Source organism: Aristolochia californica, unplaced genomic scaffold (genome assembly GCF_029961685.1).
Source record: "Aristolochia californica isolate CCGP_79_NKW_82.1479 unplaced genomic scaffold, dmAriCali1.0.hap1 SCAF_9, whole genome shotgun sequence".
NCBI lineage: Eukaryota > Viridiplantae > Streptophyta > Magnoliopsida > Piperales > Aristolochiaceae > Aristolochia > Aristolochia californica.
In genome coordinates this window covers 30,679,912-30,740,859 of record NW_027182290.1, presented here as the reverse complement: position 1 = coordinate 30,740,859, position 60,948 = coordinate 30,679,912, and the positions used below count along the sequence as shown (strand labels likewise).

General features: G+C 39.1%; 3 protein-coding genes, 1 long non-coding RNA gene and 1 pseudogene across 6 annotated transcripts; 4 read left to right on the top strand and 1 right to left on the bottom strand.

Moving 5' to 3' along the window:
- Positions 1 to 319: 319 nt before the first annotated feature.
- Positions 320 to 30,418, top strand: LOC137941002 (nuclear poly(A) polymerase 4-like). 2 transcript variants are annotated; one of them, XM_068786189.1, is made up of 12 exons: positions 320 to 1,122; positions 1,210 to 1,287; positions 1,406 to 1,513; positions 1,745 to 1,807; positions 2,003 to 2,164; positions 3,413 to 3,526; positions 3,620 to 3,682; positions 3,769 to 4,098; positions 4,223 to 4,387; positions 4,605 to 5,416; positions 5,531 to 5,603; positions 30,392 to 30,418. In XM_068786189.1, the coding sequence occupies exons 1-10, from the start codon at positions 997 to 999 to the stop codon at positions 5,040 to 5,042; spliced, it is 1,647 nt and encodes a 548-aa protein (XP_068642290.1). In that variant the 5' UTR covers positions 320 to 996; the 3' UTR covers positions 5,043 to 5,416; positions 5,531 to 5,603; positions 30,392 to 30,418. The 2 variants fall into 2 exon arrangements, with proteins under 2 accessions (XP_068642290.1, XP_068642289.1); XM_068786188.1 differs by lacking the exon at positions 30,392 to 30,418 and adding an exon at positions 5,703 to 6,172.
- Positions 11,180 to 12,111, top strand: LOC137940759 (probable pectinesterase 53; annotated as a pseudogene).
- On the top strand, positions 26,557 to 27,736 carry LOC137940001 (uncharacterized). Its single transcript, XR_011110297.1, has 3 exons — positions 26,557 to 26,645; positions 26,864 to 27,043; positions 27,132 to 27,736. It is a non-coding gene; the product is annotated as an uncharacterized lncRNA (long non-coding RNA).
- A 7,596-nt stretch (positions 30,419 to 38,014) lies between the features above and the next one.
- LOC137941865 (probable pectinesterase 53) lies at positions 38,015 to 42,653 on the top strand. The gene is made up of 5 exons (XM_068787472.1): positions 38,015 to 38,480; positions 38,713 to 38,902; positions 39,412 to 39,618; positions 40,091 to 40,326; positions 42,383 to 42,653. The coding sequence occupies exons 1-5, from the start codon at positions 38,119 to 38,121 to the stop codon at positions 42,528 to 42,530; spliced, it is 1,143 nt and encodes a 380-aa protein (XP_068643573.1). The 5' UTR covers positions 38,015 to 38,118; the 3' UTR covers positions 42,531 to 42,653.
- Positions 42,654 to 44,624: 1,971 nt separating this feature from the next.
- LOC137941278 (protein IQ-domain 26-like) lies at positions 44,625 to 47,487 on the bottom strand. 2 transcript variants are annotated; one of them, XM_068786611.1, is made up of 4 exons: positions 47,266 to 47,487; positions 46,425 to 46,895; positions 45,658 to 45,864; positions 44,625 to 45,526 (listed from the first exon to the last, which is right to left on the bottom strand). In XM_068786611.1, exons 2-4 carry the CDS (start codon positions 46,833 to 46,835, stop codon positions 44,837 to 44,839), a joined length of 1,308 nt encoding a protein of 435 aa, XP_068642712.1. In that variant the 5' UTR covers positions 46,836 to 46,895; positions 47,266 to 47,487; the 3' UTR covers positions 44,625 to 44,836. The 2 variants fall into 2 exon arrangements, with proteins under 2 accessions (XP_068642712.1, XP_068642713.1); XM_068786612.1 differs by lacking the exon at positions 47,266 to 47,487 and adding an exon at positions 47,090 to 47,204.
- Positions 47,488 to 60,948: the final 13,461 nt, after the last annotated feature.

The following is a 60,948-nucleotide window of genomic DNA, read 5'->3' as shown; positions in this document are numbered from 1 at the left end:
CCTTGGATGGTTCGACCACGGTCAAGTCCGGAAGCGTCTTTCAAGGTGGACCTACTTCGACCAGAACGAGTCAGTTCGAGTCAACACTCGCAGATTAACTCATGGCTAGACTCGGGATGGACCCTGTAGTCTCTGGTCTGTTCACTTATTATGTTCGGTCTCTGGTCTTTTGCTCCATCATCGACCAGGCGGCGAGGCCGCTGTGATTGACCGATGTGGGGGTAGTTTTGGCTTTCCTTTCTTGATGCCAGGTGTCCATTAAAACTAACTAGGCGACCCGTCTGTTGTAACGCCTCTGGGATTTTTTGCACTCGGTCGGACTGCTTTTTTAATTCTGTTGTAACTCCTCGTCGCCCGCCTCGAATGATCTACGAGAAACCTCGAAAACCTTTCCCCGCCCTCCGGTCTGCAAGATTTTCTGCGCTCCGCTTCAGGCTTACCCCATCAAGCTTGCCTTTCCTTCGCCCGCCTGATCTACGAGAAATCTCGAAAACCTTTCTTTCCCCGCCGTCCGGTCTTCAAGATTTTCTGCGCTCCGCTTCAGGCTTACCCCATCAATCTTGCTTTACCGTCGCCCGCCCGATCTACGAGAAACCTCGAAAACCTTTCTTTCCCCGCCGTCCGGTCTTCAAGATTTTCTGCGCTCCGCTTTAGGCTTACCCCATCAATCTTGCTTTTCCTTCTGTCCAAATCATTCTCACTATTTATTTTTTGGTTATCTTCACCCACTCTGGTCGCCTCTTTTCCTCTTTTTCTCTCTTTGGTTCCCTCAATTGCGGTTCTGCAGGGTTTCCGTGCACCGTCATGTTTCGATCGTTATATCTTCATTCTTCGTGTATTCTGCTCTGTGAATCATTCAGGAACTAGCAAGATCTTTGCGGCTATGGGGAATTTGTGAACCTTTTTCTTTTCTTTTTTCTTTTTTCCTTTGGTATTGGGGTTTTGGTTTTTATTTCCTCCTCTTTTACCGTCGGCGACATCCATCTTTTCTTGGCAATGGTTTCAGCTGAGGGTCTGCGCGGTTCATCGCCATCGGCTGCGAAACAATATGGGGTGACGAAACCAATCTCTATTGCGGGACCAACAGAAGCAGATTATCAACGGAGCTTGGAACTGGAAAAGGTATTTTTGGAGGAATCCTCTTTTCTATTAAAATTGTTTGTTCTTTACCTTCTCCGAGGTGATCGTTCCCTCTTTTCCACATTAAAGTTCTTAATAGATTCGGGGTTATACGAGAGCAAGGAGGAGACGATGAAGAGAGAGGAGGTTCTCGGCCACCTTGATCAGGTACGCCTTGAGTTATATATTTGGGACCTCTAATTCCCAAAAACCTTAGAAACTTCTGATACCTTTGCTGATTCTGTAATCTCTTTCATTTTAACAAGTAGTTGTCCATTTCTTGCAGATTGTCAAGGCTTGGGTGAAACAGTTGACTCGTCAAAGGGGTTACACTGAGCATATGGTGGAGGATGCTAACGCAGTCATATGTACTTTTGGATCTTATCGTCTTGGGGTAGGTTTGTTTCTTTTTTCATATCTTCTTCACCTTCCTTGCCTCTTTCTAAAGAGTTTGTAATCGGAAATGTACAATGGCTGTTGCTAGTCAATCTGTTTAATGTTTGCTGTCTTTCTTCTTTTTTCTTTTTTTTTCTGGTTTTGTGTTTGAAAGACAATTAAAAAAAAGATATTTACTCTTGTTTCTGTATTTTTTGTTGTTTTCTGTTTTCTTGGTTTTTTTATTTAGGTACACGGTCCTGAAGCAGATATCGACACTCTGTGTGTTGGCCCATCCTACGTAAATCGAGAGGTATGTGTAGCTTCTGATGAATATTATTGCTTCTTGTTTCTAGAAATTGTTTAGAATACTGAAATAGTTCTGTCTTTTAACTGCATATCAAAATTTTGCTTTTGGTTTTGGTATCGCGTGACCTGACCATCTATTTTGATGCCATATGTTTGTTTTGGTATAATATTCATTGAATGCTTCTTTCCATTGCCTCAGGAGGACTTCTTCATAATTTTGCATCACATATTGGCTCAAAGGGAGGAGGTGACTGAACTACAACCAGTTCCAGATGCTCATGTTCCTGTTATGAAGTTTAAATTCTGTGGGGTATCAATAGACCTTCTTTATGCCAGCATCTCCCTCCTAGTCGTGCCAGAAGTAAGTAGAAAACATCTTGGGTTGGCCTAGATTCACTTTGCTTGTGTAATTGTTATTGTTTCTATTACTATACATTTGTGTCTTCTGTTTACAAAATTGGCTGTTGCTTTTTATTCTCTACGTAATCATGATGAGAATCTGTCTGCTTCAACTTGTTTTGATGTTTTCAGTTTGCTGCTTTGCTTTCAAGTAGAAAACTCACTGGGCTTTTATATCTCTTTGTTATGAGGTAATTGGTATGAAGATTGCTAGATACTGGAAGATGCACTTGAATACTTGTTGCTGACATGTCTTTTATTGAGATGGGACCCGACTTACACCTTATTGTTTTTTTGAAATAAGATGTGTAAGTTGTATTAAAAAAGAAAAAGATTACAATACCTTGCTAAACAGGGCCTCCTTCCACAACAAGGTGTTGGAGAGAGACGCCTAGTTTAGCCTGAGCATCAGCTAAATGATTTGTAGATCTAGGAATATTATTCCATTTACAATTTAAAGCAGAAGTTAAATTACCTATATCGTAAAACATATCTCAATGCCGCTACGGAGGACGTTCATTATTTGTGCACCAATTGATAACAACTTTTGAGTCACCTTCAATACAAAGGGCCCAGAAACTCGACTTTTGAAAATCTGAAGTCCATTAAATAATCCGGTTAATTCAACAGTTGTAGAGTACGAATTTCCAATTGGCCCGGCATAGGAAAAGAGAAGACCTCCATTTCCATCCTGAACAACACCACCGAACTTACACCTTATTGTCCTGTCAAAACTATTGCATTGTTTCTATAGTTCTGTTTTGGTTCACTTCGTGCAAGCTGGAATGGAATGCTGTTGTATTTTTTCTTTTAATTTATCTTCTAGCTGTGATATATTGTTAAACAACCTTTTGCTATGATATGCCTTTGGAGCAATATCAACTTGAATTTTGATTCAGATTATTGGAAAGTTACTTGTATGAGTAACCTAGTAGGATTTTGGTGAAGAAAATATTAACAAGAAACTCTGGGTAATTTGAAGTGCATTCAGAATTAAAATAAAGCAAGACTTGGCAACATTTTGATGTGCACAAAAAAAAAAAAAATGCCGTTGAACGAGCAAACATGTTGTCAATAATTAGCATGTTGTTAGTTTGTTTTTTTTCTAACTCAGCCAATTAGTGGTTCTAGAAACTAAGTGAGAATGCCTTTTGTTGTCAATCTTGCTTACGTTTTACGAGTTTCATGGCTACTACTGTTACTTGTGCAGGACTTGGACATCTCAAATGGATCTGTGCTGCTCAATGTTGATGAACAAACTGTTCGAAGTCTTAATGGATGCAGAGTTGCGCATCAAATTCTTCGTTTGGTTCCTAATGTACAGGTGAAAACTCAAAAGGTCTATTTTACAGCTTGTATTTAACTGTACTATTTGCTCCATGTTTGACAAGCATCTAATGTTTACTGTGACTTGCAGCATTTCCGTACAGCACTGAGGTGCTTGAAATTTTGGGCGAAAAGGCGTGGTGTTTATTCTAATGTAAGATGGGTTCACTTTGCATCTTTCCATTATCAGTTAAAAAATATTACTTTTTGTAAGTTAAATATTTTCTTTTGAAATTTTAGGTAACTGGATTTCTTGGTGGTGTGAACTGGGCTCTCTTGGTTGCACGTGTATGCCAACTATATCCCAATGCCATTCCCAGTATGCTGGTTTCTCGGTTCTTCAGGGTTTATACCCATTGGAGGTGGCCTAACCCTGTGATGCTGTGTTCCATGGATGAAGATGAACTTGGGCTTCCTGTGTGGGATCCTCGTAGGAATCCTCGGGATCGTACACATCATATGCCGATTATAACTCCTGCATACCCTTGCATGAATTCAAGCTACAATGTGTCAACAAGTACTTTGAGGGTAATGATGGAGCAATTTCGGTATGGTAACAAGATCTGTGAAGTAAGTTGGAAATTTCCAGTTGTCTGTTAATCGGTTTTATTTGCATCTTGTTCCTCCTACTATGTATTCATTCTTTATTTTATTTATTTATTTAATTTTTTTTTGTGGGTTATTGAATATTCAGGAGATTGAACTTAATAAAGCCCATTGGAGTGCTCTGTTTGAGCCTTACCATTTTTTTGAAGTATATAGGAATTATCTACAAGTTGACATAGTTGCAGCTGATGCTGATGACCTTCGTGCCTGGAAGGGTTGGGTAGAATCACGGTTGAGGCAGCTCACTCTCAAGGTAAACTTCTATGATTTTAAGTTTATTATCTGTGCTTCCAAGATGAAACTGACTGGGAGATCTTTCTAGTGAACATCTTGTGCTTGGTGTTTGGTGCTTGTGTTAGAAGTCGATTTAGTCAAAGATACTTATGTTCTTTCTGTATGCACATACATCTGTGGGAATATTTTACCAGTCTGTCTTTTTCTTGAAACTGATTGGCACCACCTTCTCTCAGATTGAGCGGGATACATGTGGGATGTTGCAGTGCCATCTATACCCTATCGAATATGTGGATCCATGCGAGCAATCTGCACATTGTGCGTTTTTTATGGGTCTACAAAGAAAAGAAGGGATCCGGATTCAGGAAGGCCAGCAATTTGACATCCGTGGAACTGTAGATGAATTCAGGCACTCTGTAAATATGTATATCTTTTGGAAGCTGGGCATGGATATATATGTTTCTCATGTTCGTAGAAAGCACATACCTTTATATGTATTTCCAGATGGTTACAAACGGCATCGTTTTGCAAGACCTGCCAGTGACAACCATCAGCAGCTGCAGCATTATGAAGTGGCTTCTTCTTGTGAAGTCAGTGAAGAGAAACAGCCGAAGAGGAAGTTTCTATGGAATGAGGAAAATAATAAGGTGTTATCTAAACGTCCTGCTAAATAATAGCCCAGCCAGGCAGAAGATAGCTTCTGTAGCTGTGGCTACAAATGATAGTAGTCCTGGACATGCTTATCCTACTGAAGTTGGGACTTGCAATCACGCCAGTGCTTTTATATCATCTCAGCATGGAGATTATCAGATGACAAAAGAGGATGCTGATAGTATTGAAGTGCTCATCAGTCTGTCCTGATAATCAGCAGAAGTCCGCGTCTGCTCGAGCTTTCATTGCTTATAGCTGCCAAAACAGGCATGATTTCACACTGGAAGATGTAGTTCCTCCGATTTTGTTAATCAAACAAGTCCAGACAAATTGCACGTTGCCGCAAACAGGAGTGGAGATTCAGTGATATAGTAATGGATTGGAAGAAGAATTGGAGGTCTCATATATATTTTTGCAGCACAAGTTTCCTGGTCTTTAGTTCTTTCCTCTTAGCTACTGTTTTAACTGTGTCAGACAAGTATTTTGATATTCTGACCTTGATTCTTTGAAGCTGAACATGGCGCTTGGGAAGGTATTGACTATGCATGGTGAGGTTAGCACAGAACCGGTGTCTTGGAAACCAGGTATAAGGAATGCGTTTCACTATAATTTTTTTGGCTAAAATTAATTGTTTTAATTTTATACTGTCTTGTTTATTCTTTCCTTGGCCATTGCTGTCACAGAGTAAGTTTGAAATCAACAGCCTGAGGATGTCACCGCGATGAGCGGTATGTGATTCCGGAAAGAGGACTATCTGGGCTGAAAGCTGAAGGTGCCGCTTCGTGGAGGGTAAGTTTCTCTTCCTGTATTTTGGATTGCTTCTTATTGTGCGTTAGTTTGCATATGTATATCCACAAGTATAATTTACGCTGAGGGGTGGGGAAGCACCTGGACAAGACAGGGATGTTGGGGAATGCAGTCTACCATGCTATTGCATTTGTGTTTGTCATTGGAGCTCTGCCGTGGAAGCTTTTTCCTTAGCAAGCACTAGGAGCCAATGCTGGGACATTTGATTGTTCTCTGAAGCCTGCAGATATCATTTTTTTTTTCATAGCAAGGAAATGCAAAATGTACAGAGGGTTGGTGGTCAAAGCAATTTGTATACTTCTAAAGTTCTCTTTTATATGTACACTGATGTTTTTCCTTTTTGTAATTGAGATTGCTCTTTGATACCCATCCATGTTAAATGGGTACAGAAGATATACATACTTACCTAGTGCCTGAATTCTTCTACAGTTTCACGGCTGTCAAATTGCTGCCCCTTCCCGAGTCCCGACTCCCTCTTTCCATTGTAGACCCCTACGATGTGCACATTCCTACCATGGGTTATATTGCAAACCTAGATATAAAGTTAGTTTATATTGCAATTTCTCCATTCGCTACATCTCACTGTTACCGATTCCCACCATTTGAATGATCATCAAACTTGCTGGCAGACTTGTTTCTCCTACACCAGCTGATAGATGAGGGGAATTCCTTTTCCAATCAATCCACTTTTTCTTCTCTCTGTTGACTCTCACTTTCAAGAAATTCCAGATTAAGCAATGCTGGAGCCTCTACACCGTAGTCACTGGTAAAGACGTCTATACTCCCTACCTAAAAGGTTAATGCATGCAGCCAATATAAAACTTCATTGCAATTTTGTATGATAAGTTAAATCTATGGTTGCTTCGGTTCAAGTATTGGAAATAACATGAGAAAAAAAAAAAGTTTTTTAAGCTGAAGATGATATCTAGTTGGTTTATAATTAAGACAAAACTATAATTTAGATAAAAGAAAAGGTTGCGATTGGCGATTAGATGACGTCCATTTTCTGTCCCCTCCGCCTCTGCAGGGGAGGGAGGAGGATAGGGGATTGGGGTATCTGCCTGATGGAGCAAGATCTTTAAGGTTGTGGTGAATTTGTGAATCGTTTTTCCTTTAGTATTGGGGTTTCGATTTTTATTTCCTCTACTTGTACCATCGGTGACATCCATCTTCTGTTAGCAACGAATCACAGCTGAGGGTATTTGCGGTTGACCGCCATCGGCAGTGAAAAAGCATGGGTAACGAAACAATCTCTATTGCGGGACCAACAAAATGCTGATTTCCATCGAAGCGTGGAATTGGAGAAAAGGTATTTTTCAAGAATTCCTCTTTTTCTTTGATATTAAATTGATTTTTCAATTCGTTCGCCAAGGTGATGCTTCCTTTTTCTGTATTGAAGTTCTTAAGTGCTTCGGGGCTATACGAGAGCAAGGAGGAAATTCCAGAAGTAGCTAATCAAGAAAACATCCTTGGTTGGTAGAAAACATCTCACTTGACTGTTATAGTTGTTAAAAGTCTATTATTAGACATTTATGCCTGCTTTTTTCAAAATTGGGTTTTACTATATCTTTTTCCTACTTAATTATGATGAGTATCCCCAGTTCATCCGGTGCTAACGTTTTCAAGTTGAAACCACCTCACTTGGCCTTTTAAATTTCTTTGTTATGTTGTAATGGGTATCTGAAGTTTGCTAGATACTGGAAGATGCAGTAGGAATGGAAATTTTATCCTCTACTCATTGCTGACGTATCATTTCTAGAGCCTGGACCTGACTTGCACCTTATTGTCTTCTCTAAACTATTGATTTGTTTCTCCATTTATTTTTTAGTTTGTATCGTGCAACTTGGATTGACATGCCTTTGGAGCATTTCTTTTAATAGAGGATACTTGCTTCAAAACACTGTTACTATGGAGAACATACTATTGTACACCTTTTCAGATTTTCTTTGTGTAATTGAGATTATTCTCTCTCTCTCTCTCTCTCTCTCTCTCTCTCTCTTTAATGTTCTCCTGTGTTGGTTAAACCAAATTTTAATTATGGAATTTGGTTGGGCATCCAATGCAACTTTCTTTTAATATAAACTATTCTGAATGTAGTCACCTGTGTCATTCGTTTGTGCAGAACTACTGTTGTATATTTGTGTAGTCTTATAGTGAATCTATAATATCTCTCCCTATAAAAGGAGCTTCAAATTTGAGTTGAATTTTCTATAACCTTTCTAAGCAATAAGTATAGATATAAGAAGGAGAATGAGGATGATCTATATGATCAGTAAACAAATGTCTCTTAGACTTTATTGGATGCTTATGTGGATTGCTAGGTTGCTTATTTTAGATTAGTTTCTGGTTTCTCAAAACTAATTGATTCATTCAATTTGCTCAGATTGATTAAGCGGGACGTTTCACTGCCATCCCTATTGTAATTAATATGCCAATCCTTCCCAGCAATGTTTACATTGTGATGTCCCTATGGCTTGAGGGGTTGCAGTTCCAGATACGTGGAACAACTCGATCAACATGTTCATGTTCTGCAAGCCAAGCATGGAATCCGTAACTTTTCTGTAAGCCAGGCATGGAAATACATATGAAGGTATGTGCTTTTGGGGAACATTACGTGTTTCGGAAACAGTATGGAAATTCGTTTCTCATGTTCGCCAAAAGCACATTCTTCCTATGTATTTTCAGATGGTTACAAGTGATGCCTTCTTGCTAGATGAGTCAGCAGCCGAAGGATAACGAAGTGTCTTAATTCTCATGAAGTCATGAATATTCTCATTTGTCGGTAAAGCCAAAATTTACATTGAAATTTGATTGTGCATCCAGTATTTCTCTAGTTCAATATAATCACTATTGCTTAATAAATGCAGAATCATGGCTAACTTGTTGATGAAAAGTTGGTGGGAGCATGCGTGTGTTGTTATGAAATCATGACTGAGGTCGGTTCCAGGTTATGTATGCTTCTGTAAGTTATCTTGAAGCTATCAAATTTACTTGATAAATTTTTAATATGAGAGTTTTCAAATGATTGGGAATTGATGAATCTTTTTTACGAGTGAATGGTTTTGTAGATGTAGTTGTACGATTTCATTGGATTTTAAGGTTTTTTTTTGTGTAATTGAGATTATTCTCTGTAAATCTCTCTCTCTCTCTCTCTCTCTCTCTCTCTTAATGTTCTTATAGTGAATCTATACTATCTCTCCCTATAAAAGGAGCTTCAAATTTGAGCTGAATTTTCTATAACCTTTCTAAGCAATAAGTATAGATATAAGAAGGAGAATGAGGATGATCTATATGATCAGTAAACAAATGTCTCCCGGACTTTATTGGATGCTTATGTGGATTGCTAAGTTGTTTATTTTAGATTAGTTTCTGGTTTCTCAAAACTGATTGATCTATTCAATTTGCGTAGATTGATCAAGCGGGACGTTTCACTGCCATCCCTATCCTAATTAATATGCCAATCCTTCCCAACAATGTTTACATTGTGATGTCCCTGTGGCTTGAGGGGTTGTAGTTCCAGATACATGGAACAACTTGATCAACATGTTCATGTTCTGCAAGCCAAGCATAGAATCCACATTTTTTCTGTAAACCAGGCATGGAAATACATATGAAGGTATGTGCTTTTGGGGAACATTACGTGTTTCGGAAGCAGGATGGAAATTCGTCTCTCATGTTCGCCAAAAGCACATTCTTCGTATGTATTTTCAAATGGTTACAAGTAATGTCTTCTTGCTAGACGAGTCAGCAGCCAAAGGATAAGCTACCATGGGTTATATTGCAAACTTCGATATAAACTTTATCAAGTTTATATTGCAATTTCTCCATTTGCTACATCTCACTGTATCCGGTTCCCACCATTTGAATGATCATCTAACTTGCTGGCAGACTTGTTTCTCCTTGACCATCTAATAGATGAGGGGAATTCCTTTTAAATCAATCCACATTTTCTTCTCTCTCTTGACTCTCACTTTCAAGAAATTCCAGATTAAAGCAAAGCTGGAGTTTAAACCCTAAACCCTTAAAAACCTTAAGCTGATTTCCATCGAAGCGTGGAATCGGAGAAAAGGTATTTTTCAAGAAGTTCTCTTTTTCTTTGATATTAAATTGATTTTTCAATTTGTTCGCCAAGGTGATGGTTCCTTTTTCTGTATTGAAGTTCTTTAGTGCTATGGGGTTATATGAGAGCGAGGGAATGATGACAGCCTATCTCGTTCTCCCTCTTGGTCATGCCACTAGTAACTAATCAAGAAACCATCTTTGGTTGGTAGAAAACTACTCACTTTACTGTTATAGTTGTTAGGTCCTAAACTGAACGTGTCCTACACTCTTGAGTTTGGGGACGTATCTCCTCCTATGGTGCAGCCTTTATTGAATTTTTTCCATTCAGAACCTGGGAATGATCTCTGGAAAAGAAAACCAGACTCTTCACTGTGTCAGTGCAAGGTATGCTCAATTATGCCCTTGAACACCAATCCGGACTTCCCATTCTACCTTTGGACCACCTCTGATGCATATAAAAGACAATGAAGTGCCTTTGGTCATCTTCTTGTCACAAATTCTGGTTTTTAAAGCAATTTCACTCATACTCGTAGTTACAATATCACTGTACAAAACAATGAAAATTCCCCGACGGTCAGCTGCATTGAAAGATATAGCAGCCATATTTATATAGCCAATGACTTTCTTGCATTTCTGAGTCCGCATAATCAGTATTTGATCGTTTCCTGGATGACCTTGATTGGTCTATTGAGACCTTTTTTTAGTGAATCTAAATGGCACTCTGCTTGTGATCCCCAACCAAACTGGTTTGCCATCAAATTCTGTGAGTACTGAGGTGACGTAGTGGTGGGGGTGCGAACGGAAGACCCACTCTCTTCGCTCATCGCTCAGCTGAAGTAATGAGGAAAAGTGGATTCATGCGGGCGCACACGGTTTGAAATAAACCTCTGATATCAATGCCCGCATGACTGGAAGATCACCTTTTCTGGATGAAAAGACTCAGAAGCAACCTGAGTACGCAGTCCTCCTTGTGATCTTCCATTGTCATAGTACGGCGACAGGGGAGCCGCGAGTGGGTGGTTGGTTCAGCCACTCCATAAGTTCGTGAGGGAGGGTGGGTCCCAGCCACGGCGAGGCCCCTAGACGTGGGGCGGCAGTGTTGGCTCCTCTAGAATATATTCTTGCCCAGATACAGAAACAGGAAGAGAGAGACCCGATCACGGGCAACCAAAAGCCACCGAACAAGAATAAGAACAAGAACCAAAGCAGCATTTAATAAATCAAAACCAAACAAAAGGTTGCTCTCTGTGGTGGACAATCAACTACCCTCCGCAGTGGGCTGACCCATGAACTCTTTCACTTACTTTCCCCCTCCCCCTCTCTTTCATACATTCTCTGTCCGTCCAAGGAGGAAGCTGCCTGCTGGAACATATAAAATTTCTCCGTATGCTGAACAACTCTGCTTCTGTTGCGCCTCTTCCCTTTACTCGATCACCATCTCTATTTCCATGTCTAGGTTTGTACAGTGTCTTTGCGTTATATTTCTTCTCATCCTTCTTGACCCTCCTCCACATGTTCTTTCCCACAGCAAAGGACTCAGACCCGGCAGGTTGCCGGCGAAGCCACTGCCGGCTAACGCCACTTGTACCCAATTGGTAGAGCAGCAGTTCATGCGGTGGGTTCGCTTCGTCGGAAGGCTCAGGCATTCCCTCTTCCACACCCGGAAGAATAAGATTTTCCCTTCGTACACTCTGGTAATCAACAAAAAACGGTCAAAAGGAGACTTTACTTCCATCCAGGCTGCCATTGATTCACTTCCTTTCATTAACATTGTGAGAGTAGTGATTAGAGTTCACGCTGGAGTTTACACGTGATTTCCAATTCTTTTTCCTGTCTTTGATTCTCCATTTGCTGCTTTTGTTCATCTGTTGACATATGTGATGCAAATTGGTGTAATACCTGAAGTAAAAGGTTTCTTCGATTTTATCTAGCTAATTATACTGAAGTATCTCCTCCAGAGTCGTGTGAAACCGTCCTTCATCTTTTTGTGATGGACGTTCTATCTACTGGACTTCATTTTTAACAGGCTGAAAACTGATCAGGGAAAAAGTGAATATTTCTCCATTGAAAGCTTTCATAACAATAGAAGGAGCAGGAGCAGATGTTACTGTAGTTCAATGGGGAGACACAGCTCAGACACTTGGACCAAAATGACAGCCTACTGGGACCTTCAACTCTGCCACATTTGCCGTGAATTCTCTTACTTTATTGCCAAGAACATAACCTTCAAGGTAAAGTAGGCAGGAAAAAAAAAAGTAAGAAAGAGAAGATTCCAACTTAGAATTTGCTTTTACTCATTAACTACTTTCGCCTTACTGAAATGAGAAGCAAATTACTGTTCTCCGTACTATTTCCCCAAAATCTAGTTTCTCTGTTCTTCTAAAATTTGCTCTGTTCTGCAACCACCATGCTTTTTACAATCATGTCAACATATGCGAGGATTCTTCTCCCATTTGTTGTTGAGTTCTAACTATCGAATCCACAAGCTGGTCGCTCCCGGTTACCATGGTTTTATGACTCGGGATCGGAGCATCCTTTTTAGTAATTAAATTCATATCACCAGAGCATCCTTCACATGCAATATATAACATTTACGATGGTTCTCCTGCTTTTTGCTTGCCCAGGATATATACTTTAATTGTTCTTTGAAGGATAATGTATTTTTCTCGTCTTTTCCCCGTTTAGTGGGTTTTGGCCATATGACTGATTCTAACAATCTCCTGCACTTCTCCTTACAGAACACTACCCCTATCCCTCCACGAGGAGCTGCAGGAAAGCAAGCAGTTGCGTTAAGAATATCAGCAGATACTGCTGCCTTCTTAGGTTGTAAGTTCTTAGGAGCTCAAGATACACTGTATGATCATCTGGGCAGGCATTATTACAAAGACTGTTATATAGAGGGCTCTGTAGATTTCATCTTCGGAAATGGGCTCTCCCTTTTTGAGGTAGATTCTCATCCCGATCATAGTTGACATAATTGGAAGAAAACAAACTTACGTCTTCCTTGTATTTTAAGTTTCGATGTCTCAATCTACAGAGTGTGGCAGATAAAATTGAATGCAATTTGCTACTAACAGGCCATGGATAGTTTTACAGATGCTGTGGGCAGTCCATGATAAGAAAAGCTGATGCTGGTTGTTTATGGAAAAAGAGGGCTACCCATTAGAGTTTTGACAGAGGATTAAGTATCTATTAATTCAGAGAATTAAGTACTGGATATTTTGATCTGCAAAGAAGAAGAAAATCAAAAAATGGGGTGCAAGACGATCTAGTATCATTGCCATAAAATTCTGGGTATCGATAAAAATTCACTAAAGAGAATCAATTGCAAGACTCATAAGCAAGATCATTACTTATATTAGCTGTGTGAACCATCATCAACCCAACGTTGGTTTACGAAATCTGTCTTTCTTTGCAGGGTTGTCATGTACATGCCATAGCTCAGAACTATGGTGCTCTCACAGCTCAGAACAGGATGAGCCTTCTAGAAGACTGGTTTCTCATTTGTGCACTGCAAGGTGACCGGATCAGGCGTGCTCTATCTGGGTAGAGCCTGGGGCGCCTTCGCAAGAGTCGTCTTTGCCTACACATACATGGATAACATCATCATCCCCACAGGCTGGTACAACTGGGTCGACCCTAAGAGAGAATTGTAAGCTTTCTCACCTTCCTTTTCTTATACTCCCAACCACGCTTACAAAAGTAGCAACTCCATTACATGTGACGGGACCAAGAAAACTCACAGGTAATGTCTGTTGTTGACAAAGTAGAAAAAAGAGAGAAGTGAACCAGTTCCACGAACAGTGTAAAGTGGACTGCAAAGCACTTCACTCTTGTGTCACTAGGCCTCACTTTGTGTAGAAGGAAGCATTGCTTTGCTAACCTTAGGAACACAAATTTTTAGATGGCCAGATACAGATAGTTGGCAATTTTGCTCTTTTTGTGGCGAATTTATCTCACAGGTGCATGCATCAGGACTCAGATTCTTGGCATTTCGCTCCAGTCTCTGAAAGAGGCGTTGGTTCTGAATTCTGATTACCTTTCATGAAAGTCCCTGGACATTATTGACATCACATACACGGAAATGTCCACGACCTGCTTGTGAACCTGTCGGCAAGTAGAATTTTTTGAAATCATACTCTAGGGATGAAATGAGTTTAACCATTACAACCTTGCTTAGACAAGAAATTGGTGCTTCACCCAAACAGTACTAAAGGTTCATTGGTATTTTTGGTCTGAAAACAGTTCATACTACTATATCCGACTGTCCCTAATGTAAGACACGTCTGACCCATGAGTATACCGTCTTCTTAAATAGTTAGGAGAACGAAGTTAAAAAAGGGACCAGCATAAAGTGTTAAGGAATAGTCTCACATAGATTAGTGAAAATAAAGATCTTGAGTTTATTAGTTAGGAGAGAGACTTCGTAAATTGGCTATTCAATTTAGGGCAAACTTAGGAAGAGCCTTGGACCAAACTTCACATGGTATCAGAGCAGGTACTCGTATGAGGGCCTCCACCCAAATTATCCACTTGCAGAGCTACAAAATAGGGCCTACACGTGAGGGGGAGTGTTAAGGAATAGTCCCACATGGATTAGTGAGTACAAAGATCTTGAGTGTATTAGTTGGGAAAGAGGCTTCCCAAGTTGGCTAATTATTTTATTTTTTTTGTAAACAAATAAAACGATTAGAGCATTTTTATCCGTTATAAAGACTTTGACAAAAATCATTCTCACAATAAGCGACATGGGTTTGTGGTTGAGGTGACAGGAAGAAATAAAGTTTTTTTTTTTTTTCAAGAACAAGAAGATATAGATACGTCCCAAAGTTTGTTCAATTAGGCACCAAGAACCTATGAAACTCACAAATTATTTGGGGGATAATAAGAAGGGTTTTCATAACAAAATACCTTAAGTTGGTTCATCATTTCAATTGTTGCATCCAGATCACCACCTCTAGCACAATAGACATCAACAAGAGATTGACCAGAAACTCCAGGAAAAGTAGTTGCAAGAAAGGCCTAATCATATTCAAATTCGTCAACAACATTTGGCCTTTCAGTTTCATCATCTTTGTTCTTCAGAGTTCAATCTTCTAAACTCAGTTTGTTAAACTGAGAAGCATCCACATGACTCTTTGCACTCCCAGATGTTCTATTACATGTTTCATAGTCTGAAATAGTTCATACTTACACATGCGTGGCCTAATCTTTGAGACAAACATTGTTAGTTGTTCCTTTAGGTTTGACCATTATCTAGGCTAGGAGTTCTATACCAGTAATTGACTACTATGAAGTTCAACTATTTCAGAGTTTTTCAGCAATGGAGAAGAAGGAAGTTGAAAATATCCGCTCCCTCGGAGTCTGCTCTTGCTACAACTAAAGAAGCTCAATCTCATGCATCGGGCAGATGATTTGAAGAAATTCAGACCAGAGATTTTGAGTGATTTCCATTGCAGAAATTTTTTCTTTGTTTCTAATATGCTAGTTTAATTATTAGTAAATTATAATTGATTTTGGCCAAATGGGGGAGTGTTGGAATAGTCCCATATGGATTACTGATTACCAAGATCTTTGTACTCACTAATCTATGTGGGACTATTCCTTATCACTCTCCCTCACATGTAAACCCTCTTTTGTGGCTCTGCAAATGGATAATTTGAGTGGAGGTCAACATATGAGTACCTACGCTGATACCATGTTTCAACCTTGCTCATTATAGCATGAGACTTTCCTTTATATCTTCAGAAGTATCATTAGACTTGGTCTGTTTGTTTGCCCATCTTGTGAGTGGCACAAATGAATCAGCATATGGATTGAGTGGCAATTTTGTGCCATTCTCAAGAGGGGCAGATAAACAAAACAAGTCTAATGATACTTCTGACGATATAAAAGAAACTCCCTATGCTATAATGAGCAAGACTGAAACATGGTATTAGCGCAAGTACTCATATGTGGGCCTCCTCCCAAATTTCACTCTTGCAGAACCAAAAAGTAGGGCCTACATGAGAGGGAGAGTGTTAAAGAATAGTCCCACATGGATTAGTGAGTACAAAAATCTTGAGTTTAATTGTTAGGAAAGAGGCTTCCTAAGATGGCTAATCATTTTTTTTTTTTTTTTGGGTAAACAAATAAAACGATTGGAGAATTTTGAATCTGTAATAAAGACTTCGACAAAAATCATTCTCACAATGAGCAACACATGAGTTTGTGATTGAAGTGAGAGGAAGCTACAAAGTTTTTTTTTTTTTTCCAAGAACAAGAAGATATAGATACGTCCCATAGTTTGTTTAATTAGGCACCAAGAACCTGCTGAAACTCACAAATTATTTGGGGGATAATAAGAAGGGTTTTTCATATCAAAATACCTTAAGTCGGTTCATCATTTCAATTGTTGCATCCATATCACCACCTCTAGCAAAGTAGACATCAACAAATAACTGATCAGAAACTCCAGGAAAAGTAGCTGCAAGAAAGGCCTAATCATATTTAAATTCGTCAACAACATTTGGCCTTTCAGTTTCATCATCTTGGTTCTTCAGAGTTGAATCTTCTAAACTTAGTTTGTTAAACTGAGAAGCATCCACATGACTCTTTGCAATCCCAGATGCTCTATTACATGTTTCACAATCTGAAATAGTTCATACTTACACATGCGTGGCTTAATCTTTGAGGCAAACATTGTTAGTTGTTCTTTTAGGTTTGACCCATTATCTAGGCTAGGAGTTCTATACCAGTAATTGACTACTATGAAGCTCAACTATTTCAGAGTTTTTCAGCAATGGAGAAGAAGGAAGTTGAAAATATCCGCTCCCTCAGAGTCTGCACTTGCTACAACTAAAGAAGCTCAATCTCATGCATCGGGCTGATGATTTGAAGAAATTCAGCCCAGAGATTTTTGAGTGATTTCCGTTGTAGAAATCTTTTCTTTGTTTGTTATATGCTAGTTTAATTATTAGTAAATTATAATTGGTTTTGGCCAAAAGGAGGTGTTAAGGAATAGTCCCACTTGGATTAGTAAGTACAAAGATCCCTCATTTGTGGCTCTGCAAGTAGTTCTTTGTACTCACTAATCCATGTGGGACAATTCCTCGTACTCACTAATCCATGTGGGACTATTCCTTAACACTCCCCCTTTTGGCCAAAATCAATTATAATTTATTAATAATTAAACTGGCATATAACAAACAAAGAAAAAATTTCTGTAATGGAAATCATTGAAAATCTTTGGGCTGAATTTCTTCAAATCATCAGCCCGATACATGAGATTGAGTTTCTTTAGTTGTAGCAAGATTAGACTCCGAGGGAGCAGATATTTTCAACTTCCTTCTTCTCCATTGCTGATAAACTCTGAAATAGTTGATCTTTATAGTAGTCAATTACTGGCATATAACTCCTAGCCTAGATAATGGGTCAAACCTAAAGGAACAAATAACAATGTTTGTCTCAAAGATTAAGCCACACATGTGTAAGCATGAACTATTTTAGACTGAGAAACATGTAATAGAGCAATTGGGATTGCAAAGAGTAATGTGGATGCTTCTCAGTTTAACAAACTGAGTTTAGAAGATTACTCTGAAGAACCAAGATGATGAAACTGAAAGGCCAAATGTAGTTGATGAATTTGAATATGATTAGGCCTTTCTTGTAGCTACTTTTCTTGGAGTTTCTGATCAATCTCTTGTTGATCTTTACTTTGCTAGAGGTGGTGATTTAGATGCAACAATTGAAATGATGAACCAACTTAAGGTATTTTGATATGAAAAACCCTACTTATTATCCTTCAAATAATTTGTGAGTTTTACAGGTTCTTGTTGCCTAATTGAACAAACTTTGGGACGTATCTATATCTTCTTGTTCTTGAAAAAAATAAAAACAAAAAACTTTGAAGCTTCTTGTCACTTCAACTACAAACCCATGTGTTACTTATTGTGAGAATGATTTTTGTTGTAGTCTTTATTAAGGATTAAAAATGCTCATTGTTTTATTTGTTTAGAAAAAAAAATGATTTGCCAACTTAGGAAGCCTCTTTCCTAACTAATAAGCTCAAGATTTTTATACTCACTAATCCATGTGGGATTATTCTTTAGCACTCCGCCTCTCATGTAGGCCTTACTTTGTGGCTCTGCAAGTGTATAATTTGGGTGGAGGCTCACATATGAGTACCTTCTCTAATCGTTTCAGTCCTGCTCATTATAGCATGGGGAGCTTCCTTTATATCTTCAGAAGTATCATTAGACTTGTTTTGTTTGTTTGCCCCTCTTGAGAGTGGCACAAAATCGCCACTCAATCTATATGTTGATCAATTTGTGCCACTCCCTAGATGGGCTAACAAATAGACCAAGTATAACGATACTTTTGAAGATATAAAGGAATGTCCCATGGTATAATGAACAAGGCTGAAGCATGATATCAGTATAGGTACTCATATATTGACATCCACCCAAATTATCCACTTCCAGAGCTACAAAAGAGGGCCTACACGTGAGGGAGAGTGTTAAGGAATAGTCCCACATGGATTAGTGAGTACAATAATGAGTACAAAGATCTTTGTACTCACTAATCCATGTGAGACTATTCCTTAACACTCCTCCTTTTGACCAAAATAAATTATATTTTACTAATAATTAAACTAGCATATAAAAAAAAAAAAAGATTTATGCAATGGAAATCACTCAAAATCTTTGGGCTGGATTTCTTCAAATCATCAGTCCGATGCATGAGATTGAGCTTTTTTGTTGTAGCAAGGGCAGACTCCGAGGAAGTGGATATTTTCAACTTCCTTCTTCACCATTGCTGAAAAACTCTGAAATAGTTGAGCTTCACAGTAGTCAATTACTGGTATAGAACTGCTAGCCTAGATAATGGGTCCTAAGGTGGGGTTAGTCAACTTGATGCAGAAGATGAACTTCAACCGCATTACTCAGTTCATCTCCTGACGTCGTTGGTGGAGCACCAGCCTCTAATTCATGTTGATGAATAAGATGAATCCGAAAATCATCTCCACGGTTTAATTTCGAGAATTCAGATTCTGTAGGGTATTGCGAATCATCCAGATAAAGTGGGCAGCGTGGCGCTTCGAACCCTCGTCGAATTTTTTTTTTTCGATCTCTCTCGTGCACCCTCCCTCTCTTGGTCTCCTCCTTCTCTTGTCTCTTCTTCCTCCGAAATTTTTTTCCTCTCTCGGTCTCCGTTTCGCTTCTCTCCCTCTCGCCGCCGCTTCCGCCGCCGCTTCCGTAGCCACCGCCACACCTAATCCTTTCCCCCACGCATCGCCTTCGCCTCGTCGTACCCCAGCCAGAGTAGTTGCTCTGAACCCTCTCCCGTCGTCGTTACTCCCCTACTACCGCTTGCTACCGTCAGATCAGCCGGCCACGGTTCTCGCCGGCGCAGCACAGAACCCCCCCGGATACCTAAGTTGAGGGGGAAAATTATTTTCCCCCCTCGACACCCCATCCCGCACAGCGTGCAAACTCGCACATGCGGTTCACACGTGTGAGTTTCGCATGTGCGGTTTTTTTATAAAAAAAAAACTTGCAAATCCTATTCTCAACCACTGGTTTTCCTCTGGACTATGCAATTTTGTCTGCCCCAACCTCCTCTAGTGTTGTTTTTCCTCCAGACGACGCAATAATACGCAAATATATAGTGTGTTAAAGTTAGCATTTGATCAATATTTGCTGTTTATTTATTATTTTTTTATAATTAATCATGTGCACAATTAATTGGCTCACGTAATTACTGTATTAATATATAATAAACTACAATCATTAAATAATATAATACTAATTTAATTAATTAGTATATTAATATATTTGAATTATACATTAAATTACTTATTCATGTAGTAATCATGTTTGTTTTACCTAATATGGGGTTTAAGTATTATGTTTTAATTAAGTATACTATTACAAGTTACTCATTTTCTTGTTTTTTATATTGTTCTCATTTTCGGGCACTAACACTTGGAAACTGTTTTCCAGTGCACATAAACTCGTTCACACTAACACCAAGTTTGAAGTTAAATTTCATGTAGATGAATGAAATGAATTTGAAGTAGGAGATGAAGATGAAGTTCAAATTTTAAGTTTGTTGACTAACCCCCCTAAAAGAACAACTAACAATGTTTGTCTCAAAGATTAAGCCACGCATGTGTAAGTATGAACTATTTCAGATTGTGAAACATGTAATAGAGCATCTGGGATTGCGAAGAGTCGTGTGGATGCTTCTCAATTTAACAAACTAAGTTTAGAAGATTCAACTCAGAAGAACCAAGATGATGAAACTGAAAGGCCAAATGTTGTTGACGAATTTAAATATGATTAGGCCTTTCTTGCAACTACTTTTCCTAGAGTTTCTAATCAGTCACTTGTCGATGTCTACTTTGCTAGAGGTGGTGATCTAGATGCAACAATTGAAATTATGAACCAACTTAAGGTATTTTGATATGAGAAACCCATCTTATTATCCCTCAAATAATTTGTGAGTTTCAGTAGGCTGTTGGTGCCTAATTGAACAAACTTTGGGACGAATCTATATCTTCTTGTTCAAAAAAAAAAAAAAAACTTTGCAGCTTCCTGTCACTTTAACCACAAACCCATGTGTTGCTTATTGTAAAAATAATTTTTGTCGTAGTCTTTATTACGGATTTAAAATGCTCCAAACGTTTTATTTGTTTACCAAAATAAAAAAAAATAATTAACTAACTTAGGAAGCCTCTTTCCCAATTGTACTCACTAATTCATATGGGATTATTCCTTAACACTCCCCCTCAGGTGTGGGCCTTCTCTACAAATGGATAATTTGGGTGGAGGCCAACATATGAGTACCTGCACTGATACCATGCTTCAGCCTTGCTCATTATAGCATGAGACTTTCGTTTATATCTGCAGAAGTATCATTAGACTTGGTCTGTTTGTTTGCTCATCTTGGGAGACGCACAAATGGATCGGCAAATGGATTGAGGGGCGATTTTGTGCCATTCTCAAGAGGGGCAGAGTCTTTATTCAAGTCTAATGATACTTCTGAAGATATAAAAAAAAGTCCCCATGCTATAATGACCAAGACTGAAACATGGTATTAGAGCAGGTACTCATATGTGAGCCTCCACTCAAATTATAAACTTGTAGAGCCAGAAAGTAGGGCCTACACGAGAAGGAGAATATTAAGGAATAGTAGTTTGGAGATATTGAGTTTATTAGTTATGAAAGAGGTTTCCTAAGTTGGCTAATCATTTTTTTTTGTAAACAAATAAAACGATTGGAGCATTTTAATCCGCAATAAAGACTACAACAAAAATCATTCTCACAATAAGCAACATATGGGTTTGTGGTTGAACTGACAAGAAGCTACAAAGTTTTTTTTTATTTTTTTCTAGAACAAGAAGATATAGATTTGTCCCAAAGTTTGTTCAATTAGGCACCATGAACCTGTTGAAACTCACAAATTATTTGGGGGATAATAAGAAGGGTTTTTAATATAAAAATACCTTAAGTTGGTTCATCATTTCAATTGTTACATCCAGATCACCACCTCTAGCAAAGTAGACATCAACAAGAGACTGATAAAAAACTACAGGAAAAGTAGCTGCAAGAAAGGCCTAATCATATTCAAATTCGTCAATAACTATTGGCCTTTTAGTTTCATCATTTGGGTTCTTCGTAGTTGAATCTTCTAAACTTGGTTTGCTAAACTGAGAAGCATCCATATGACTCTTTGCTATCCTAGATGCTCTATTACATGTTTCACAGTTTGAAATAGTTCATACTTACACATGTGTGGCTTAATCTTTGAGACAAACATTATTAGTTGTTCTTTAGGTTTGACCCATTATCTAGGCTAGGAGTTCTATACCAGTAATTATTTTTTAAATGATGCTGAATTTTATTAAGAGAGAGCTCAAACGAGCAAATTACAAGGGGGAAAGCCTTCCCAAACAATGAATTCTATACACTAGTAATTGACTATGAAGCTCAACTATTTCAGAGTTTCTTAGCAATGGAGAAGAAGGAAGTTGAAAATATCCTCTCCCTCAGAGTCTGCTCTTGCTACAACTAAAGAAGCTCAATCTCATGCATCGGACTGATGATTTAAAGAAATTGAACCTAGAGATTTCTAGTGATTTCGTTGTAGAGATCTTTTCTTTGTTTGTTATATATGCTTGTTTAATTATTAGTAAATTATAATTGATTTTGGCCAAAAGGGAGAGTGTTAAGGAATAGTCCCACGTGGATTAGTAAAGTACAAAGATCCCTCTTTCGTGGCTCTGCAAGTGGTTCTTTGTACTCACTAATCGATATGGGACTATTTCTTAACACTCCCCTCATGTGTAAGCCCTCTTTTGTGGCTCTTCAAATAGATAATTTGGGTGAAGGTCAACATATGAGTACCTGCACTGATACCATGCTTCAGCCTTGCTCATTTTAGCATGAGACTTTCCTTTATATCTTCAGAAGTATCATTAGACTTGGCTGTTTGTTTGCCAATCTTGGGAGTGGCACAAATGGATCAGCATATGGATTTAGGGGCGATTTTGTGCCACTCGCAAGAGGGGTAGACAAACAAAACAAGTCTAATGATACTTCAGAAGATATAAATAAAAGTCCTCATATTATAATGAGCAAGACTGAAACATGGTATTAGAGCAAATTATACACTTGCAGAGCTACAAAGTAGGGCCTATACGAGAAGGGGAGTGTTAAGGAATAGTCTCATATGGATTAGTGAGTTTGGAGATCTTGAGTTTATTAGTTATGAAAGAAGTTTCCTAAGTTAGCTAATCATTTTTTTTAAACAAATAAAACGATTGGAGCATTTTAATACGTAATAAAGACTACGACAAAAATCATTCTAACAATAAGCAACATATGGGTTTGTGGTTGAACTGACAAGAAGCTACAAAGTTTTTTTTTTTTTTTTTTTCTAGAATAAGAAGATATAGATACGTCCTAAAGTTTGTTCAATTAGGCACGAAGAACCTGTAGAAACGCACAAATTATTATGGGGATAATGAGAAGGGTTTTTAATATCAAATTACCTTAAGTTGGTTCATTGTTTCAATTGTTGCATCCAGATCACCACCTTTAGCAAAGTAGACATCAGCAAGAGACTGAACAGAAACTCTAGGAAAAGTAGCTACAAGAAAGGCCTAATCATATTCAAATTCATCAACAACATTTGGCCTTTTAGTTTTCTTCAGAGTTGAATCTTCTAAACTCGGTTTGTTAAATTGAGAAGCATCCACATGACTCTTTGCAATCCCAAATGCTCTATTACATGTTTCACAATCTGAACTAGTTCATACTTACACATCATGTGGCTTAATCTTTGAGACAAACATTATTAGTTGTTCCTTTAGGTTTGACCCATTATCTAGGCTAGGAGTTCTATACCAGTAATTGACTACTATGAAGCTCAACTATTTTAGAGTTTCTCAGTAGTGGAAAAGAAGGAAGTTGAAAATATCCGCTCCCTTGGGGTCTGCTCTTGCTGCAGCTAAAGAAGCTCAATCTCATGCATCGGGCTGATGATTTGAAAAAATTCTGCCTAGAGATTTTGAGTGATTTCCGTTGTAGAAATCTTTTCTTTGTTTGTTATATGCTAGTTTAATTATTAGTAAATTATAATTGATTTTGGCCAAAAGGGGGAGTGTTAAAGAATAGTCCCACATGGATTAGTAAGTACAAAAATCCCTATTTTGTGGCTCTGCAAGTGTTTCTTTGTACTCACTAATCCATGTGGGAGTGTTCCTTAACACTCCCCCTCACGTGTAAGCCCTCTTTTGTGGCTCTGCATATGTATAATTTGGGTGGAGGTCGACATATGAGTACCTGCACGAATACTATGCATCAACCTTTCTCATTATAGCATGAGACTTTGCTTTATATCTTCAGAAGTATCATTAGACTTGTTCTGTTTGTTTACCCATCTTGGGAGTGGCACAAATGGATTGATGGGCGATTTTGTGCAACTCTCAAGTGGGGTAGACAAACAAAACAAGTCCAATGATACTTCTGAAGATATAAAGGAAACTCCCCATGCTATAATGAGCAAGACTGAAACATGGTAGTAGAGCAGGTACTCATATGTGGGCCTCCACCTAAATCATACACTTGCAGAGCCACAAAGTAGGGCTTACATGAGAGGGAGAGTGTTAAAGAATAGTCCCACATGGATTAGTGAGTAAAAAAATCTTGAGTTTATTAGTTGGGAAAGAGGCTTCATAAGTTGGCTAATTATTTTTTGTGTTTTTGGTAAACAAATAAAAGGATTGGAGCATTTTTAATCCATAATAAAGAGTACGAAAAAAAATCATTCTCACAATAAGCAAAGCATGGGTTAGTGATTGAAGTGATAGGAAGCTACAAAGTTTTTTTTTTTTTTTTTTTTCATGAACAAGAAGATATAGATACGTCCTAAAGTTTGTTCAATTTGGCACCAAGAACCTGTTGAAACTCACAAATTATTTGGGGGATGATAAGAAGGGTTTTTCATATCAAAATACCTTTAGTAGGTTTATCATTTCAATTGTTGCATCCTAATCACCACCTCTAGCAAAGTAGACATCAACAAGAGACTGATCAGAAACACCAAGAAAAGTAGCTGCAAGAAAGGCCTAATCATATTCAAATTCGTCAACAACATTTGGCCTTTCAGTTTCATCATCTTGGTTCTTCAAAGTTGAATCTTCTAAACTCAGTTTGTTAAACTGAGAGGCATCCACAAAACTCCTTGCAATCCCAGTTACTCTATTACATGTTTCTCAATCTGAAATAGTTCATACTTACACATGCGTGGCTTAATATTTGAGACAAACATTATTAGTTGCTCCTTTAGGTTTGACCCATTATTTGGGTTAGGAGTTCTATACTAGTAATTGACAACTATGAAGCTCAACTATTTCAGAGTTTCTCAGCAATGGAGAAGAAGGAAGTTGAAATATCCGCTCCCTCGGAGTCTGCTCTTGCTACAACTAAAGAAGCTCAATCTCATGCATCGGGTTGATGATTTGAAGAAATTCAGCCCAGAGATTTTGAGTGATTTTCGTTGCAGAAATCTTTTCTTTGTTTTTTATATGCTAGTTTAATTATTAGTAAATTATAATTTATTTTGGCCAAAAGGGGGGGTGTTAAGGAATAGTCCCACATGGATTAGTGAGTACAAATGGATCAACATATGGATTGAGTGGCGATTTTGTGCCACTCTCAAGAAGGACAGACAAACAAAACAAGTCCAATGATACTTCTGAAGATATATAGGAAACTTTCCTTGCTATATGAGCAAGACTAAAACATGGTATTAAAGCAGGTACTCATATGTGGGCCTCCACCCAAATTATACACTTGCAGAGCCACAAAGTAGGGCCTACATGAGAGAGAGAGTATTAAAGAATAGTACCACATAGATTAGTGAGTACAAAAATCTTGAGTTTAATAGTTGGGAAAGAGGCTTCCTAAGTTGGTTGATCATTTTTTTTTTTTTGGTAAACAAATAAAACGATTCATGCATTTTTAATCCGTTATAAAGACTACGAAAAAAATCATTCTCACAATAAGCAAAGCATGGGTTAGTTGTTGAAGTGATAGGAAGCTACAAAGTTTTTTTTTTGTTTTTTCAAGAACAAGAAGATATAGATACGTCCCAAAGTTTTTTCAATTAGGCACCAAGAACCTGCTGTAACTCACAAATTATTTGGGGGATAATAAGAAGGGTTTTTCATATCAAAATACCTTAAGTTGGTTCATCATTTCAATTGTTGCATCCAGATCACCACCTCTAGCAAAGTAGACATCAGCAAGTGACTGATCAGAAACACCAGGCAAAGTAGCTGCACGAAAGGCCTAATCATATTCAAATTCATCAACAACATTTGGCCTTTCCAGTTTAATCATCTTGGTTCTTCAGAGTTGAATCTTCTAAACTCAGTTTGTTAAACTAAAAAGCATCCACATGACTCTTTGCAATTCCAGATGCTCTATTACATGTTTTACAATCTGAAATAGTTCATACTATCACATGCGTGGCTTAATCTTTGAGACAAGCATTGTTAGTTGTTCCTTTAGGTTTGACCCGTTATCTAGGCTAGGAATTCTATATCAGTAATTGACTACAATGAAGCTCAACTTTTTCAAAGTTTCTTAGCAATGGAGAAGAAGGAAGCTGAAAATATTCGCTCCCTCTGAGTCTGCTCTTCTACAACTAAAGAAGCTCAATCTCATGCATCGGGCTGATGATTTGAAGAAATTCAGCTCAGAGATTTTGAGTGATTTCCATTGCAGAAATCTTTTCTTTGTTATTTATATGCTAATTTAATTTTTAGTAAATTATAATTGATTTTGGCCAAAAGAGGGAGTGTTAAGGAATAGTCCCACATGGATTAGTGAGTACAAAGATCCCTCTTTTTTCGCTCTGCAAGTGGTTCTTTGTACTCACTAATCCATGTGAGACTATTCCTCAACACTCCCCCTCATGTATAAGCCCTTTTTTGTGGCTCTGCAAGTGGATAATCGGTTTTATTTGCATCTTGTTCCTCCTACAATGTTTTCATTCTTTTTTTTTTTTTTTTTTTTTTTTGTGGGTTATTGAGTGTTCAGGAGATTGAACTTAATAACGCCCATTGGAGTGTGCTGTTTGAGCCTTATCATTTTTTTGAAGTATATAGGAATTATCTACAAGTTGACATAGTTGCAGCTGATGCTGATGATCTTCGTGCCTGGGAGGGTTGGATAGAATCACGGTTGAGGCAGCTCACTCTCAAGGTAAACTTCTATGCTTTTAAGTTTATTATCTGTGCTTCCAAGATGAAACTGACTGGGAGATCTTTCTAGTGAACATCTTGTGCTCGGTGTTTGGTGCTTGTGATAGAAGTCGATTTAGTCAAAGATACTTATGTTCTTTCTGATACACATACATCTGTGGGAATATTTTACCACAGTCCGTCTTTTTCTTGAAACTGATTGGCACCACCTTCTCTCAGATTGAGCGGGATACATGTGGGATGTTGCAGTGCCATCTATACCCTATCGAATATGTGGATCCATGCGAGCAATCTGCACATTGTGCTTTTTTTATGGGTCTACATAGGAAAGAAGGGATCCGGATTCAGGAAGGCCAGCAATTTGACATTCGTGGAACTGTAGATGCATTCAAGCACTAGGTAAATATGTATATCTTTTGGAAGCTGGGCATGGATATATATGTTTCTCATGTTCGTAGAAAGCACATTCCTTTATATGTATTTCCAGATGGTTACAAGCGGCATCATTTTGCAAGACCTGCCAGCGACAACCATCAGCAGCTGCAGCATTATGAAGTGGCTTCTTCTTGTGAAGTCAGTGAAGAGAAACAGCTGAAGAGGAAGTTTCTATGGAATGAAGAAAATGCTAAGGTGTTATCTAAACGTCCTGCTATGTAATAGCCCAGCCAGGCAGAAGATCGCTTCTTTAGCTGTGTCTACAAATGATAGTGGTCCTGGACATGCTTATCCTACTGAAGTTGGGACTTGCAATCACGCCAGTTCTTTTATATCATCTCCGCATCGAGATTATAAGAAGAAAAAATAGGCTGATAGAAGACTATTGAAGTGCTCATCAGTCTGTCCTGATAATCAGCAGAAGTCTTCGTCTGCTCGAGCTTTCATTGCTTATAGCTGCCTAAATCGGCATGATTTCACACTGGAAGATGTAGTTCCTCCGATTTTGTTAATCAAACAAGTCCAGACTAATTGTTGCCGCAAACAGGAATGGAGATTCAGTGATTTTGTTAATCAAATAAGTCCAGACTAATTGCACGTTGATTCTTTGAAGCCGAACATGGCACTTGGGATGGTAATGGCTATGCATGGTGAGGTTAGCACAGAACCGGTGTCACAGAAGCCGGTTATAAGGAATGCGTTTTAATTCACTATAAACTTTTTGGCTAAAATTAATTGTTTTAATTTTGTACTGTCTTGTTTGTTCTTTCCTTGGCCATTGCTGTCACTAGGGGTGGCATCGAGCCGAGCCTGAACCTGCCTAAGTTCGAGTCGAGCTTGATTTAAATATTTCGAGCCGAGTTTCGAGCCGAGCCTCGTCTCGAGCCTAAAATTGTTATCGAGTTCGAGCCCAACGAGTTCAAGCCGAGCTCGAGCCTCAACATACATTTCAAACTTTTCAAAAAATATATATCGAATAAAATGTATATAAAATTATGCATACATTTTATATAAAATTGGGCATGACCTCTACATAAAATTGGGCATAACTTATATATATAATATGTGTATAAGATTGGGCATAACCTCTACTTAAAATTGAGCATAATCTATATATATAATACTTGTATAAAATTCGGCATGACCTTTACTTAAAATTGGGCGTAATCAATATACATAATACCTGCATAAATACTCCATAAACACTCCATAAAATTGTTTATACATTCCATAAACACTTCATAAAATTGTTTATACATTCCATAAACACTTCATAAAATTGTTTATACACTCCATAAAATAATCTAAACACTCCATACACTGCATAACATTATAAATAAACTCCATACAATAATCAAACACAACAAAATTAAATAAAATATCACTATCAATTTACAATCACCCAAATAAAAACTATAAATTCTTTAAATAAAATCATATTACTATTACATACTTACTAGAAAATTACAAGAAATATTTTAAATTTTTCTTAGGAAAATTAAATGGACCTCTTATTGCCTTTTCTAAGGAAATAAATAAAAATTAATAATTAATCTAATATATTATTATACTTATCGATAAAATTTTAATCACATAAAATGTCAAACACAAAATTACTATGAAAATTGCCTCATGCTCAAAGTATTATATCATCAACTGTCAAATACTTATTCAAAATTTTTCTATATGGTTTTCTAAACCATCTTGGCAAGAAAATCTTACTTGAAAAATTATAGGATTTTTTAAAAAGAATTTATAATTAAAAAAATATTTTGAAAAAATACGAGGCACTAATGGTCCCTATATTTCTATTAAAAATGTTTTTTCAACATTTATTGAAAAAACTAGTCTCTGGAAACGTATTTCTACTAAAATATCTTTTCAATTTATTTAAGAGTCATGAGGAAGGGACAAAGAGTTTTTTTTTTCCTTGTTTATGATCTCGCACGTAGGGGTGGCTTTGAATAAATTATATATAAAATTATGCATACATTTTTAAAAAATATAATGATAGGGGAGGTTCAGGATTGAATTTCAATAATGGATTAAAATGCACCAATATTAATATTTTTTAGTCCAATTGTTGTCTAGCTTGTTTTGTAATTTTTGAATTTGGCCATAATTTATTATGGCCTCCTTAGTGCCCCTAGATAAAAATTTATATTATAGGAAAAACTAAAAATATTTTTCCTATGATACATATTCCCAAAAAAACCTTTAAATAAAATCTTATTACTATTAGTGACTTATTAGAAAATTATAGGAAATATTTTAAAATTTTCTTAGAAAAGTTAAACGGACCTTTTATTGTCTCTTCTAGGGAAATAAATAAAAATTAATAATCAATCTAATATATTATTATACTTATCGATAAATTTTTAATTAAATAAAATATCAAACACAAAATTGCAATGAAAATTATTTCATGCTAAAAGTATTACAGCATCAACTGTTAAATACTTATTCAAAAATTTTCTATACAGTTTTCTACCCCATCTTGGTACAAAAAATCTTACTTTGAAAATTATATGATTTTTAATAAAAAATTTCAATTAGAAAAGTGTTTAAAAAAACATGAGACACTAATAGTTTATAGAAAATTATTTCTATAAAATTTATTTTTAATTTTTTCCAGAGGAAAAAGTTTTTTTTTTATTTTATGATCTCGCACGTGCGAAATCGCACGTGCGAGATCATCTTCTCGCGAGGAAGGGGGAGATTATTTCTCCCCTGTTCTGGTTTTCCGCCGAGACGACCCCGAGGGAAGGGGCTTACGCCGCCGGGGAGGATTTATCGTCGGAGATGACGGCCACGACGGAGTCGGCGGCGACGGAATCGGCGGCGACGGAAACAGAGGCGACGGCGAGGAGAGGAAGAAATCGAACGGACGGACACAGAGGCGGCCGGCGAGCAGCTGCGACGGCGGTATAGATGCCGGAGAACAGCTACGACGGCGGTATAGATGCCGGAGAACAGCTACGACGGCGGTAGAGGCGGCGACAACAACCGATGGGAGGGGTCGGCGGTGACGAGGGGGGAGGAAAAAATTTTCCCCCCCTCGCTCTCCCTCCCGCTCCCGCTCCCCCGCTCGCTCGCGATCCTGTACCGATTCATGCCGATCCGACTCATTTCGAGCCGGCTCGCGAGCCAACGAACCGAACCTAGCTTCGGTCGAGCTCGGCTCGTTAAGGTAAACGAGCCGATTTTGGTGTTCGAGCTCGGCTCGAGCTCGAAAAATAACGAATCGAACCGAGCCGATACCGAGCCGGCTCGCAAACCGGCTCGGCTCGAAGCCACCCCTAGCTGTCACAGAGTAAGTTTGAAATCAACGGCCTGAGGATGTAACCCCTATGAGCGGTATGTGAATCCGGAAAGAGGACTATCTGGGCTGAAAGCTGAAGGTGCCGCTTTGTGGAGGGTAAGTTTCTCTTCCTGTATTTTGGATTGCTTGATATTATGCGTTAGTTTGCATATGTATATCCACAAGTATAATTTATGCCGAGGGGTGGGGAAGCACCTGGACAGAGGGAATGCAGTCTACCATGCTATTGCACTTGTGTTTGTCATTGGAGCTCTGCCGTGGAAACGTTTTCCTTAGCAGCACTAGGAGCCAATGCTGGGACATTTGATTGTTCTCTGAAGCCTGCAGTTATCAATTGTTTTTTTTTTTTTTTGTCATAGTAAGGAAATGCAACATCTACAGAGTGTGATGGTCTCATGATTGGCGGTCAAAGCAATTTGTATACTTCTAAAGTTCTCTTTTATTTGTACACTGATGTTTTTCCTTTTTGTAATTGAGATTGCTCTTTGATGCCCAACCATGTTAAATGGTTACAGAAGATTTACATATTTATCAAGTGCCTGAATTCTTCTACAGTTTCACGGATGTCAAATTGTTGGCCCTTCCCGAGTCCCGACTCCCTCTTTCCATTGTAGATCCATACACGATGTGCACATTCCTACCATGGGTTATATTGCAAAGCTCGATATAAAGTTCATCAAGTTTATATTGCAATTTCTCCATTCGTTACATCTCACTGTCACCGGTTCCCACCATTTGAATGATCATCTAACTTGCTGGCAGACTTGTTTCTCCATCACCAGCTGATAGATGAGGGGAATTCCTTTTCCAATCAATCCACTTTTTCTTCTCTCTCTTGATTCTCTAGAAATTCCAGATTAAGCAATGCTGGAGCCTCTAAACCGTATTCACGGGTAGAGTCTAAACTCCCTACCTAAAAGGTTAATGCATGAAGCCAATATAAAACTTCATTGCAATTTTGTTTGAAAATTTAAATCTATGGTTGTTCCGGTTCAAGTATTGGAAATAACATGAGAAAAAAAAAGTTTTTTATGCTGAAGATGATATCTAGTTGGTTTATAATTAAGACAACTATAATTTAGATAAAAGAAAAGGTTGCGATTGGTGATTAGATGACTTCCATTTTCTGTCCCCTCCGCCTCTGGAGGGGAGGGAGGAGGATAGGGGATTGGGGTATCTGCCTGATGGAGCAAGATCTTTAAGGTTGTGGTGAATTTGTGAATCGTTTTTCCTTTAGTATTGGGGTTTCGATTTTTATTTCCTCTACTTGTACCATGGGTGACCTTCATCTTCTGCTAGCAACGAGTTACAGCTGAGTTGACCGCCATCGGCTGTGAAAAAAGTATGGGTAACGAAACAATCTCTATTGCGGGACCAACAAAATACTGATTTCCATGGAAGCTTAGAATTGGAAAAAAGGTATTTTTCAAGAATTCCTCTTTTTCTATGATATTAAATTGATTTTTCAATTCGTTCGCCAAAGGTGATGGTTCCTTTTTCTTTATTGAAGTTCCTAAGTGAGAGCAAGGAGGGAACGATGATCAAGAAATGGTTGATAGAAAACTACTCGCTTTACTGTTATAGTTGTTAGGTGCTAAACTGACGGGGTCATATCTCCTCCTATGATGCAGCCCGTTAAGATTTACTTTGAGATTTCTTCTTTAAAAGGAGAAATCATGTAAATATTATGTAAATTTGGTGATTGTGTAATCCCGTTAATTACACATAATTCTTCCATGTATATTTTATAAAACGACTATTTAAACCAATGATGTGAATGAGAAAATATAATTGAGAGTCTAGTATTATTTTTGACTTGGTATCAAAGCAGGAGAATCCTTCGCTCTATCCCGTAGTTTCTCCCGTAGCCGAATAACAGAGTTGCAACTCTGTCGCTGAAAAAAAAAAAAAACAGAGCAAGTCTGCTCCGTGAACATAGAAGACGCAGTTTGCATTTCTCTTCGGCCGACGTTGTAACACAAAACCGCCGCCACCTGAACTCCCAAAATCCACCGACGAACCACCGCCAAACCACCTTCCAGTGATCGGCACCAGCGTCACCGACGCAAAAGACTATGAGCCGCACCAACGTCTCGAGCTCAATTTATCTCCGTTGTCACCCCCACTCCGGCAGACCGTCCGGACAACGCCAACGACTGAAGCCGAACCATCGCTCGGCCTTCTAGCATACTGCTAGCCCGAACGTCGTCGGTGAAGAAGAAGTGGCACCGTCGACGAAGAAGACAAAGGTACGAAAAAAAATCGCTTACATTAACTTAGGTCCTGCATTTCTTTTTTTCTGGCGGGTCGCAACAACTTCTTGAACCAGACCGAAAACAGAGACCCAGATCACTTTTCAGATCGGATCGAAAACAGATACCCAACCCGAGTCAACCCATCTGGCAGACCGGACCGGACTGGTAAAATTTTTAAAAACCGGACCGGACCAGTATTTTTTGGGTGATCATCACCGACCTTCTTGTATCATGTCAAAGGAATCAAAACCAGATCCTATTTGTACTCACTTTGGTGAGACTGGGTATACAAGATGCTATGAACTTATTGGGTATCCAGAATCATGGGATCCTACTAAAGTGTCTCGTAAATGGAACACTAAACCAAATAATCATGCTTCCGTTGCAGGAGCAGAACCTTCTACCTCTGTTACATCTGGTAAGGTTTTTAATACTTCCACTCCTAGTAGAAATAGTGAATGGATAATTAATTCTGGTACTACTGATCATATGACCTTTGACAATCATCATGTTAAAATTATGACACCATCTAAACAACATATCGTATCTACAGCAAATGGTACTCCCTCTCACGTTATTGGAGAAGGTTTTATCACCCTCACTGAAAATCTGAGTCTTGATTTTGTATTAGTTGTTCCAACTCTCAATCATAATTTATTATGAGTGGCTCAAATAACTCGTACTTTACATTGTATTGTGATTTTTTGGCCTAACCATTGTGTGTTTAAGGACATTCGAACTCGGAAGACAATTGGTTATGGTACTAGAAGGGGAAAACTTTATTACCTTGATCTAAAGCCAAAGAGTTCTCATTAGTTAGCTCAAGTATTCTTTGTGAATAAATCTACAGAAAATGAGATTTGGTTATGGCATAAAAGGTTGGGTCACTCATCCTTTGGTTATTTAAAGAATCTGTTTCCAAAACTATTGCTAGATTATTTGTTTCCTATTTTAAGTGTGAGGTATGTGAATTGGCTAAAAGCCATTGTGTTCCATTTCAAATAAGCATGAATAGGTGTCCAACACCCTTTATGATTATCCACTCTGATGTATAGGGTCCAGCAAATACAGCCTCTCTGAGTGATAAACGGTGGTTTGTTTCCTTGCTTGATGATCACACCCGGATGATTTGGATGGGCTTAATGAAATAAAAAAGTGATGTTAGTTCGTTGTTCAAACAATTTCACAAAATGATAGCCACTCAGTACCATTCTACAATACAAACTCTCCGCAGTGACAATGGTGGAGAATTTGTTAATGAAGGTTTGAAAGACTATCTAGATGATCATGGTATTAGTCATCAAACTACTTGACCGTATACCCCTCAACAAAATGGGGTTGTAGAGCGAAAGAACTGCCACCTTCTTGAGGTTGTTCGTGCTTCCTTGTTTGAAGCTCATATGTCGTCTAGTTATTGGGGTAAAGCCATCACAACTGCAGCTTATCTTATCAACCAAATACCCTTGAGTGTGTTACAATTTCAAACTCCCTTGAGTATTCTTCATAAAACTATAAGATTCCACCTAGAGTTTTTTGGTGTGTAGCCTTTGTTCATCTCCATAAGCCATTGAGAAATAAATTGGAACCTCGAGCTCTCAAGTGTGTCTTTGTTGGTAATGCTCAACATTAGAAAGGTTGTCGTTGTTATCATCCTCCCTCTCGCAAATTGTATGTCACTCTTGATGTGTATTTCACGAAGATAACATGTATTATTCTACTCCTGAATCTTCAATTCAGGTGGAGAACAAGATTGAATTGCAGACCCTTAATCATCATTTGGATATCTTGGATACTACAAGGGGTAAATATTCATATTACAGCAGTGAACATCAAAATGATACAAATGAGAATGATTCACAAGATGGAGACAGACAAGACCAGATGGAAGTGATGCAACCAGAGTATCTGTCGACATCTTTCCCCCTTCATAATGTACCAGTGGATCAATTGCTTTCTGAGTCTGAGTCCATGCCTGAGCCTCAGGTAAGTTCTGAAACTTCCCACCTTCATAATGTACCAGTGGATCAATTGTTTTCTGAGTCCGAGTCCATGTCTGAGCCTCAGGTAAGTTCTGAAAGTTCCGAAACTCAACTAAGAGTGTTACCTCATTGAACCACAAGAGGAAAACCTAGAGTTAATTATGAACCTCTTCTCACCTCTAAGTCTCAGTATCCCATGCATAATTTTGTGACTTATCATAGATTGTCAAAGGCAAATGAAATATTTGTAAATCAATTATCTGCTATATCTATTCCTAATAGTGTGCAGGAAGCCTTGAAAGATCCTAAGTGGAAAGAAGCTATGAATGAAGAAATGAGGTCTCTCCACAAGAATTCAACATGGGAAGTGGTTGACCTACCTATAGGAAAGATACCAGTCGGATGTAGGTAGGTATTTACTGTTAAATATAAAGCCGATGGCACCATTGAAAGGTTCCAACCTCGTCTTGTTGCCAAAGGATATACTCAAACCTACGGGATCAATAACATGGAGACATTTGCACCAGTGGCCAAAATCAATATTGTTCAGATTCTACTATCTCTGACTGTGAATCTTGACTAACCCTTATATCAGTTTGATATTAAAAATACATTTTTGCATAGAGATCTCAAGAAGAAGTATATATGGAATTACCTCTTGGATGTATTATGCAAACCAAAGGATGCAAACAAGTATGTAAACTGAGGAAATCCCTATATGGTTTGAAGCAGTCCCCAAGGGCGTGGTTTGGAAGGTTCACAAATTTTATGAAATTTATCGGATACAAGCAAAACAACTCAGATCACACGCTTTTCCTGAAATCTAACAAGGAGACAATCACAACTCTTATTGTATATGTTGATGATATGATAGTAACTGGGAATGATCCAGAAGAAAAGATGGCATTGCAAAGTCTTCTTGCCAAAGAGTTTGAAATGAAAGATCTTGGTTACTTAAAATATTTTCTTGGTATTAAAGTGTCCAGATCAAATGAAGGAATTTTTCTATCTCAATGAAAATATGTTTTGAACTTGTTGAAGGAAAATGGTATGACAACATGTAGTCCAGTCAATACTCCCATGGAAGAAAATCTAAAACCGGGAACACATTCAAATCAAGTTCCTACTAACAAGGAACGTTATCAAAGACTAGTTGGGAGGTTAATGTATCTTGCACATACCAGATTAGACTTAGCTTATGTACTAAGTGTGGTTAGTCAATTTATGCACCCGATCTGTTAACCGTATCCTGCTCTACTTGAAATCATCTCCAGGGAAAGGAATTTTATTTAAAAATGGAGGTGACTTGAAAATTGAACGTTATACTGATGCTAATTGGGCTAGGTCAATAGAGGATTGACGGTCTACATCTGGATACTTTACGTTTGTAGGTGGAAATTTGGTCACTTAGAGAAGTACATATTGCCGATCTAGATCTTCAGCTAAAGCCGAATACAGGGGAATGGCCAAAGCAATATGTGAATTATTATGGATAAAAAATCTGATACAAGAACTACATATTGAGCAGACAAGTCCTATGAAATTATACCGTGACAGTAAGGCAGCATATGATATTGCCCACAACCCAGTCCAGCATGATAGAACTAAACATGTTGAAGTTGATAGAAACTTTATTAAAAAAAGTTAGAAGCAAGAATCATTGAAGTTCCTCATGTTCGATCTCAGGATCAACTTGCTAATGTGCTAACCAAGGCAGTTTCTTACCGAACTTTTAACAATTGTCTTGACAAGTTTGGCATGAGTGATATTTATGCACTAACTTGAGGGGGAGTGTTAAGATTTACTCTGAGATTTCTTCCCTTAAAGGAGAAATCATGTAAATATTCTGTAAATCCGGTGATTGTGTAATCCGGTTAATCATTCATAATTTTTCTATATATATTATGTAAAATAGCTATTTAAGTTGATGATGTGAATGAGAAAATACGATTCAAAGTGTAGTATTATTTTTGACTCAGCCTGTACTAAATTTTTTCCATTCAGACCAGGGAATGGTCTCTGGAAAAGAAAAGCAGACTCCTCATTGTGTCAGTGCAAGGTATGCTCAATTATGCCCTTGAACACCAATCCGGACTTCCCATTCTACCTTTGGACCTTCTCTGATGCATATAAAAGACAATGCTGGGGCTTTTTATCATCTTCCTGTCACGAATTCTGGTTTTTAAAGCTATTATGCTACTTGGTGTTGTGTATAGCTAAAGATAAACCAATTTCACTCAATATCACTGTACAAAACAATGAAAATTCCCCGACGTTCAGCTGCATTGAAAGATATAGCGAGCACATTTATACCCAATGAAAGACTTTCTTGCATTTCTTGCAAACGGGCCAGTGAACCTTCCTGCAGTTCTGAATCAATTGGCTTTTTTATTCTTTAAATCCACGCAGTCTCAACTAACCTTTTGTTACTCAGCAGGCGTGCTGCTGTGCTTTCTCTATCCGTCTCCGAACAGAAAAAAAAAAAAAACTGCTTCAGAGATAGATCGGGTAAGACGATCGCCATCAACCTTCGTGTCAATTCCATTAAAGGAATCTTCCAGGGGCTTTTAGATCTCTCTGAATGTCGCCAAATTTTGTTAAAGGAAGACAGAATTGAAAATGCAAAAGAATACCAGACTGATTTTTTCAGGTACATTTGTGATGATGAGATTGTTCTGGAGTTGACGTCGGCCGCCTCTCACAGCACTCTGCTTGTGATCCCCAACCAAACTGGTTTGCCATCAAATTCTGCGAGTACTGAGGCGTCGTAGTGGAGGGTGGAGGGGGTGCGAACGGAAGACCCACTCCTCTCCTCGCTCATCGCTCAGCTGAAGTAATGAGGAAAAGTCGATTCATGCAGGCGCACACGGTTTGTAATAAACCTCTGATATCAATGCCCGCATGACTGGAAGCTCACCTTTTCTGGATGAAAAGACTCAGAAGCAACCTGAGTACGCAGCAGTCCCCGTGATCTTCCGTTGTCTTAGTACGGCGACAGGGGAGCCGCGAGAGGGTGGTTGGTCCAGCCACAGTCCATAAGTTCGTGAGGGTGGGTGGGTCCCAGCCACGACGACGCCCCTAGACGTGGGGCGGCAGTGTTGGCTCCTCTAGAATATATTCTTGCCCAGATACAGATACAGATACAGGAAGAGAGAGAGACCCGATCACGGGCAACCAAAAGCCACCGAACAAGAACAAAAACCCTCATCCGTGCGTATTAACATATTCCCAAAGCAGCATTTAATAAATCAAAACCAAACAAAAGGTGGCTCTCTGTGGTGGACAATCCATTACCCTCCGCAGTGGGCTGACCCGTGAACTCTTTCACTTACTTTCCCCCTCCCCCCTCTCTTTCATACATTCTCTGTCCGTCCAAAAAGGAGGAAGCTGCCTGCTGGAACATATAAAAGTTTCTCTCCGTATGGTGAACAACTCTGCTTCTGTTGCGCCGCTTCCCTTTGCTCGATCACCATCTCTATTTCCATGTCTAGGTCTGTACAGTGTCTTTGCGTTATATTTCTCCTCATCCTGGTTGACTCTCCTCCACATGTTCTTTCCCACAGCAAAGGACTCAGACCCGGCAGGTTGCCGACGAAGCCACTGCCGGCTAACGCCACTCGTACCCAATTGGTAGAGCAGCAGTTCATGCGGTGGGTTCGCTTCGTCGGAAGGCTCAGGCATTCCCTCTTCCACACTGCGAAGAATAAGATTTTCCCTTCGTACACTCTGGTAGTCAACAAAAAACGGTCAAAAGGAGACTTTACTTCTATCCAGGCTGCCATTGATTCGCTTCCTTTCATTAACATTGTGAGAGTAGTGATTAAAGTTCACGCTGGAGTTTACACGTGAGTTCCAATTCTTTTTCCTGTCTTTGATTCTCCATTTGCTGCTTTTGTTCATCTGTTGACATATGTGATGCAAATTGGTGTAATTCCTGAAGTAAAAGGTTTCTTCGATTTTATCTAGTTAATTATACGGAAGTATCTCCTCCAGAGTCGTGTGAAACCGTCCTTCATCTTTTTGTGATGGACGTGCTATCTACTGGACTTCATTTTTAACAGGCTGAAAACTGATCAGGGAAAAAGTGAATATTTCTCCATTGAAAGCTTTCATAACAATAGAAGGAGCAGGGGCAGATGTTACCGTAGTTCAATGGGGAGACACAGCTCAGACACTCGGACCAAAAGGACAGCCTATTGGGACCTTCAACTCTGCCACATTTGCCGTGAATTCTCCTTACTTCATTGCCAAGAACATAACCTTCAAGGTAAAGTAGGCGGAAAAAAAAAAGTAAGAAAGAGAAGATTCCAACTTAGAATTTCCTTTTACTCATTTACTACTTTCGCCTTACTGAAATGAGAAGCAAATACCTGTTCTCCGTACTATTTCCCCAAAATCTAGTGTCCCTATTCTTCTAAAACTTGCTCTGTTCTGCAACCACCAGGCTTTTTACAATCATGTCAACATATGCGAGGATTCTTCTCCCATTTATTGTCGAGTTCTAACTATCGAATCCACAAGCTGGTCGCTCCCGGCTAACATGGTTTTATGACTCGGGATCGGAGCATCCTTTTTAGTAATTAAATTCAAATCACCAGAGCATCCTTCACATGCAATATATAAACATTTCCGATGGTTCTCCTGCTTTTTGCTTGCCCAGGATATTTACTTTAGTTGTTGTTTGAAGGATAATGTATTTTTCTCTTGTCTTTTCCCCGTTTAGTGGGTTTTGGCCATATGACTGATTCTAACAATCTCCTGCACTTCTCCTTACAGAACACTACCCCTATCCCTCCACCAGGAGCTGCAGGAAAGCAAGCAGTTGCGTTAAGAATATCAGCAGATACTGCTGCCTTCTTAGGTTGTAAGTTCTTAGGAGCTCAAGATACACTGTATGATCATCTCGGCAGGCATTATTACAAAGACTGTTATATAGAGGGCTCTGTAGATTTCATCTTCGGAAATGGGCTCTCCCTTTTTGAGGTAGATTCTCATCCCGATCATAGTTGACATAATTGGAAGAAAACAGACTTTAAGTCTTCCTTGTATTTTAAGTTTCGGTATCTCAATCTACAGAGTGTGGCAGATAAAATTGAATGCAATTTGCCAGTAACAGGCCATGAATAGTTTTACAGATGCTGTGGGCAGTCCATGATAAGAAAAACTGATGCTGGTTGTTTATGGAAAGAAGGGCTACCCATTAGAGTTTTGACAGAGGATTATGTAACTATTAATTCAGAGAATTAAATACTGGATATTTCGATCTGCAAAGAAAAGAAAAGCAAAAAAATGGGGTGCAAGACGATCTAGTATCATTGCCATAAAATTCTGGGTTTCGATAAAACTCACTATAGAGAATCAATTGCAAGACTCATAAGCAACATCATTACTTAAATTAGCTGTGTGAATCATCATCAACCCAACGTTGGTTTACGAAATCTGTCTTTCTCTGCAGGGTTGTCATGTACATGCCATAGCTCAGAACTATGGTGCTCTCACTGCTCAGAACAGGATGAGCCTTCTAGAAGACACTGGTTTCTCATTTGTGCACTGCAAGGTGACCGGATCAGGCGTGCTCTATCTGGGTAGAGCCTGGGGCGCCTTCTCAAGAGTCATCTTTGCCTACACATACATGGATAACATCATCATCCCCACAGGCTGGTACAACTGGGGCGACCCTAACAGAGAATTGTAAGCTTTCTCACCTTCCTTTTCTTATACTCCCAACCACGCTTACAAAAGTAGGAACTCCATTACATGTGACGGGACCAAGAAAACTCGCAGGAAATGTCTGTTGTTGACAAAGTAGAAAACAAGAGAGAGTGAACGAGTCCCACTAACAGTGTAAAGTGGACTGCAAAGCACTTCACTCTTGTGTCACTAGACCTCACTTTGTGCAGAAGGAAGCATTGCCCTTGCTAGCCTTAGGAACACAAATTTTTAGATGGCCAGATACAGATAGTTTGGCAATTTTGCTCTTTTTGCGGCGAATCTATCTCACTGGTGCATGCATCAGGACTATGATTCTTGGCATTTCGCTCCAATGGCCAGATACAGATAGTTTGGCAATTTTGCTCTTTTTGCGGCAAATCTATCTCACTGGTGCATGCATCAGGACTCAGATTCTTGGCATTTCGCTCCAGTCTTAGAAAGAGGCTTTGGTTCTGAATTCTGATTAGCTTTCATGAAAGTCCCTGCACATTATTGACAAGAAATTGGCAAGTAGGATTTGTTGAAATCATACTCTAGGGATGAAATGAGTTTAACCATTACGACCTTGTTTAGACAAGAAATTGGCGCTTCACCCAAACAGTACTAGTGGTTTATTCGTATTTTTGGCCTGAAAACAGTTCACACTACCATATCCGACTGTCCCTAATCGAAGACACGTCGGACCCATGAGTATCCCGTCTTATTAAATAGTTGGGAGAATGAAGTTAAAAAAAGACCATTATCAAGGAATAATCCCACATAGATTAGTGAAAACAAAAATCTTGACTTTATTAGTTGGGAAAGAGGTTTCCTAAGTTGGCTAATCAATTTAAGGTAAACTTAGGAAGGGCCTTGGACCCAACTTCACATAGTATATTTGAGATTCCACCCAGATTATCCACTTGTAAAACCACAAAGATCTTGAGTTTATTAGTTGGTAAAGAGGTTTCCTAAGTTGGTTAATCATTTTTTTTTGGTAACCAAATAAAAGGATTGGAACATTTTTAATCCGTAATAAAGACTACGACAAAAATAATTCTCACAATAAGCAACACATAGGTTTGTGCTTGAAGTGACAGGAAGCTACAGAGTTTTTTTTGTTTTTTTTTTTCAATAACAAGAAGATATAGATACATCCCAAAGTTTGTTCAATTAAGCACCAAAAACCTATTGAAACTCACAAATTATTTGGGGGATAACCAGAAGGGTTTTTCATATATAAATACCTTAAGTTAGTTAATCATTTCAATTGTTGCATTCAAATCACGATCTCTAGCAAAGTAGACATCAAGAAGAGATTGATCAGAAACTCCAGGAAAAGTAGCTACAAGAAAGGCCTAATCATATTCAAATTCGTCAACAACATTTGGCCTTTCAGTTTCATCATCTTGGTTCTTCAGAGTTGAATCTTCTAAACTTAGTTTGTTAAACTGAGAAGCATCCACATGACTCATTGCACTCCTGGATGTTCTATTACATATTTTACAATCTGAAATAGTTCATAGTTACTCATGCATGGTTTAATCTTTGAGACAAACATAGTTAATTGTTCCTTTAGTCATACTATGAAGCTCAATTATTTTAGAGTTTTTTTGCAATGGTGAATAAGGAAGTTGAAAATATCTGCTCCCTCAGTGTCTGCTCTTGCTACAACTAAAAAAGTTCAATCTCATGCATCGGGCTAATGATTTGAAGAAATATTTTCTTTGTTTGTTATATGTTAGTTTAATTATTAGTAAATTACAATTGATTTTGGCCAAAATTAGTTGGGAAAGAGTCTTCCTAAATTGACTTTGGACTCAACTTAAAATAGAGCTAGGAGGTTACAATCCCTTTGGGGCCTCGACTTAGACGTTGCACCAGCTCTCTTTGGTGAGCTAAGTGTTCAGCTATTTGCTTAGCAATCAAGAAACAATAGTCTGTGAATCATTCTTTTTGTTTATTTCCTTCTTTCGTTTTTGGTAATTCAGCGATCATCACTTGCTCTTGAATTCTTTGTGCCTTACTGAGGATGGACTTGTGCCGAAACTTGCAGGACGGTTTTCTATGGTCAGTACAAATGCACAGGACCGGGAGCTAACTATGCGGGGAGAGTTTCCTGGTCCAGAGAACTGACGGATGAAGAGGCTAAACCTTTCGTTTCATTAAGTTTTATTGATGGCACCGAATGGATCAAATTATAGTCTCTCTCTCTCCACTTCATTTGTTTATCCTATTTACTGCTGTACAGAAAAATAAAATTACGAGTATGGCCGCTGGCCAGCAACCAGTCAACAAAAATTCTGAGTGATAAAATTCCTGAGAAACCATGAAGAAATTGGTACTGCAATTTCAAATCTCCCTTTGACCCTTTGAGCCTTGTATACCGACGTATCTCCATTTCTTTCTTAGCTCTTAGTTTGTTGCGGTTACAATGGCGATGATTGTGAAGCACCAGGATTATTCTACAGATCACTGCATCAATCGGAGCGATCACTTTTGGGTCTTCCTAGGCAGACACACAAACTATTCTACTCGTTGCTATCACTCCCTTGCTTTTGTCCCACGCGTCGCAAATCCAGCTTCGTAGTTGCGCCCTCCACTCCCTTCCTCCCTGCTATATCCCCATCATCAACCAATGGCTCTGCTGTTTGCTCGGAAACCGCCCCTTCATGGGCGCCATTATTGATGCGTCTCTCCTTATTTTCTGCGCTTAAACCTAATGCGAACTTTCTCCGAAAGCATCTCTTCTGATTACACGATGGGTCAGTGGGTGCTGGAATCACGTCACGCACAGATTCTTTGCGCTCAGCAGTCCCTTCTCTTAAACACGTATTTGGAATTCGGATCCGTTTTAGTTAATTGTGGATTAGAGAGATGATTTCTAGACGGTTTCTGGTGAATCTGGATCTCAATTTAGGCCGAAGGAGGAGGCAAAAGTTTCAAGTAGATGAGTTTTCGACGACAACACCCTTTTCAAAATTCAAAGTAAAAGTAGTTAAATAAGCCTCGGTTTCCATTAAACAAGCCTTAATAACGACGGAACCCGAGTTCTCAAGTTAAATAATCCGACAGCAGAAGGGGTTATTTTTTAAACAAAAACAAGAATCTAGAGTCTCCTCTCCTCCCCTCCTCCAGTCTACTTTTGAAGGAGAAATGACGACTAAAAGTTGGAGCGAACGCAGACGGAACATGAAACGCCAACTATCTCGTGGTTCGAGCTTCGAAAGGTACGACGAAGTGTGAAAAGGATTGAGAATGGCTCGAGCGTTTCATACATCAAATCACTGCAAAGCTTCCGCCTACTTTTTCACAGGAGGCTTCCGCATAATTTAATTTCATTAGAGTGCGATAACTCGAGACGTCTTAACACCAGTTATCAACCACGATGAGTCTAATCTTGATTCTTGATTCGCGATGCTTGACCAGAGAAACCCGAAACATTACAACTTTCAACTGGCTTCTCGAATTTTCAATTTTAGATCGGGAAAAACTGAACCATCTTCTAGTCATTAGCGCCGCTAATAATTATGGGGACTCGCCATTAATGGCCGTGAGACAGAACGACACTTGGGTCTTTCAAATGCCAGTTTTCCAGAATAGTTGCAGACCACCAGATAGAGTAGCAGTCAAAGTCTCAAAGAATGCGCACTAGTAACGAAATTGCCCTTGAATGAAATTTTATGTTACCAAGATGAGGATGTAACTCACTGGGTAAAACCCGATTTAAAACCTTAACTGAGTAGTGTAATAATCTAGTCTAACAAAAACGCTGCCCGCTAAGATGGATCAAAATCAAACCCTCTTAGGATTTTTCCTCTGTAACTGCCCAGATATACAAGAGATTTTTTTAACTGCAAATCTCATCGATCCTGGATTTCGTCCGACGATTCTAACAAAGTGATGTCAAAGGTGCTGAAAGATCCATTCCGGTGATGGGGCTTGCGAGACCCATCGGCCCTGACAATTTATGGGTGTCCGTCGACAATAAAGGAAAAAGTATGAAAATCGGATCGATGAATCACTTTCATCGTCAAAAGCGGAAAAGATGAAACGACTCCACTTGCATTCGACTCAGGAAAGAGGTAAGCGTGAGCAGAAATAGAGTAGTAGTCCAGGCCTTTTTCTAATTTTACCACGTCTCGTAGTAGAAACAACTCAACCAGGTAGGACCAAGTGTCCTTCAAGAACTATTTACATGGGGAAGAACAACGGAGAGAAACAAGAACAAGAGAAAAGCACCTTTTGTGGACACTGAAAATGATTAAAAAAAATCCCATTTGTTGCCTCAAAGGAGATACAGCAAAACACAAAAGCTTATCCATTTCATTCAAACATGATCAGAACCATAAACATCATTTCTCATCCAATACAATCGAATTCAAATTCCAAATCTATATTTGAGAAGTAGCTATAACCGCATGGCTTTCCTCCATTAGTTACATCAGGATTGCAGAAGATGTGGCAGAAGAACAGAAGAAGTTATTTGCACCATCTTCCGTCGTGCTTTCTACCATCTCCTCTGTATGTGATCTCCCTGTGCTTCTCTAACAAACTCAGTTGACTTATCAAGTCTACTGAGTACAGCATTCTTGAAGTTGAACACTTCTTGAACCTGAGAACACGAGCGCTGCATCCGCACCCCACTCAAACTAGCCCTCGACTCTACCATTTCATTCAATGAGAGCCTCTTCTTGGGGCCTGACTCTGGCCGTTGTTTTGGCGCACTTTGAGACCTTACCTTTGCTCTAAAAGACTGGGTATTTGCCATGTAATTAGGGAAGTTCGAGTATCTACGGAAGAAGCTTTCTGCACAAACACTCTTGGCTGGAGTGACCGGCATGCACGAGAGAGACCTGTCAGAGTTGAGGAAGCGAGGGGTACTTTGAGCAGTGGAGAACCTACATTCATCTCCAGTGAGACCCCAATCGAAGTCTTGATAGTTGCGGCAGTCAGGAATGGAGAGACGGCCCGGGATATGGCAAGGTAGTGGAGAGGAGAGTGTTTGGGACGGCGGGTCTTCCCCACAATCGGACATAGAAGCATTCGTTCTTCGAGATCTTGATTTGGGCCTACAGGTGTCAATTTCGACAATTTTTGGGCTCTCGTCAAAACCGTTAATGGCAGTCTCCAGGGAAGCAGACAGCCTCCTGCTATGGATGGAAGCAGTGTGTTCACTTCTCGAATCATCAAATCTTTCCTGCAGAAGAACAACGAAAGAAAAATTAAAACACGGAGAACAAAAGGTGTCACCGTCATATTCATCTAAGAATATATTGGGTACTAGCTTAGCTAACCAAAAAAATGGTTTAGGATTGAAGATGAACATACAATTGATTTCCTTGGACGGAATTCTGGGTGAACCGAACGATCTCTGTTCACAAGCATACGAGCTTTTTGGGCTCGAACCGATGTTTGGGCTCGAATTAGAGCTTGCATACTGTGAAGCGTAGCAGCAGCTTGCTTTCTCACCAGATAGCCTCTGACATGTGCTTGCAACTTTACCAGTCCTTTGAGTGCCCGAAGAGCCTTCTTCGCCTGTCCAAAACTGATAGTCAGATTCACGGCCAAGTTCAGTAGATAAGGGGGTATTATCCCGGAAGATGAAAACAGAGGAAAATAACTAATTGAATAACTGGAATTACCGGAACATAATCTTGTTTCTGCTAGCAAGCGGCAAATAAAGAACAAAAATGAAAAAACGGAGAAGGGGAGATGAAACCAGGATCAAATAGACAAAGATGACTTGATTGAGGGAGTCATAGAGAGGCAAACTTCCATGGACCATGGTGGAGAAAACAAGAACGGGAGGCGTTTCAAACAAATTAAACATCGCATGTTCAAGCCCAGCTAACAAATAACAAAAAGAGCTCATGTGTAAAAGCTACAAGTGCCAGAAATAGGAGATGGAAAGCGGGAGAAAAAGAAGACAATTACAAAAAGTACGAAACGTAAACCATTTCGGAGTCATTGAGAACACCTCTATCAAGGAGCAAAAACAAACCACCAAACTCAGTTCTAGAAACCCCCCCCCCCAAAAGGACCCGCAACGAAGCTAACATTAAAAGCAAGGAGATGTGAAAATCAAATTTCCATACCAAATACCCACGGAAAACTGTCTGAATCTTCACTGCAGCCCACCTCTCCCTCCCACCCCCAAACATAGTTCCTCTTCCATGGCTAGTGAGCCTTACGACCGCAACAGCCGCTTGTGCAGCTGCCACGGCCGCATCGGCAGCCGCCGCAGTTGCGGCTGCTACTGCAATAGCGTGTTTATTCTGCTCCTTCTCACTTTCACTGTAATATGACCTGAGCCAGGCCGCATCTACTGCAGGAACACTGCCGTTAAAGCTCGCCGTGTATTGGCCGTCGTCCCGATTCGACTTCCCAAAACTCCACCTCTTTTTCTCCTTCCGGTCGCTAACATTCAAAGTCGAATTCTCTTTTTGCTCCTTCTCTTTCTTTCCACCTCCCAGCAGGCTTCTGAGCCACCTCGTCGCCCGGCCCATCGCCCGGTCGCCGGAATCTTCTAATTCCGAAAACGAGGAACCAGAAGAAAAGCTCCCACACTGTGAAGAAAGAAAGAGATAAATAAACAGGAAGCAAGGGAAGTATAACGAGAAAAGGATTGTGCAACAGGGCGGTTTCGTTACAGGTTGCAAGAAGCGAGGTGATATGGGTGCTGAAACAAATAAATATAATAACCAGAGAATATTTTTGAAAAAAACTAAAAATTGAATGAAGATAAGGGATCTTCAAAAACCTATCGGCGCCTCGTGAAGAACTGCATTATAAGACAAAAAAGATGTGGCAGAAAGGTTCAGAACCTAAAGGGATGCCCATAAAGACAACTTAAATTATAAAAAGTTACAGAGGTGAGGCCGGATGAAAGGATATATAATAAACCGTAAAAGAGAGAAGGAGGAGGAAAAAATATACCCAGTTTCTCAAATTCAAAAGCTACTGGGATCTTCTTTCCTCCAATGGCTAACTCATGAAAAACTTTCGAAAAACCTCTGGACTATTTAAATTCTCCTTTGAGTTCTCTCTCCACCTCTGGCACCCTCCACCTTTCTGGAGCGACGTGTCCTTTAAAAAGAAAGATACCTCAGTTTTTCTCAGCAGCTGACAATCTCGTGAATCTCTCAGTTTTTTATACGTTTTTTCTTCCTTTTCCCAAATTTTCTAAGCTCCACGGCAAATGCTCATCCTTTTCATCCCGTAATTACGCTTGTAGCCCTCTTCGGTCATAGGTTCTCCTGCAACGGAGTTTGTTGAAGGCCTTAATGAACGAAATCTTGCACGCTAGAAGGAAAATCAGAAATGGATATGGGGTCGGTCTCACTCTGCACCATCCTCTGCTGGAAGATCCTTCAGCAACATAAAAAGAGCAAACCGGGAAAGAATGGTGATCGAGGATTTAAATATGAAAAGTCATTAGAAATGTCAAAAAATGGTAAGCTAGTAGTACCTGAAGCCTCCCGATTTCTCCCCTCATCTTGCCAGATCACACTGTCATGAAAAGCCTCGATTTATTATACTGTATTTAATGGCCGACTCCGAAAAAACGAATGAATGTTCAACAATATTTCTCATTTAAAAAGAAGAAGACAAACGGAAACGGCTGTTCACCTCCATGGCTCAACCTCGGGGAAGCTTAATGTTTTAGACCCAGCACCCAAGAGCAAAACCCACCAAAATTTTTCCTTTTTCGTAACTAGTACAGGGCTTGGTTTCGATTGTCGTAAGACACTTTGAGAGACTTTCCCCGGTATCTACCGTCCCTACCGCAAATAAAATCTGGGAAGGGAAGGTCTGATAATCAGCGAACAAAGTCATGCAGCCAGATTAGCCAGATTTTCTTCTCGAGCCGGACCTAATTTCTCGTCTGTAACTAAAGCAACGAGAATAGGAAAAGCAGTTTCCATTTACTTTCTCAGGAAAGGCACGTTACCATCCTAAGACGGAATATAAGATGTATGGATATTAATTTTCTTTCCATTTTAGCCCTTGAGAAACTGAGGACGAAAAAAAACCGAAACCCACCCAAATATAATTACATTATCTAAATTGCATCTTTAATTTAAAAATATGTCTGAAACTGCAAACACGTGTGGGATCCACACCTGGCCGACAAAGCAAAAAACAGTAGCCACGTGTTTCGCCAGACGCACCAGATTTGTGCAATCCTGGGTTCCAGTATGTGTCTTCTGGCTCCCTGAAGGACGGATACCAGACTGCCAGGGTGGCATTTCTTGTCATTTAGAGTCAGTCAAGTTTCTAATTTTCCAGCCAAAGAAACACATTTTTGTCCGAGGATAATAGAATTTCGATTATACGCTGTAATGAAAAGGAAAGGAAAGCTTTTTCTGTCCAAGTCACATCACGATTGAACTTTGAAGAAAATCGTTTCTATTATACATTTCAAAAAAGTGTTCCGAAAATGACAGTCTGAGGACTTTGTCACTTTGATGATGAGCCGTGAAGAGGGTAGCTATTATCCGTCACGAGATTATAGCGGTTTGAATTTGTAGATAACAGATGCGAGATTCGCGGACCTGTACTTTCACAAGCGAGAATCCATGGACCAGATCGAAAATCACTCCTCCGGACTTTTACTCTTTCTTCCCAAATCCCCCGGTAATTAAGAAAAATAACAGAAAACTAAAGCCTTAGATTCTTCAACGTTTTATTTCACTTCCCCCTGAAGAGAAGCCGTTTTGTAAGGGTCAGTTATTTCGCAACGGGGCACGTGTTGGGCGACTCTGACCGTCCGATGCTGCTTGATCTGCCCCTTTCGATTTGAATTTGAATTTTTGTTACGTCGTCTTCTGACTATTCCATTCAAGTCAACACTCAATTTGAGTCAGAAGGAATAGGATTGATCCATATTAATGTATCCGGATCCCTCGGTGAGGATCCTCCAACAGCAGATCTCTTGATCATGAGCGTACATGTGTCCTGTTCGACGTGTAAAATATTGTCGGTGAACGGTGGAGTGTCTGTTCTTGCTCAGACTTCAGAGACTGAGCTCAGCAGCGAGTACGTTTGTTAGATCGGAGACAGCCTGCGAGGTGCGAACAAGACGGGAAAGGGATCGGCGTCACGATGTATTTGTCTTACGTTCGGCAGATAGGGTATTATCTTTTCGTCTTTCAACTCGGACCCAGTCTCCGAAATATAAAATACGACCAGAATGGGACGGTTCCTGTTCTTTAAACTCGGTGCAGAAATGGCAAAGATTGGGTTGGCTTGGAGGAGCAACTTGGAAGGACCCCGTCGTTTTACTCTTCTATAGCTAATTTTCAGTAAGTAGGACTCTGGGTAGTGCAGACGGAGCTTCCAGTACCGTACGGGTTGCTCAGTGCTGGGTGGAAGAGTCAAATACTAGTGTAACATTTTTTAAATTTAACGACAGATGGAAGTTAGCACTTGGGAAGGGGGCGAGGGAGTATGATCATTTCCCAGGCGGAATGATTTTCGACTTTCTGGGTTGTGGGGTTCCATGACTGATGATGACGATGAGACCTCACTGATTCACTGAAACAGAAGCGCAATCATCATCCACAGCTGCAGCTTTGAAAAAACTTTTTAGATAGATAACTTTGAAGGAAAGGAAAGAAGGTGATGAATGATGATGAGGAGCTGTGTCTCCTCGCCCTTCTCGGGGGCTGTTGAGGAGGAGCTCTAAAAGCAGAGCTACTCCTAGCGATTCACCGTCGCATCTTGCAATTGGGGAGAGGGGGAGGAGGGAGTCTCGTTTCTTCTCGTAGAGAGGTTCATAATCATGCAGCCACACCGTGCAGGAATATACAATAGTTCCGTAGTCTATATTTCCTTTTGGGTAGATTTGTTCCTGCTTTGCAAACAACGAAGCAAAATTTCCAGAACACGTTCTATTTGATTTGTTTCCTGCGGTTACTTTCCGAATTTTCTCAACAAAGTTAGAAAATTAAACGAAGCTTTTTTAAGCCACGAAAGGGAGAGCAGAATTGACGAAAACAAGCCCTCGGTTCAGTTTCTTTACATTACTTGAGCATCAGAACTCTACTTAATGCTGAACGTTTTCTAGTCCGCCGGGTCAATAATTAAAGAAGATGTATCAGTAAAACGATAGCATTAAATAATTAATTGATGATCGTTTGTGCAGAGGCGATGAACAACTGATTGAGGAGAAAATTAGAGTTGTAAAAAGAATTCAATTACAGTCTTTAAGCTCAGTTTGCTATACTTACTATTTTGTGTCATTAAACCTCTCCTCGATAATATTTTTAAGTTCTGTATTAAGTATAGATATTAACCATCGCATGCTCATGTTAAAATCAAAGAGAGCGATGGCTAACCAAAGGATGGTGTATTCAATTCATCTCAGTACGTCGTTAATAGAACCAGAAAGAGTTATGAATAATCAGGAACTCCAAACACGGTTCACGTAATTAAAGGAGCGCTTGATGTGGTTGTTTAATCAATTTTAGTTTTAATTGGATGGTCGATAGATCATCGCGATAAAAATTGTTGTTCATTCATGGAAATATCAGTTGTAGCTTAGTTATCTCTTTACTCTTCCAAGTTTACTTGTTTCAGAATTTAAGGAAGTCTGCTTACCCGTATACCATTTATTAAGTAGGACAGATGAGCTTTTAAGGGTTTTACGGACCTGATAACCATCTATTTGATTTTACAATGGATTTACCGCTCCAATCTGTAATGTTTATGTGCTTTTATGTCTTTTGATGGATTCATGGAAATGGGTGGAAAGTTGAGGTCAATTATAGGAGATAAGTTACCTTCTTCAAGGGATCTATACAAATTGTTCCCCTCTTCTAGTTTTATTGGAAACTAAATTGCACAAAAAGGGAAGAAGCCCTTCCTCGTTTGATTAATGAAAGAACTTCGCAGAAAGTAGGGTGTTCTCTATGTATGGATGCTAAAGTAGGGTGTTCTCTACTTGTATGGATGCTTTTTGTAGGGACAATGGTCGTCCCCTTCGTCCATTTTCCACAAGGATAAAAACAAGTATCGAGGGGGGTCTTCCTCTTCTTTGTATCCTGTAGGTTTTTTCGGTAAAGTCTTATTTTTTATCTCTCAATTTCATTTATTTACATATGTATTTATATACAAAAATTTATAGTTAATCTTTCTCTGGTCTCGGATCCTATCCATCTCTGATGTTACAAAAGACTTTTTCCTCAGTTTTTTATGGATCTGGAAGACAGCTCAATAAAGGAAGAAGTCCTCCTTTGGAAGATCTCACGCTAATAGTCACCCTCAAGTTAGTGCGTATAGATCTCTAATACCCAACTTACTAAGTGAATTGTAAAAGTTCTTCTTGCCTACTATTTTTGTAAGTATGTCTGCCAACTGGTATTCAGATTTAACAAATAGAAATCGAATTATCTTTGCCTCAAGGTTTTGCTTGATAAAGTGTCAATCTACTTCCACATGTTCAATTTGATCATGCTAAACCGGATTATGTGAAATATCAATAGCCACCTTGTTATCATAGAAGAAGTCCAATTCACAGTTTGGGCCAAAAACAATTTTGTTTAATAATCTCCAAAACCAAAGAATCTCACAAAGACCCTTAGTCATCCCATGAAACTATTTGCAAGAGTTGTATCCTGATAAATCAGAGGATTCTGATTTATGGTCCGAGAGAAATCAGAGGAAGATTTCCTCTGATTTATCCTTCGAGAGATTACAGGAAAGAATCATGTAGTCAATGGATTATCTTTTGTTCTATAAATATGTAAATCGAAGAGTGTATCAATTGAATTGAATATACAAGAGTTTTTCTTTACTTGGTATCAAAGCTTGATTAACCAATTCGGCGACGACTACCGGAGGAAAATTCCCGTTCGGCGATGATGCAAGCAACTAGGAGGCGAGCGATCTGAAACCCGCATCTTCCTGGGATGACTGTGGGAGGACATTTCCAGTTCAGTGACAACACAAGGACCTGGGAGGCGAACGATCTGAAACCCACCCACATCTTTCTGCAGTGTAGCCATAAAAGGTGAAGCGGTATGAAATCTTCTCCGACGAACCCACGTGTAGCACCACTACTGGTGCTTCAATGGACCAGGCGAGAAACCTCAATCTGAGAGGCTCACTCTCTGCTGGTGCTCTGATTCGGTCTTTCGAGAGGCTTACTCTATTGTCAGTGGTCTTTAGTCACGAGTCGTTCGTCAAGACCTCCCATCCCAATGTTGAAGACTCGTCAAAGCCTCCTCCCGTCCCACGCTAATAAAAATCCAGTGTCATGGGGACAATGACCGTGTGGTTTAATTTCCTAACATGGAAGCGGTAGTGACTCAGACTAGACTATTGAATTAGACCGGACCTGCCTCAGAGCAAGACTCTACTCATACATGACTCGTGTTTTCATCCATGGCCGATACAAACTTCCAGTCTGGTAGAATTAACCACGAGAATGACTAAAGCTTTGAGCAAAACTTCACCTTCGACCCAGACCACCAATATTGTTGCATCGATTGGAATCAAGTTCAATAGCACCAACTATGCACTCTGGTCCCAGGTTGCTGAGATGTATATCTCAAGCAAAGACAAACTAAAGTATTTGAATTGCGATTTTCCTCAACCTCCTCAGACGGATCCTATTTTTCGATGATGGCGCACAGACAATGCTTTTGTCAAAGGATGGTTGATTAGTTCTATGGATTCTTCCCTCATTAGCAATTTCATTCGATTTTTTACAACCAAGATGTCTGGGATGCTATTGCTACTACATATATTTAATGGTAGTGACACCTCTCAGGTGTATGATCTCCGGAGATATGTGACACGTCTCAACTAGTCTGGTGGCTCTCTTGAAATTTTTTACAAAAATCTCCAGTCTAGCGTGAACTTGACTTTCGCCGACCAAACCCGATGGAGTGCCTAGTCGATATAAAATGGTATAATACTTTGGTTCAAGAAGAGCGGGTATATGTGTTATTGGATGGTCTTGATGATCACCTAGATCCTATCTGGAGTGATGTTCTCCATATACAACCTTTTTCCAACTATGGAGAAAGCCTATGCTCACGTCCGCAAAGAGGCTATTCATCAAGTAGTGCTGACGATTGGTAACTCTAATGATTCTCTAGGAGCAGTTCTTGCATCTAAAAGTGTCAAACATGGTTCACACTCTCCGCCACTCTTGGTCTATCTCTCTGCATGATGACAAATCTGACTCAAACTCCAGATCACAAGCCACTTCAAATCATAATGGAACTAGATGCTCTCACTGTGGGAATGAGAAGCATACATATGAGACTTGCTTCAAACTACATAGGTATCATGATTGGTAGCGCGAACTCCATGCTAGAAAGCATCAGGATGCAGATGGAAATAATGACGACATAGGTAAGGCTGCAGTGGTTGCAGTAGAGTTGGATCTTTCCCTTATTTTGGCCAACAGTTCAAACTCTACTGCAGGTAATGTTCTCCTTGGATCTAATAGAGAGGTTAATTACAACACTTGGATACTTGTAGGGGTGGCATTGAGCCGAGCCGAGCCGAGCCCGAACCTGCCTATGTTCGAGTCAATCTTGATTTAAATATTTTGAACTCGAGCTTGAGCCGAGCCTAGCCTCGAGCCTAAAATTGTAATCGAATTTGAGCCCAATAATTTTAATCAAGTTCGAGCTCAAGCTCGAGTCGAGTTCGAGTTCCAACCTACATTTAAAACTTTGCATAAAATATTAGTAAAATAAATTGTATATAAAATTATGCATACATTTTACATAAATTTGGGCATAACCTTCACTTAAAATTAGACATAACCTCGATATATTAAACCTGCATAAAATTATTCATAAAATCTGTATAATTATACATAAACTTTATTCAATAATCAAACACAAAAACATTCATTTGAAAAGCAACGCTAGTTTTGTCCATTTGTGCTCAATCAGATCATGGGGACAGAGAAAAAGTTTTAAAAAAATGGTTTTGGATGACTTAATTGTATGCCCATTTTTTTTTCTTCAAAGCATGAATTTATATAGTAGCAGTTCTGAAATACAACCAATTTGTTCTTCTGAAAAACTTGAGTGGAGTTAGCATTAAGAGAGTACTTGAAACAATTTAAGTCTCTTCAAGAGCTATGAGGAAGAAACAGTCGGAGTTCAAGAAACAATTTTATTTTTCACATGCTTGTGATCAAGCACGAGCGAAGGTCACACGTGCGAAATTGCACGATGTCTTGTGCGCGCAGGAGGAAAAATTATTTCTCCCCTAACATAGGTCTTTCGTTTTCCGTTGAGACGACGCAAGGGGCAGGGGTCTAGCAGCGCTGGTGAGGAGTTGTCGTCAGGGTTGATGGCTGTGATGGCGACGGAAGCAGCGGCGAAGGCAGACGAGGGGAGGAAGAAATCAAACTGAGCAGCGGCGAAGGCGGCCACAACAGTGGACAGGAGGGGCTTGACGATGATAAGGATCGGCGACGGCAGACAAGGGGAGGAACAAATCAAAGATGACTCCCGCTCACTCCCGACTCCCGATTTTAACTCCTGAGCCCTCGTTAAGTTAACGAGCCAACTCGCAAGCTTTCGATCCGAACAATGGTTAGGTCGAGTTCTGCTCGTTAACTCAAATGAGCCTTATCTGGATCTCTAACCGAGTTTGAGATCCAGATAAATCGAATCGAACCGAGCCAAAATAGCGTCGAGCTCGAGTCGCTCGCGAATCGGCTCAATTCGATGCCACCCCTAGATACTTGATTCGGGAGCAATAGACCATATGATGTTTGATGCAAATAATTTTGTCAGACCTCTCCTTCTCGACGAACTAGCGTTACTAATGCTAATGGAGTTATTCCTTTGATAATAGGGGCGGGAACGATGATGCTTCCACCAACCGTACCTTTATGTAATACTTTACTTGTGCTACTCTCTCTCACAAGTTATTATCCATAAGTCAAGTTGCCAAAGATCTGAATTGTATCGTGCTTATATATCCTATATTTTGTCTTATTCAGGATATTCTCACCAAAGAGATCATTAGGTGTGGTACTAAGAGAGGAGAGCTTTATTACATGAAATATTTCAGTATGGGCCGAGCATCTCACATGCGCTACCCGAGTGATCTCAAAGTGGAATAGATTTGGCCGTCTCATTGTCGATTAGGTCATCCTTCGTTTGGTTATCTGAAATATGTGTTTCTTAATTTATTTTTGGACTTGTCAATTAGGGACTTTAAATGTGAAACTTGCATTCCAGCTAAAAGTCATTGAGTTCATTATCCTTTAACTTTGAATAAAAGTGAGGTCCCTTTTACTTTGATTCACTCAGGTGTGTGGGGTCTTGCCCCTAAATATATTTTGTCTGGTTTTCGTTGGTTTGTAATATTTGTTGATGGTTGTACTAGAATGACTTGGGTTTATTTGTTGATGGTTGTACTAGAATGGCTTGGGTTTATTTGTTGAAACATAAGGATGAGGTTTTCTATAGGTTTCAATCTTTCCATAAAATGATTCAAACTCAGTTTTCCATTAGGGTTCAAATTCTTTGATCTGATAATGGTGGAGAATATGTGAATCAACAGTTTTGTGATTATTTCCAAAATCATTGACAACTTCAAGAAACGTCATGCCCCCAAACTCCTCAGCAAAATGGTATTATGGAGTGAAAACTCGCCATATTCTTGAAATGGCTCAAGCTCTTTTACTTGAAACTCATGTGCCTAGCCACCATTGGACTAATGTTGTTGCTACGGTAGTCCATCTTATTAACCGCATGCCCTCCAAAGTACTTGAGTTCAAAACTTCGCTACAGGTCCATTCAACCTATGTTTCTTACCTACAGTGTTGATGCTTCTACCTCAAACTTTTGGTTGTGTTGAGTTTGTCAATCTCCAAAAAAACCCAACACGAAACTTGATCCTTGTGCTATTCAATGTCTTTTTTTTGGGATATGTCATCCATTAAAAAGGGTATCGATGCTACGATCCAACTACTCGATGCACATATGTGACTATGGATGTCACATTCCTAGAATCTGTTGATTTTCAGGACTCCATGAATTTAGCTCATGGAGAAAAATAGACAGAAACCTATTGAGAGAAAACTGGAGGAAAAAGATTATGGACTTGATTTCCTAACCCTCCCCCTAAAGCTCTATTTATAAATTAATGAAACTAGTAATACAATAACACCCCTGAACTAGGGTTTAGGGTTTTAACCCTGAAACTTTAACTTAATTACATCAATGCCATCTCTATGAGATGCCCCTTTATTTACCATCTTGCCATCATTGTAGGTAGGTTTGTGGGCCTTCTGCTTGATCTGTGGGCCTTGAGCCCGTTTTCTATATATCTTGGATGCAAGGGTCTTCTTTGTTCTTATGGGCTTGAGCCCATCTTTTAATACACTTGGATATGTGAATCTTCCTCGATCGTGTGGGCTTGGGCCCTATCTTCCAACATAATCCAATCGTTTCTACTCTCCCCCCTCATCCAATTATTCTCTTCAGGGGAAACACAAGAAGAAGAGTTGAATGGGTTGGCATTTGAGTGGTTCAAGGATACTAATAAAGTAACATCTCCGAATGTTGAAGTAGCAAAACCAAATCCAGAACCGACATTTCCAAAAGTTGAAGCAGTAGTACCCTTCTTCTCCTCAGTATCCAGTGACACATCTCCTGAGAATATCAGTGAGGTAAGTAATCCTGCCACACCTCAAAATTCTAGTGATACGGATATTCTTGTTAGTGGCTATGAATTACCTACCAGGCATAATCGGGGCAAACCACCGAACATATATTTTCCTGAAGTGAAGGAACACAAATCATGATATCCAATTGCCACCTATGTATCTACAAAAGAATTGTCTGAACCCCTCAAGAACTTTGTAAGTAAACTCTCATCACACCATATTCCCACAAGTGTTGATGAAGCTCTGAAAGATCCTAGGTGGGTTCAAGCTATGAAGGAAGAAATGGATGCATTAATAAAAAATAGGACATGGAGTCTTGTTCCGCTACCTGAAGGTAAAAAAACAATTTGGTGTAAATGGGTATTCTCCATCAAGTACAAATCCGAAGGATCAGTTGAACGGTACAAGGCAAGGCTAGTAGCAAAAAGTACACACGGACATATGGCGTAGATTATCAAGATATATTCTCTCCAGTGGCCAAATTAAGTACAGTGAGGGTGTTGCTATCTCTTCCAGTTAACCTTGATTGGTGATGTTAAAAATATTTTTCTCCATGGAGATCTTAAAGAAAAAATCTACATGGATGTTCCTTAGGGATATATGGCAAATTCAAAGGCAAGAGTGGTATGCAAGCTACAACGAACGTTGAATGGCTTGAAGCTATCTCCTAGAACTTGGTTTGGGCAATTGAGTTTGACAATGAAGAAATATAGTTTTCAACAAAGTAAATCAAATCATACGTTGTTCTTAAAGCATCAATGGGGTAAGGTAACAACATTGATAGTTTATGTAGATGATCTGATCATTACAGGAGATGATACAGAAGAAATAACAAGATTTCTAGAGCAATTGGCAACAAAATTTGAGAAGAAAAATCTGGGAAGACTCAAATATTTTTCTGGGAATTGAAGCTGTTAGATCTAAGCAAGGGATATTCCTTTCACAACGAAAATATATCCTAGATTTATTATCTAAAGTTGGACTACTCAAGTGTAAGCCTGCAGATACTCCATTAATCCAAAGTCATAAGCTTGAAGAATACCCAAAGCAAGTGTTAATATATAAAGGAAGGTACCAAAGGTTAGTTGGGAAACGTATGTATCTCTCCCATACATAACCTAACATTGCCTATGCAGTAAGTGTAGTAAGTCAATTCATGCACTATCTAAGTGAAAATCATATGAATGGTGTGAATCAAATTCTTTGGTACTTATAGTCCTCCCCTGGAAAAGGACTTATGTTCTATAGAAATAACCACCTAAGGGTTGAGATGCTGATTGGGCAGAGAATTTTTCAGATAGAAGATCTACCTCAAACTATTTTATGTTTGTTGGAAGGAACCTAGTTACATCAAGAAGTAAGAAGCAAAAGGTGGTAGCATTATCAAGTGTTGAAGCCAAGTTTCGTGGGATTGCTAAGGGTCTTTGTGGGCTTCTCTGGCTTCGAAGACTATTAACCGAAATCAACTTTGCCCCAAGCCATGAAATGAATTTATTCTGTGATAACAAGGGGGCTATTGTTATTTTTCATAATTCAGTTCAACATGATCGGACTAAACATGTGGAAGTAGATCGACACTTCATCAAGCAATACCTTGAGGCCAAGATAATTCAATTTATATTTGTTAAATCTGAAGACAAGTTGGTAGACATACTTACAAAAGGGTATGCAACAAGAACTTCTATAACTCGCTTGGCAAGTTGGGCTTCAGAGATCTATATGCACCAACTTGAGGGGAACTATTAGCAAGAGTTGTATCCTAATAAATCCTCTCATGATATATCAAAGGATTCGGAGATTCTGATTTATTGTCTAAGAGCAATCAAAGGAAGATTTCCTCTTATTTATCCTCCGAGAGATTAGGCAAGAATCTTGTAATCTATGGATTCTCTTTTGTTGTATAAATATGTAAATCGAAGAGTGTATTTACTGAATTGAATATACACGAGTTTTTCTTTACAAAAACTAGGCTTCAAAACTTGATAATGCTTTCACCTTTTGTTTTTTACTTCTCCAAGTAATTAGGTTCCCTCCAACAAACATAAAATAACTTGAGGTGGATCTTTTATCTGAAATATTTCTTGCCCAGTCAACATTTATATAACCTTCAACCCTTTGGCGATGGTTTCTTGAGAACATGAGTCCTTTCCTAGGGGAGGACTTTAGGTATCGAAGAATTTGATTCATAGCATTTATATGATCTTCGCTTAGATAATGCATAAAATGGCTTACTACACTTATTGCATAGGCGATGTTAGATCGTGTATGGGAGAGATAAATAAGTTTCCCAACCAACCTCCGGTATCTTCCTTTGTTTGTTGGTACTTTGTCTGGGTATTCTCCAAACTTGTGATTTGGGATTATTGGGGTATTTGCAAGCTTATATTCCAATAATTCAACTTATGATAATAAATCTAAGATATATTTTTGTTGAGAGAAGAATATACCTTGCTTGGACCTAAAACTTCGATTCCCATGAAATATTTGAGTCATCCCAGATTTTTCATCTCAAGTTTTGTGCCAATTGCTCTTGATGTCTTGCTATTTCTTTTGAACCATCTCCTGTAATGATTATATCGTCTACATACACTATCAAAGCTGTTACTTTACCCCATTGATGCTTTAAAAATAGCGTATAATTTAAGTTACTTTGTTTAAAACTATATTTCCGCATTGTCAAACTCAATCGCCCAAACCATGCTCTAGGAGATTGCTTCAAGTCATATATGGTTTGTTGGAAATAATCACAGAAATAATGATATACATATTCTCCACCATTATCAGATCGAAGAATTCAAATGTTAGTAGAGAACAAAGTTTGGATCATCTTATGAGAGGATTGAAAGGTATGAAATACTTCATCATTGTGTTTCAACAAGTAAAGCCAAGTTATTCGTGTGCAATCATCAACAAATATGACAAACCAACAGGCACTAGACCTACCATCTTTGGGGGAAGGGCCTCACCCATCAAAATGAATCAAGGCAAAATAATCATCGCTCTTATTCTTACTTAACAGATAATTAACCTGATAACTTTTAGCGAGAATGCAAGTCTCACAGTTAAAATCCAGAGCTGATTCAAAAATAAATCGGGAAACATATGTTTCAAATACCCAAATGAAGGATGGCCTAACTGACTGCGCCATAGCTAAATCTGTTTCACGTTGAGGTCATCGGGTGCTGCATGTGATATGCACGACCTATGCTGAAATCTTTCATGTAATAGAGCCCCTCATCTTAGTGGTACGCCCAATGATCTCCTTGGTGAGAGTATATTGAATAAGATAAAATATAGGGTAAATAAGAACAACAAAATTCTTGTCGTCGTTAACTTGACTCACTGATAATAACTTGTTAGAAAGAGAAGACACGAGTAATGTATTAGATAATGCTAAGGTTGGTGATAACATCACTAATCTAGCCTATGTTATCGAAGAGATAACCCCATTAGTATTGGCAATGCTAGTCCGTTGAGGAGTAGAGTGCTTAGAAAAATCATTTGCATCAAATGTCATATGGTCCATTACTCCATAATCAAGTATCCGCGCGCTATAATCAACCTCTCCAGTAGATAAGTAAAGCATTACCTGGAGTAGATTTTTGAACTATCAACTAGAATGAGGGAAAGATGTAGTTTTCCTGTAGCCACCACAACTTTGCCCGTGCCTTAATTATTCTCAACCATATCACGACACTTTTAAGCTTGGAGTTCGTGCCACCACTCGAGGTACTCATGTAGTTTGAAATAGGTCTCACGGGTATCCTTTGCATTCCCACAGTAAGAGCATTTCGTTCCATCAAAAGTGACTTGTGATTTAGAGTTGGAATCGGATTTCCCACCATGCAGAGAGATTGACCCAAATTGTGATGGAGAATGCGACCTATGTTTGAAGCTCTTGGATGCCAAAACTGCTCCTGGTGTATCATCGGAGCTACAAGTCGTCATCATTGCTTGACGAATAA

Bases quoted from the DNA above. Each gene is read 5' to 3' on its own strand.
- LOC137941002 (XM_068786189.1), top strand. From the start codon at position 997: ATGGTTTCAGCTGAGGGTCTGCGCGGTTCATCGCCATCGGCTGCGAAA. The intron at 1,288-1,405 runs GTACGCCTTGAG...CATTTCTTGCAG, and splicing joins TTCTCGGCCACCTTGATCAG to ATTGTCAAGGCTTGGGTGAA. The intron at 4,388-4,604 runs GTAAACTTCTAT...ACCTTCTCTCAG, and splicing joins TGAGGCAGCTCACTCTCAAG to ATTGAGCGGGATACATGTGG.
- LOC137941865 (XM_068787472.1), top strand. From the start codon at position 38,119: ATGTCTAGGTCTGTACAGTGTCTTTGCGTTATATTTCTCCTCATCCTG. The intron at 39,619-40,090 runs GTAGATTCTCAT...CTTTCTCTGCAG, and splicing joins ATGGGCTCTCCCTTTTTGAG to GGTTGTCATGTACATGCCAT. The intron at 40,327-42,382 runs GTAAGCTTTCTC...CGAAACTTGCAG, and splicing joins GGCGACCCTAACAGAGAATT to GACGGTTTTCTATGGTCAGT.
- LOC137941278 (XM_068786611.1), bottom strand. From the start codon at position 46,835: ATGGGCCGGGCGACGAGGTGGCTCAGAAGCCTGCTGGGAGGTGGAAAG. The intron at 45,865-46,424 runs GTATGGAAATTT...AGTTTTGGACAG, and splicing joins CAGTTTTCCGTGGGTATTTG to GCGAAGAAGGCTCTTCGGGC. The intron at 45,527-45,657 runs GTATGTTCATCT...GTTCTTCTGCAG, and splicing joins TCCGTCCAAGGAAATCAATT to GAAAGATTTGATGATTCGAG.